At 40.3% G+C, this 60,948-nt stretch overlaps 2 protein-coding genes across 2 annotated transcripts; both read left to right on the top strand.

Annotated features, from left to right (window-relative positions):
* The first annotated feature begins 4,254 nt into the window (after positions 1-4,254).
* Positions 4,255-5,272, top strand: LOC130886701 (serine/threonine-protein phosphatase 2A catalytic subunit beta isoform-like). The gene has a single exon (XM_057788770.1). It carries the CDS (start codon positions 4,275-4,277, stop codon positions 5,172-5,174), a length of 900 nt encoding a protein of 299 aa, XP_057644753.1. The 5' UTR covers positions 4,255-4,274; the 3' UTR covers positions 5,175-5,272.
* A 3,633-nt stretch (positions 5,273-8,905) lies between these two features.
* Positions 8,906-19,650, top strand: LOC130886541 (sperm motility kinase X-like). Its single transcript, XM_057788452.1, has 3 exons — positions 8,906-10,495; positions 17,706-17,779; positions 19,512-19,650. The coding sequence occupies exons 1-3, from the start codon at positions 8,906-8,908 to the stop codon at positions 19,648-19,650; spliced, it is 1,803 nt and encodes a 600-aa protein (XP_057644435.1).
* The last annotated feature ends 41,298 nt before the right edge of the window (positions 19,651-60,948 follow it).

The raw sequence follows: 60,948 nt of genomic DNA, 5'->3' as shown, positions 1-60,948 counted from the left end.
AAACAAATGCAATACAAACATACAAGAGTAGGTCCCAGGAACTGCTAGGTAGCCCTTTCTTTATATAAAAAGCTCTTCACACATGGCTAAGACTCATGTCCAGTTAAATACAAAATTTTCTATGGCAACAGGTACACACACACTCACAGATACATATGAGACTTTGCGACATGTCCAAAGTACCCACCCTACTCCTAATAATTGTCAGAAACCTAAGGAATAAGCTCCTATTGTCAAAGGCCCCATGCATGGTTGTGTGTCAATGCATCCTCAGTAAGACATGCACAAATGCAAAGGTCCACATAAAAATGCATGACTAGGTGTTACATTATATTAGGTAGACTCTCTGCTACAGCAAAGGCCACACTTACACCCATGAATGGTGTTAGGTAATATTAGGTGTACTCAGTCTGTCAAAAAACTGCATGGAAATAAACACAAACACACACACAGAAAAGCAAGTATGTGAATTTCATTTACTGACTTCTTACCATCCATGAGCAAAACTCACCACACACATACATGGAAAGGGATCACATTCAGTTATCACCTCATCTTAGGCCAAATTCACAAACAGATACACACACAAATAGATGTGAGAGCCTGCTTAGTCCCAAACCCTGAATTGCCTAATAACACACAGAAACATGCACAAGGAGAAGATACACGCACAAAAACAGACAAACACACACACACACACACACACACACACACAAAAAAAAAGAAAGAGAGAGAGGGAGACACACACACACACAGAGAGAGAGAGAGAGAGAGAGAGAGAGAGAGAGAGAGAGAGAGAGAGAGAGAGAGAGAGTAGGGAGCAACAAAAGTACATGAGACCAAGAAAGAGAGAGGTTGGTGTTGGGTCAAGTAGGTGTCCACTCATTCATAGTCAAAGCCCCCTAGACACACAAGACCATGATGCTAGGTAGTGCTACATTTCCTATTCCTTACAACCAAAGCCTTACAAGCAGGGCTAGGTGTCATGACTTAAAGGTCTTCAGAACCTTATAGCCACAACAACCACATGCATAGTTTGGTTCCTGGTACTGCTCAGAATCTCCTCTTCTATAGCCACTGACATACATACATGGGTGGTGATAGGTCATGTGAAGTGCTCCCTCCACAACAATTGAAGCACCCATGAATACACACACACATACAGACAAACACAACACTTACCTGTATGCATGCACACAAAACACTAGAATGTATCATGTTCTGCCTGTTACCCCTTACAGACAAACTTACATAAACATAAATTGGTAGGTAGCAAGACATTCAATGTATTTTCCTCCTTACAGTGAAAGTCACCTATGACTAAGTATCTCTTCCTGAATACACAACCAAACCTATGGTATATAAGCCCTGAAAATACACATTGAGCTAGGTTCAGAGCCTGTTGGTTTCTTTTTGTCCTACATTAAAGGCCCACATATATGAATTCTCTCTCTCTCTCTCTCTCTCTCTCTCTCTCTCTCTCTCTCTCTCTCTTTCTCTCTCTCTCACACACACACACACACACACACACACAGACAAAGACACATAGACATAGGTCCACACACAAATACACACAAACACACATAGGTATCATCTCTTGTCACAAAAATGAAGCAAGTTGGAAGGAGATAATTACATAAATTCTTTATGAATGACATTCTAAAAAAACACATGAAAACCAACAGGTCTTAAAACCTCGTTTCAGATTGGGCATTAATACTGAAGAAATGTACAAAATCCATCCAGGTTTGAAGACAAATTCACCAAGAAAATGACTGTTTCCTCAGTGTACTAGAAAACATACAAATTATAGAATAAATTGTAGAAGTTGCTACAACTGAGAAATAGAAATTTTTGAATTAAAAGGTCCAATAACAAAATGAGTGCAAATATGAGGAAAATCAGTGAGGAAAATAGTGGTTCGATATGGTTATGTTTAGTATTACTTTAATTTTAAGCTATTTATGATCAGTGTCGGTATAACGAGCCAAGGCTAGCTGATGATGTAATTTTCGAGTTTATAAAGTAAAGGTTTTTACATAGCCTGAGACACTGGTATTAAGGAAGGAAGGGGGCTCTTAAAGAAAGATCTGCATGCACTCGAGACATGGATGCTGGATTTTTAAGAGAGCCTTTTTTATTATAGATTATTATTTCTTTGAAGACAGGAATTTCTGGGGTATGTTAATGTTGCATTTATGGGTGTTCACAAGACAACAGTGTACAAATATAACTTGATGACCCCTTCACCAAGGAAAGACAAGAAAAAGACTAAACACAAATCCCGTCTTCAGAAACCAAGTCCATTTTCACAACTGAAAGGCGATCCTGGAAAGGAAGAAGTGTTGGGGTGATGCTGACTAGCTGGGTTGTCCCTACATCAAAAGACACAAAGAAACAAAGCCTTCTGCTCTAATCCTGTTCTCACAGGACCCCACGTGCAGTCAAAGTGTGTTGCCAAGCATTCTCGTGCAGACACGAGTCACGTGATTTCAACCTGTCCAATGAGAGAGTTCCGATTGTCTATCCAATCTGATTGGCTCAGATCTGTACATGTCACCAATCAGGTCACAGATCAAGATGCACATGCAAAGCTCGAGCAAAACTAACATACAGTTGGTGCTACTCCTGGAAGGTTGAAGGCAGCGCTTTCACTTCGAGGACAGCAGTGGCAGAGGCAGTACCTACAGAGCGTGTATGAACCCACAAATTTGGAAAAGGATCTTCTGATCTACTCAAACAACACCAGGTATAACCTGATTGACTGTTGTCTTCCAAACCATTTTTGCTTTAATGGGACCTACACTGTTCTTTTCATTTGTCAAAACAACTTTGGAGTGGGGATTTGGCCACCAGCCCTTATTCCTACTGGTTGACTAATGAGGATCCCAAGCCTGGACTCTGAACTACCTAGGACTCTCTTCATCACTCCTTTGTCTAAGGAGTCTGTGCCAGCTGAGACACCCAGGTCCCAAGACCGTGGACTTCCCCAGGTTGACCACAGTTCTCTTCTGTGTCCTCAGTAGCATGTTTTAGGCTCCCTCAAAATTTACATTTTGTGTCAGGCATGTCAAAAATAGCAAAGTTATCTGCATTTGCAGCTGTTTTCTGGAAATTGGTTAAATTTGATTATTGCAGCTATAGGCATTGTAAATTGTATCCTCTTCATATGTTTATTTGTCTTTTTTTTTTTTTTTTTGGTTTTTCGAGACAGGGTTTCTCTGTGGTTTTGGAGCCTGTCCTGGAACTAGCTCTTGTAGACCAGGCTGGTCTCGAACTCACAGAGATCTGCCTGCCTCTGCCTCCGGAGGGCTGGGATTAAAGGCACGGGCCAACATCGCCTGACTATTTGTCATCTTTATGTTAAAATTGTCCTCCTGTTCTTCAGTAAAGAACTGAGCTTGAGCATGAACATAGCCGTTTTCATGTGTTGTTGAACTTGCAGGAAGATTTCAAGTACTTTTAATAAGGATTTTCATGTCTAAGTACACAGACTGGCTTATAATTTCTTTTTATTTTATATTTAGATTATTTTCTTGTAATTACTTATTTATCTACAAGTGTATTACAACATACTCTTATGAATGTCCAAAGAAAATTTCTGGATGTAAGTCAGGATATTATTGCAACATGTGGGATCAAGGGAGGAAAGCTCAAATCACCTGGTCTTGTAGTAGGCTCCTGTAGGCTGTGTAAGACATGTTGGAAAGGGTCTCTTTCCTTCGCCCTCATTGAACACTTGGACAAGTATTAGTGGTAATTCTTTTTGAAAGTCGGGTATCATCCATACATGAGAGCATTCATACCAGTCTGTTATTTTCGTGACATTTTATCATCGAAAGTCTTCTATGCAATGTATTTTGATCATTATCCCCTTTCCAATTTTCTCAAACAACCTCCTATCTTCCCATATCACCTTTGGTTATGGTCTTACACTCTTTCTATTATAAAAAAGAGGAAAGGAGAGAGCCCAGGCCAGAGCGCGGAGAGGCCTGCGGGCGGCGGCTGCGGCTGCGGGCGGGTGCCGTCGGGCCGGAGCCTCCCCCGAGCCGCGCCGCGCTCCGCGCTGCGAGCCTTTTGCCTCTTCGCCGCGCCCCGGGGCGCGGGGCCGGGCCGGGCGGGGCGGGGCAGCAGCTCCCGGAGGCCGCGGCCCGCTGCTGCCCGCTGCGCTTAGGCGGGGCGCGGGCTGCGCGCTCCGCGGTTCGGTGGTCCCGCCGGGGGCCGGCGGCGGCGGCGGGTGCGGAGGAGGCGGCGGGGACGCGCGGCACTCCGCCATGGACGACAAGGCCTTCACCAAGGAGCTGGACCAGTGGGTGGAGCAGCTGAAGGAGTGTAAGCAGCTGAAGGAGAACCAAGTGCGGACGCTCTGCGAGAAGGCTAAGGAAATTTTAACAAAAGAATCAAATGTACAAGAGGTCCGCTGTCCTGTTACTGTCTGTGGAGATGTGCATGGCCAATTCCATGACCTTATGGAACTCTTCAGAATTGGTGGGAAATCACCAGATACAAACTATCTATTCATGGGTGTCTACGTAGACAGAGGTTATTATTCTGTGGAGACTGTGACTCTGCTTGTAGCATTAAAGGTGCGCTATCCAGAGCGCATTACAATATTGCGAGGAAATCATGAAAGCCGACAGATCACCCAAGTGTATGGCTTTTATGATGAATGTCTGCGAAAGTATGGGAATGCCAATGTGTGGAAATACTTTACAGATCTCTTCGACTATCTTACACTTAAAGCTTTAGTGGATGGACAGATATTCTGCCTCCATGGTGGCCTGTCTCCATCCATAGATACACTGGATCATATAAGAGCCCTGGATCGTTTACAAGAAGTTCCACATGAGGGCCCAATGTGTGATCTCTTATGGTCAGATCCAGATGACCGTGGTGGATGGGGCATTTCACCACGTGGTGCTGGCTATACCTTTGGACAAGATATTTCTGAAACATTTAACCATGCCAATGGTCTCACACTGGTGTCTCGCGCTCACCAGCTTGTAATGGAAGGTTATAATTGGTGCCATGATCGGAATGTGGTTACCATTTTTAGTGCGCCCAATTACTGCTACCGCTGTGGAAATCAGGCTGCTATCATGGAATTAGATGACACTTTAAAATATTCTTTCTTCAGTTTGACCCAGCACCTCGTCGTGGAGAGCCTCATGTGACCCGGCGTACCCGACTACTTCCTATAAATTCCTCCCCAGGGCCTTTCTTTGTATGTGGAAGTATACCTGGCTTTTTAAAATATATATATACATATATATATATATGTATATATATATATTTAAAAACAACAGTTATCTATGTGTTTCTGTAACAAATTGTGGTATGTCTTGACATTAAACTACATCATGGACCAAATGTGCCATACTAATGATGAGCGTTTAGCACAATTTGAGATGAACTTACTACACTGTGTTCTAGATCAGTCTGCCTGCTGTGTCCTAGGAAGCATTCTCTTTGGCTGGTTAAACAAAAAGGGTCACTGACTGCTTCATCTCCTTTGCACTTGGAAATTTAGTTACATTGTTTAACTGGCATGGATTAATAGAGTCAGAGTTTTATATTTAAGATTTCACAAGCTGACTTCCACTTAATTCATTACCCTTTATTTTATTGAAATGTATACTAACTGAAGAAGAGATTCTAGGGAGTATGTTGTCATAACATTAAAGAGATTTCCTTTCATTTAAACTAAATTACTGTTTGATGTTGATCTGCATTGTTTCTGTGTATTTGTCCTGACAGTGCTTGCATCCTATTTGGTGGACTGAACAAATAAACTTTCCAATTTAAACAAAAAATAAAAAATAAAAAAAAATAAAAATAAAAAAGAGGAAAGAAATTTTTAATTAGGAATTAAGACCTGAAAAATGTCTACAGAAAAGGACAATGAGCACAAAAGTCTACCACATTTCTACTGAGTTGGTTTTTTTGTTTGACAATGATTCCAATACATGTATCCTACCAAGAGGAGTGATCGAGTTACCCAGTGAGAAACCATTGGAGAAAACTGTTTTTTCTTTGCCGTCAGGAAACAAATGCTGATGTTTTCCTGTTTGGGGGTGGAAGCCTGTTTCTATTTCCCAAAATAATGACAAAGCCCTCATGTGACTTGAACCTTTGTATGCTTGTGTGTATTGCTGCAGTCTCTTTCAGTTCCTGTGTTCATCAATTTCCTTGTTTTCTTGGAATCTTCTATTACATCTGGTTGTGAGAATCTTTCTGCCTCCTCTTCTAGCTACTGACTTCTGACTTCTCCCCTGAAAATTGAGGGAACGTTTTCACGAAGCTTTCCATCTGGGATTAAGTATTATGAAACCTCACACTCCCTCTACATTGCTGTAAGACTCAGGGTTAGATACAACTCTCACTAGAGACACGGCTTCACTGTTGCATACTGTTTGAGACATTGATCTCTTTGTGTAGCAATATGTCAACAAAAATCATTTTGTTCACTGTGCTGCTGTAGCAAAATCATAGTAGCGGGTTTTCCTGTAGCTTATGACCTATCCATTCAGTTTCTTGCCCATGTGAGCAGTGTCAGTAATGGTTTCCATATCCTGGAGGGGCCTTAAATCCAATCGAAAAGTGACTGGTTACTGCCATTGTACTTATTCCAATATTGCATCAGTCCATTGTGCTAGTTTGTCACTGTTGTCCGAGGGTTTGTAGCTGGATGATGTTGATGATTATCTTTTTCTTCAGTAGAATGCAGAATACATTTCTGTGTCATGAGTGTCAGTCCACAGGGATGAGTCTTCTAGCAGTTGAAGCACCAGTCAACAACTTCATGTTGGCTAATACACATGAGTGTTGTATTCAGCAATAGTGCATAACAATAACGTTACATCATAGCAATAGTCTTGGCAGTAGAGGTGAGCATTGTGGTTTTCATGGGACCGATTTTCTGGTATGAAAAAGAATCTAATTATGTCAATGAACTCAAATGATTTTCTTGTGATTTTTTTCCAAGTATATTGAACTATCATGCTTATTACTAATATATGTAAGATTTTACATACTACCTTTTGATTTCTGAGAGGTTACACATGCTAAAAATGTTGTCATTTGCTACGTTTCACAATTCATGAGAGCATAGGTTTCAAAATACTTCCAAATGAAGGATCAGAGCACCAGGGTAGTCAGGGGCACCATGGATACCCAGCCTACAAAATCAATTAACTGGTACTCATAGTGGCTCAAAGACATGAGGGAGCCTGTGAGATAGGGATCTTACCTAGTTCCTGTGTTTATCTTATTTCCCATAATCTTGATGTTACTGTGGGATTCCTAACAGTGGAAAGGTAATCACTAACTTTTCAGCCTGCTGATGGGACCTTTTCCTCCTTCTTGTTTTTTAGTTCAGCCTTGATATGATAGTATGTGCACAGTTTTATAGAAGCATATTATGTTGTGTTTCATTGATGTCCCTAGGAGGCCTGCCCTTTCCTGGGGGGAGATGCAGGGAGGGTAAATTTGGGGGAAGAGGCGAGAGAGCATAGAGCAGGGGAGAGTATGAAAACTCAAGTCATGGTAGAACATGTAAGAGCAGAATAAAAACTTCACATTACTGTTTAAAAATAGAAAAAAATAGTACTAGGAAACTTGAGGAATTGGAATGAGAAATGTGGTGACATTATCGACTCCTAAGTAGCCTTTTGGTTAAATCTCTACATAGAGAATAGAGAAATCTTGGGACATTGGCTTCATTCTTATGTTATCAAAACATGACACTTGTTACACCTGCCCTCAAAGTAACATTGTCAGATCTTAAAAAAAGAGAAGAATATAATAATGTAAATTGAATGGTTATGTACAAAACCAGATGAGAAACTTAAAGATTCAAAACCGGTTGTAAATGTACAAATAATTTAAAACTTATGATTGATATCATAGATATCTGAAAAAAATGTTTTATATTTGAGTTTGCATGAAAGCAAGTGACTAACACAGAATCATATTCCACATTTTTAAAGACAACTTTTCCTTATGGTGTTGACAAGAGTGATATCACTATATTAACCAACCTATCTCAGAGTAAAATATACAATTTGGGGACAGGAAAAACAGGTGAATTGGATGGTATAGTCTGCTAAAGGATTACATTAGAATCTAGTAATGTAAAATGTTTTTCTTAGAATAGAAATGACATTCCTTTTCTTGAGCACAGGACAGCATCTGAAAATTGTGCATCATAATTCTATGTATTCTCTCTGATGTTGTTATTTCTGCAGGAATGCTGATTCTCCTTTGCTATCTGTACTATGTACTTATACTAAGAGTTTTTTCAAAGTTTTTGTGATTCCATGATTTCCATTGTTTGTTATTGAGAACTTAGCAGTGAAGAAATATTCAAAATTTCTCCAAAAGACAGATTCAAAAATGGTTCCATTCGCATAGAACTTTAAATTCATTTTACTTTCAGATATGTTTACAGGATAAATAGGATATAATCTCCATGCCAAAATAAAATGCCTTGTTAGTTGCCAAAAAAAAGTCTTACAAAGGATTTGTTACAAGTAGCCATATTTACTGTAACAAGACCAAAGCTTGACTATAGATTTAAACTGAAGTTTCTCCTCTTTGATCACTTTTGGTAAGGTTGTATCTGTTTTGTTTGTTTTTTTCAATAATCAAGCATTTATTATTGCAATGTTCAGTTTATTATTGCAATGTTCACGCTGGTCTATTTCCTTAGATTTACTTCTCTTCTTTGGTACATTTTCCAGGATTTCTTTACAGTTTGGCTTTTTCTTATTTTCCGTGACTCAGAAGTTCACCGTAAGGTGGTACGCATATGTCACAATTGTCCATGAAGAAACAGAAAGCTAAAAACTTTACCCCTTGATTTACTTCTCATTGTTTTTAATCTTTTTTCTCAGTTGGCGTTGGAATGGAAATTAACAAGAACCTTTCTAGTGAGAACAGTGAGGAGGAGACCATGCAGCTGGACCTGAATGCCAGCACCTATGAAGAAGAGATCATTACAGATCATTATGTCATACTCAATAACCTTGGCAAAGGGGCCTTTGCTGAGGTGAAGCTGGCTTGCCACCTCCTCACAAATATTAATGTCGCAGTTAAAATCCTTGCGAATGATCAGGAGAGTAATGGTAAAATTAGGAAAGAACTCAACATCATGAAAGAGCTGGACCACCCGTACATAATAAAGCTCTTCCACATCATCGACAGCAAAGACCACATCTATATGGTGTTGGAGTTTGCTGCTCATGGCGATCTAGTCACGCTCATTGAGGAGGGTGGCCCTCTTAAGCAGAAACAGGCCCAACACATCTTCTGCCAGATTGTGTGTGCAGTGCATTACTGCCACGATAATAACATCGCCCACAGGGACATCAAGCTAGATAACATCCTGCTTGATGGCAAGGGAAACATCAAACTGTGTGACTTTGGCCTGGCAGTCAGAGTAACCTCTGGGCAGATGTGCAAGGGATTCTGTGGCACAATTGAATATTGTGCTCCAGAGCTATTTGATGACACAGAGTATGATGCAAAGGCAGTTGACATCTGGAGCATGGCAGTGGTTTTGTATGTAATGTTGACAGGGAATTTCCCATTCAAAGCAAATACCTATACAGACATGAAGGAGAAGATGCTGAATCCCACGTACCACATTCCTTACACACTCTCTCAAAATCGTTTGCTTGTGCATCTCATTGTGCACTTGTTCACTGTGAACCCTGAGCAGAGGCCCACAATTTGTGACATTAGACACCACCAGTGGATCAGAGACAGGGAAGAATTTTGGAAACTCCCATCATCCTCAGAGACATTATGTAACAAACCAAATCCCAGCGTTGTGCTGGCCATGTGGCGTTTGGGCTACCACCCCATGGATATTAGTGATTGTCTACATGAGAAAAAATTCAATAACATCATGGCCACATACCTAATTTTAAACCATGAGTATACCCAGGACCACATTAAATCTGCCACTAAGCCTTTGCACGCCTGTGTCACTGTATCATCAACAGATGCTCTCAAGCCCCTTCTTCCTAAGAGGAGAATGAGTGAGCCTGCCCTTCATACCTTTGCCCTGCTGGCTGAACATCAGGGGCATGATGAGAAGTGTTCAAGCAAGCAGGGGAGGAGAAGCCTGAGCATGCCTGCAACCTTATGCTGCCTGCTGAAGGAGGACAACCCTCCCCACCCAGTACCCACGTGTGCTCCTGAGGTTACTCCTCTCCTGAGCAGAAGTTTGACAGTAGGTAGCATGGTTTGCAACAAGTGGTCCTCAAGATGCCAATTCTCTGAGTGCATTTCTTCTGCACAGTATTTGTCATGTGAGGCACCCCAGGGAGTGAGCACCCCAAAGAATAGCTTAGATTCTCAGAGTACACCCTCTGTAAGCAAGGACAGGGAGACACCTCAGAGTATGAGCACCATTGAAACCTTTGGAACTCATAGATCATCCCTTCAGGCAACATCCAAGAACAACTTAAATGGTGTCCTTCCCAAAGATGTAAGTCCAGCCTCTGCCAGCAGTCTGTCCAAAGGCTGGAAGAGGGTTAAGAAGAGAATTGGGAATGGTGTGAGATTTCTGTGCTGCTGTCTGCCACTCTCACGAAAAAGCCATGTTTCTCAGAAGGAAGAGGCACCACTGGAAGGAGAGAGCATTGCAGGTGCACACACACAGCTAAATGGGGTGCCCAAGATGCACGTCAGTGTGTATTAATCGATATATTTTCTAATGTCCTTTGCGACCATCAAGTAATAGTTAGGGTAGGTAAATTAGGAAATTTTATTTCAAAAGTAACTCTTCAAAGCACCACTACCACCACCACCTTTAACACGAATTGTTTAAGCTAAAGTAGACAGTAGTGATTGAGAAGTAGAGGCTGGAGAGGCAGCCAGAAGTAGTGTTGGATAAAGGAAGAAAGAATTATAGAACATCAAAGGCTTTGAGGGAAGAAAACTAAAAAGACCGGGAAAGAGTTTAAGAAGAGCCAACGGAAAACAGATGATCTAGAAGGATATAAGAGTCAAGACTCTGAAATACATATTTTAAAGTTCTTAAGACTGTGCCTTCCATATGTCATTATCATTTTACATATTGAGTCACTGTATAGGATGAGACATTCAGTTAGCAGTTTTCTTGGTGAGACTGAGATAACCAAAGTAGGAGCCATGATGGAAGTCCAGATAACAGAGTGTCCTGTACTCCAACAGAGATACAACACAGGAGATGGTAAGCCTTCATCTACCACTGGGTTCTCCACAGAAAACCATTGTTAACAGGAGGTATGTCCAATGGCTGGCCTTCAATAGCATTCTTCTCAAGAGTGCAGCCCTGTGCCACAATTCCCCCCAAAGATGCCCTTGAATTGGAAGCTCCATTGGGCTTGTCTTCTATGATTTACAACATCAATACTCATTCATCTGTCTTTCCCTTCAAGGTCATGTCCAAGGGAGATGTTTTTTCATACTGGACGGAGGTGAATTCCCTCCTCCATCTACTCCCCTCCCCTTTGATGTGTTTGCAGGCAGCCTGTATATACTTCCCTCTTTTCACGGGAGACACTCCAACTGCATGCTGGTTCAGTCCAGCTGTTGGTGAAGGGGCCCTTACTGTGGTATGCTTGTCAAAACCATATTTGTCTCCAAACAGGAAAGTGACAGCAAGCAGGATGGAAATGTGTACCACTATAGAAGAAATCCTGGAATGTTGCTCCAGTTTGCAAGGTGAATATTGCTTGATTTTCCTGGAGTACATAGAAACCATGACTTAGTCTGCAGTCTTGGAACCACTTTTTGGTTATATCCCACATCAGGGGTCAGAGCGTCAGACCTAGACAGAAACTTGTGACTATTGATTAGAAGTATTCTGCTAGGAGATCCTCTTTTGAAGGTTGCATTGGTGTTGTCATGGACATGCTCCATGCAGAATCAACCATGTAATTTAGAGAGGCCACTCAGAAGGGACTGAATGCCAGGGCTTATTGTGGGTCTCATGGTTGAAGGCAGCACTAAGAACACTGATTTTCATCCTGTTGAATTAGAGAGGTATCTGTGATGTGTTTTATTCTTCACATTGATTCTCAGAAGGATAAGCATGTGGCTGCCAATGTCAACCGTTTTCAACTCCAAGGAACGTGGTCATTAATCTCATGATGCAGAGGAACAAAGGTAAGAGGACACAAAATGGACTCATGGATTCAGAGTGATTGTGATATATATTGTGGCAAGTAGCTCATCTTTCCCATCTGCCCCTAGCTGTTATGGAGGAACAGTTTGTGTATAACGGGAGAACATCATCTTACCCCTGTATGGAAGAACAGTCACTACAACTGGCAAGATGCTTACTCTGTACTGGGTTGAAGAACCACGAGAACGAGAGTGCACACAGCCTTGCATGGAAAACCAGACTGGAGTGGCAAACCTTCTTCTTTATGTGGTCATACCTGCTCTACAACAGTGGGTGATTACTAAGGCAAATATCATTTGTGATATACTTTACTGAATGCAGTTCCTGGGAAAGGGAGACTTGGGTGCTGTACCCAGGTCAGTGAAATCCAGGAGATACAAGCAATGAGAATCATGGGCTCCAGACTACCAGGACAGACTCTACAAAGGCAAATCTCAGTATGAACAGTTGTGATGTTAATTTTGACATTTGTTATTGGACAAACGAGGACTTTCTCTGATACTGAAGCAAGTTGCTATCTTTATCCTTTGACCTGAAAGAACAGAAGTCATCTGAGTTTCAGACCCCCACATCCATCCCTTCCCTCATTTACCACCTCCCTTTTGGACGGAGCAAGGGCAGGTTCCATTATTACCAGCTACTTGTAGGAGGAACTCCACACACTTCATCCCAAAGTTGTCCACGGGTGTCCTTCCTCAGAGCACAAGGCTGAGTCCTTAGATGCTCTTCTGGACACAACATATTTGGTTGGCACAATGATTAAAGTACACCCACTGGCCTCTTGACATAGCCACGATGAGCAGGTTGGAACAGGTGGGTCATATGGAGTTCCCCAAGTCAACTACAGATGTCTAATAGATCACCATTTCCTATTATCTGCAGGTTCTTTGGGACATCATCTTTTGTGGAAGCTCATTTTCACCAAGTATGTATCCTGTCTAACGTAGACAAGAGGAAGTGAGATGAGGTGCAAGAAGCAGAGTGCCTATGTTTAGACATGTTGGTGGGAAATGCTTTTCCTCCTTTGTTTCCAGAGCCTGATTCCTGAAAGTTGCAGGGCTGCCATGTGAAATCATTCCCAGCCCTCTGATGCCCCAGATGAAACCCTAATGGCCTAAGGAAGGTCATCTTGGACAACAATGAGCATTATACCTGCCTCTTTAGTCCCCGAATTTCATAAAGTAAACCTGCCATTATCTGCCAAGACCACAGACCTTGTACCTATGAATGTGGAACTCTCAGCCAGTTTCCTCACTGATCTATAATATTCCATCTCTTACAGGTGCCTGGCCACATCCTGAATTGTGACCCAGAGGATTCATAACCTGAGGACTTGAATACTCAGCCCTGGTGTCAGTGATGAAAAAGGTCATCTCCGAGTTCGGGAAAGCTCAGAAGTTCTACACAGCTTCAGGAGGACATTCTGAGCAGGGCAGTAAGATGGCCCATGTGACAGCATCCAGCTTCAGAACCTGCTCCAATTGTCATCAAGATCTGAGGATAACAGAAGGATCCCCTAGGAAAGCCGTCCAATGGATGTTATCTTTAAATCTCCCACATACATTCATGTTGTGTGTTTTTGGATAGTGTAAAAATGTCACTTATGTCTCTCTTTCCTCAGAGATGACCCTGAAAAACTACCTGAGCAGAGAAAGAACATGCCACTACAGAGCCTGGAACATGAGAGTGAATGTGTGCATAGCCTCTAGACTGGAGTTCCTGAAAAGGCAGTGTCCTTGGACCTGCTCCCTCAGGCCACCAATCACATGACGATGGTACACTTGACTTCAGTTACTTATCCTGTTTCCTACTGGCATTGACTAGAGACAATACACAAACAACAAATACCACAGTACCAAAGTAGACTTCCTGCTGAATTTACACCAATTGGCAAATAGAACATTTATTTTCTCTGAGAGCAATCCAAAGGACTCTAAACTCTCAGAGACCCCTGGGTCTCTACTCTTTTCACTGTTGTTCAGCTGACAGTTCTTTCCTCATGCAGACTTGAAAAATGTCAGTCTGCTACCCAAGCACTAAACCTAACATCCAACTGGCTCTAATCCTAAAAGTGGGTCAGAGGACAGGACTGACTCCTCTAGACCCTGCAATTCTGGTTCCAGCCTTTCACACAAAGTCTCAGAGATCCCCAGAATTGAACATGGAAGAAACAGAGATGGAAACATGGATTCAAACACAAATCCCAGCAAGAGACCACCTACATCACATCAGCTGATTTTGTCAGGGACACCATTGGAAATCAAGGCAGAGAAAATGATCTGTCCACAAAAGTCTCCAAGTATGCAAGGGCAAAAAATAAGAAACCATTACAAATTCAGTTATTACAGTTGACCCCGATGCAAACACGACACAACACAGAAGATGAACTCTGGCCACACGAGTTTTAATGACATTAGCCAAGAAAATACAGACTGAGGGAGACTGTATCCCTCAGCGTTACTGCATGAAGATACGGTAAAGAAGCAGAATGAAGACTCTCCAAAGCTGGGGGCTCATTTCCCTCTCTGACAGTCAACTGTACTCTTGACTCTCAAACACCTCAGCCCAGAAGAAGAGGGATGCTGAGGATAGCACAGATGTTAGACTTGTTTGAGTTCATGAGTCTCCGTGTTGCTGCTGTTGCTCAGAGAGCCTATCGCTGCACACTCCCCAGCACTGCTCCACTCTCAATGCTAGATGTCAACCCATGCAGAACACACACTCTTGCTGCCCCACAATGAATACAAGGAATCAGTCTGTGCTGGAAACTCCACACATATCTCAAAACAGCTAGGTGCCAGACCTTGATGGACATCCATAGCCACAATCCACATATCCATTTAGATATCAGCCCTTACCTGACACTTTTGTTACCCGTACACTCATATATTTTCTACCATATACATTACTATGGCAGGCCAGGATGTCCCTTCCACCAACAACTCCCACACCAGTAGTAGTAAAGATCCTTCACAAATGTCCCCTCCCATCTGCTGTGCTAAACAGCATTACTAGTAATTGACACTGCTTGACATTGCCTGCCTGCCACCATCTCAATGCATTGGGTGGTATTAGAAACAGCCGGATACCACCCCTCGAACAGCCCTATGTAATCCCTTCCATATCAAGCCTTGCGGGAACCAAACCATGAAGCCCTAAACAAACTGTATATCAAATTCAACTAGAACACACTTCCACACCACCTACAAGTCACTTCTTAGTGCTACTAGACAGAAATTGCACCCCCTAATCACTTGGTCAGAGAGTGTGCTGCATTGTCCATGATCACTTCCAATGCATTGTGGATTACAGGGTAGTTTAGTTTGCAGCAGTGAATGCAGGGTGAATGGTTAGGAGTTGTTCAGGAACTGACATCAAGTGGCACATTCAGGACTCGGAATACAGAGAAGGCACATAAACGGGTTTGATATATAACAGTGTAGGAGATATAGACCAACAGGGCCTGACATCTAGAATTCATGTATATTCCATTCTCCTTTGCAAAATCCACATACAATTCTAGGTTTGTGTCAGCGGTAAGCTTCTGCTAACTGCACTACTACAATACTAATTTGTAAATCCCTCCTGCACACCACCATGCTTCCCAACACACACTGCTCAGTATGAGCACAGGGCGATCATTCCGCACACCTGACACCAGTCAGCATACAGCAAGATCAGGCCAAGCTTGTTATCAGAGTCTTTTGTTCCAAAATCCTCTTCTCTGTCTCTATCTCAGTCTTTCTCTCTCTGTCTCTGTGTCTCTGTCTCTCTCTGTCTCTCTGTCTCTGTCTCTCTGCCTCTCTCTCTATCTCTCTCTCCTGCTTGTGTTTGTCTAATTTGGATATTCAGGACTGGGGACCCAGCCAGCCTTTAATCTATTTGTCTGTGTGTGGATTTGGCTATAGGGGAGGCTATAACTAGCTGAATCTGCTATCTATCCCTGTATATAAGGCTTTGCCTATAGAGGAGAAAATGTCAGGAACTGACAGCATGTCCATCCACATTAGTGGTCTTACACGGATATTTTAATGTGTTAAGAGTCTCCTGTGCCAACAATCCTTATTGGATAAAGAACATACTACACACAGAAACACATAAAAAAGATGATATACTATCTGACAGTTTTTGCCTTTTTTGCTTCTAAAGGCAAAGCTTCACACATACATACATGGACACAGATCAGATTAAGTTAGTTATATCCTCTGCTACATCCAAATCCAAAACACACACAAAGAGATTCAGAACCTGCTGTGTTCCCAATTCTGAAGAGCCAAGTTGCAAACACAAATACATGATGATGGCAGGAGAGAAAGAGATTTGGGAGAAAAGAGGGGACAGGAGAGGAGAGAAGAGGTAAGAGGAGGGTAGGGTAGGAGAGGAGAGCAGAGTAGAGGGGAGGGGAGGAGAGGAGAGAGGAAAAGAATTAAAGAGAGGGGAGCAGAGGAGAGAGAAAGGGGAGAGAAAGGGGATGGGGGACAGGAGATAGGAGGGGGAGGACAGGAGAGGGGGGAGGGGACAGGAAGAGAAGAGAGGGGAGGAGGCAGAAGGTGTTATGGGAGAGAGGAGGAGAGAAGAGGGGAGGGGAGGGGGAAAGGGGAGGAGAAGGAAGGAAAGCAGAGGGGAAGAGAGAGGAGGAGGGAGAGGATGGAGGAGAGGAGAGGTGAAGGGAGGAGAGTGGAGTATAGGAGAGTAGAAGAGAAGAGAGGAGATGAGTGGAGAGTAGAGGGGAAGAGACTGGAGGAGCAGTGAGTGGAGGAGAGGAGAGGAGAGGAGAGGAGAGGAGAGGAGAGCAGAAGAGAGGAGATGGGAAGAAAAGGTATGAGAGGAGAGGGGACAAGAAGGGAGGAAATTAGAAGAGAAAGGAGGGGTGGGAGGAGAGGGGAGGTAAAAAGAAGAGAGGGAAGTAGAGGAGATAGGAGGGCAAGGAAGTAGAAGAGAGGGGTGGGGAGGAGAAAAGTGGTGTGTAGAATGGGGTGATGTGAATAGAGGAGAGGGAAGGAGAAGGATGGAGATGCCAGGAGAGGGGGAGAGGCAAGGGGAGGAAAGAGGGAGATGTGAGTGGAAAAGAGGGGCGGAGAGGGGAGGGGAGGAAATGGGGGAAGAGACTAGGAGAAAAGAGGGAAGAGGAAAGGAGAAGATGGTGGAGGAGAGGAGAGGGTATGTCCAATGGCTGGCCTTCAATAGCATTCTTCTCAAGAGTGCAGCCCTGTGCCACAATTCCCCCCAAAGATGCCCTTGAATTGGAAGCCCCAATGGGCTTGTCTTCTATGATTTACAACATCAATACTCATTCATCTGTCTTTCCCTTCAAGGTCATGTCCAAGGGAGATGTTTTTTCATACTGGACAGAGGTGAATCCCCTCCTCCTCCTGCTCCCCTCTCTTTTGATGTGTTTGCAGACAGCCTCTATCTACTTCCCTCTTTTCACGGGAGACACTCCAACTGCACGATGGTTCAGTCCAGCTGTTGGTGAAGGGGCCCTTACTGTGGAATGCTTGTCAGAACCATATTTGTCCCCTAACAGGAAGATGACAGCAAGCAGGAAAGAAATGTGTACCACTATAGAAGAAATCCTGGAATGTTGCTCCAGTTTGCAAGGTGAATATTGCTTGATTTTCCTGGAGTACATAGAAACCATGAGTTAGTCTGCAGTCTTGGAACTACTTTTTGGTTATATCCCACATCAGGGGTCAGAGGGTCAGACCTAGACAGAAACTTGTGACTGTAGAATAGAAGCATTCTGCTAGGATCCTCTTTTGAAGGTTGCATTGGTGTTGTCATGGACATGCTCCATGCAGAATCAACCATGTAATGAAGAGTGGCCACTCAGAAGGGACTGAATGCCAGGGCTTATCTGTGGTTTTCTTGGCTGAAGGCAGCACTGAGAACACTGATTTTCATCCTGTTGTATTAGAGAAGTATCTATGATGTGTTTTATTCTTGACATTGATCCACAGACGGATAACCATGAGGTTGCCAATGTCAACCGTTTTCAACTCCAAGGAACGTGGTCATTAATCTCATGATGCAGGGGAACAAAGGTAAGAGGACACAAAATGAAGTCATGGATTCAGAGTGATTGTGATATATATTGTGGCAAGTAGCTCATCTTTCCCATCTGCCCCTCGCTGTTATGAAGGAACAGTTTGTGTATAATGGGTGAACATCATCTTACCCCTGTATGGAAGAACAATCACTGCAACTGGCAAGATGCTTACTCTGTACTGGATTGAAGAACCAGGAGAATGGGAATTCACACAGCCTTGCAAGGAAAACCTGACTAGAGTGGCAGATCTCTTCTTTATGTGATCATACCTGCTCTACATCAGTGGTGATTACTAAGGCAAGTAACATTCGTGATATACTTTACTGAATGTAGTGCCTGTGAAAGGGAGACTTGGGTACTGTAGGCAGGTCAGTGAAACCCAGGAGATTCAACCTATGAGAATCATTGGGTCCAGACTTACCAGACAGACTCTGCAAAGGCAAATCTTAGTATGAACAGTTGTGATGTTAATTTTGACATTTGCCTTTGGAATAATGAGGACTTTCCCTGATACTAAAGCAAGTTTATCCTTTTACCTGAGAGAACAGAAGTAATCTGAGTTTCAGACCCCCACATCCATCCCTTCCATCCTTTACCACCTCCCTTTTGGACGGAGCAAGGGCAGGATCCATTATTACCAGCTACTTGTAGGAGGAACTTCACACACTTCATCCTAAAGCTGTCCACAGGTGTCCTCCTCACAGAGCACAAAGCAGAGTCCTTAAATGCTCTCCTGGACATAACATATTTGTTGACACAATGATTAAAGTACACCCACTGGCCTCTTGACACAGCCACGATGAGCAGGTTGGAACAGGTGGGTCATATGGAGTTCCCAAAGTTAATTCTAGATGTCTTATTGATCACCCTTTCCTATTATCTGCAGGCTCTTTGGGACATCATCTTTTGTGGAAGCTCATTTTCACCAAGTATGTATCCTGTCTAATGTAGACAAGAAGAAGTGAGATGAGGTGCAGGAAGCAGAGTGCCTATGTTTAGACATGTTGGTGGGAAATGCTTTTCCTCCTTTGTTCCCAGAGCCTGATTCCTGAAAGGTGCAGGGCTGCCATGAGAAATCATTCCCAGCCCTCTGATGCCCCAGATGAACCCTAATGGCCTAGGGAAGGTCACCTTGAATGACAATGAGCATTATACCTGCCTCTTTAGTCCCCGAATTTCATAAAGTAAACCTGCCATTATCTGCCAAGACCACAGACCTTGTACCTATGGATTGGAAGTCTCAGCCAGTTTCCTCACTGATCTACAGTGTTCCTTTTCTTGTAGGTGCCTGGCCCAGAGGATTCCTAACCTAAGAACTTGCAAACTCAGCCCTGGTGTCAGCGGTGAAAAAGGTCATCTCCGATTTCGGGAAAGCTCAGAAGATCTACACAGCTTCCGGAGGACATTCTGTGCAGGGCAGTGAGATGGCTCATGTGACAGCATCCAGCTTCAGAACCTGCTCCAATTGTCATCAAGATCTGAGGATAACAGAAGGATCCCCTAGGAAAGCCGTCCAATGTATGTTATCTTTAAATCTGCAGCATACATTCATTGTGTTTTTTTCAATAGTGTAAAAATGTCACCTATGTCACTCTTTCCTCAGAGATGACCCTGAAAAACTACCTGAGCAGAGAAAGAACGTGCCACTACAGAGATTTGGGACACAAGAGTGAATGTGTGCATAGCCTCTAGACTGGAGTTCCCTAAAAGGGCAGTGTCTTTGGACCTTCTCTCTCAGACCACCAATCACATGATGATGTGCACTTGACTTCAATCACTAATAATGTTTACTACTAGCATTTTTAGGGACAATACACAAACAACAAATACCAAAGTACCAAAGTAGACTTCCTGCTGAATTTACACCAATTGGCAAATAGAACATTTATTTTCTCTGAGAGCAATCCAAAGGACTCTAAACTCTCAGAGACCCCTGGGTCTCTACTCTTTTCACTGTTGTTCAGCTGACAGTTCTTTCCTCATGCAGACTTGAAAAATGTCAATCTGCTACCCAAGCACTAAACCTAACATCCAACTGGCTCTAATCCTAAAAGTGATGGCAGAGGACAGGAGCGATTCATCCAGACCCTGCACTTCTGGTTCCAGCTCTTTACACAAAGTCTCAGAGACCTCCAGAAGTGAACAGGAAAGAAACAGAGATGGAAACATGGATTCAAACACAAATCCCAACAAGCGACTCACCTACATCACATCAGCTGATTTTGTCAGGACACCTTTGGAAATCAAGGCAGAAAAAATACCTGTTCTGCGACAAATGGTGGGTCAGTGCTATGCAGCAGGAAGGAGTGTCCAGACTGACCACCAGATGTATTCCTCTCATCACTCTTAAACCCATGCAACCCTCAACGTTACTGCGTGAAGATATGGTAAAGAAGCAGAATGAAGACTCTCCAAAGCTGGGGCCTCATTTCCTCTTCTGACATTCAACTATACTTTTGACTCTCAAACACGTCAGTCCAGAAGAGGGATGCTGAGCATAGCACAGATGTAAGCCTTGCTTGAGCTTAAGTCTCTATGCTGCTGCTAGAGGCCAGAGAGCCTAACGCTGCACACTCCCCAGCACTGCTCCACTCTCAATGCTAGATGTCAACCCATGCAGACCACACCACCCTTGCTGCCTCACAATGAATACATGGAGCCAGATTGTGCTGACACCCCACATATATCCCAAAACATCTAGCTGTCAGACACTGATGGACATCCACAGCCACAATCCACATATCAATTTAGATATCAGCCCTTACCTGACACTTTTCTCACCTGTACACTCATATATTGTCATACATATACATTACTATGGCACTCCAGCATGTTCCTTCCCCCAACAACTCCCACACCAATAGTAGTAAAGATCCTTCACACATGTCCCCTCCCATCTGCTGTGCTAAACAACATTGCTAGTAATTGACACTGCTTGACATTGCCTGCCTGCCACCATCTCAATGCAGAGGGTGGTATTAGAAACAGCTGGATACCACCCCTCGATCAGCCCTATGTAATCCCTTCCATATCAGGCCTTGTGGAAACCATACCATGAAGCCACAAACATACTGTATATTGAATTAAACTAGAACACTCTTCCACACCACCTACAAGCCACTTCTTAGTGCTACTAGGCAGAAACTGTGCCCCCTGATCATTTGGTCAGAGAGTGTGCTTCATAGTCCATGATCACTTCCAATGCATTGTGGATTACAGGGTAGTTTAGTTTGCAGCAGTGAATGCGGGGTGAATGGTTAGGAGTTGTTCAGGGACTGACATCAGGTGGCACATTCAGGACTCGGAATACAGAGAAGGCACATAAACAGGCTTGATATATAACAGTGTTTGTAGGAGATATAGACCAACAGGGCCTGTAACCTAGAAATTCATGTGTATTCCATTCACCCTTGCAAAATCCACATACAATTCTAGGTTTGTGTCAGCAATTAGCTTCTGCTAACTGCAATACTACATATACTACTTTGTAAATCCCTGCTGCACACCACCATGCTTCCCAACACACACTGCTCAGTATGAGCCCAAGGGGATCATTCCCCACACCTGACACCAGTCAGCATACAGCAAGATCACGCCAAGATGTGTCTCTCTTGTTATCGGGATCTTTTGTTCCTAAATCCTCTTCTCTGTCTTTTCTTTCTGTCTCTATCTCTGCCTTTGTCTCTGTCTGTCTCTGTCTCTGTCTGTCTGTCTCTCTCTGTCTCTCTCTGTGTCTCTCTGTCTCTGTCTCTCTCTCTCTCTGTCTCTCTCCCCTGCTTGTGTTTGTCTGTCTAATTTGCATATTTAGGACTGGGCACCCAGCCAGCCCTTAATCTATTTGTCTGTGTGTGGATTTGGCTATAGGGGAGGCTATAACTAGCTGAATCTGCTATCTATCCATGTATATAAGGCTTTTCCTATGGAGGGGAAAATGGCAGGAACTGACAGCATGTCCATCCACATCACTGTACTTACACGGACATTTTAATGTGTTAACATTCTCCTGTGCCAACATTCCTTATTAGATAAAGAACATACTACACACAGAAACACATACAAAAGATGATATGCTATTTGACAGTTCCTGCTTTTTTTGCTTCTAAAGGCAAAGCTTCACACACACATCCATGGACACAGATCATTTTAAGTTAGTTATATCCTCTGCTACATCCAAATCCAACACACACACACAAAGAGATTAAGGACTTGCTGTGATCCCAGTTTCTGAAGAGCCAAGTTACACACACAAACTCATGTTGGTGGGAGACCAAAAGAGAGGTGGGAGAGGAGAGGTGTGAGGGGAGTGGAGGGGAGAGGAGAAAGGAGAGGAGAGAAGAGGAAGAGGAGGGTAGGGTAGGAGAAGAGAGCAGAGTAGAGGGGAGGGGAGGAGAGGAGAGAGGAAAAGAGTTAATGAGAGGGGAGCAGAGGAGAGGGAAGGAGAAGAGAGGAGAGGAGAGGAGAGGACAGCAGGAGAGAGGAAAAGGGAAGAAAAGGTATGAGAGGAGAGGGGACAAGAAGGGAGGAAATTAGAAGACAAAGGAGGAATGGGAGGAGAGGGGAGGTAAAAAGAAGAGAGGGTAGTAGAGGAGATTGGAGGGCAAGGGAGTAGAAGAGAGGAATGGGGAGGAGAAAAGTGGTGTGTAGAATGGGGTGATGTGAATAGAGGAGAGGGAAGGAGAAGAATGGAGATGCCAGGAGATGGGAGAGGAGGAGAGGTTAGGGGAGGAAAGGGGGAGATGTGAGTGGAAAAGAGGGGTGGAGAAGGGAGGGGAGGAAATGGGGGAAGAGAAGAGGAGAAAAGAGGGAGGGGAGAGGAAAGGAGAGGATGGTGGAGGAGAGGAGAGGGAAGGAAAGTGTTTGAGAGGAGAGGGGAGTTGAGTGGAGGAGAGGAGTGGAGAGGGAAGGGAGGAAAGGAGAGGGGAGGAAAAAAGAAAAGGAGAGTGTAGGGGAGAAGAGAAGAGAGGAGGGGAGCAGAGGAGAGGGGAGTAGAATAGGGTAGAGAAGAGGGGAGGAGTAGGACAGAGAGAAGAGGAGAGGAGAGGAGAGGAGAGGAGAGGAGAGGAGAGGAGAGGAGAGGAGAGGGGAAGAAAGAGAGGGAAGGGGAGCGTAGGAAAAAAGAAGAGAGGATGGGAGCAGAAGGGAGGAAAGAAATAGGGACGAGAGGGTAGAAGAAGAAAGGGGAGGAGAGTGGAGGGAAGGAGAGGAGAAGAGAGGAGAGGGTTGATGGGGAAGAGGAGAGGGGAGGGAAGGAGAAGAGAGGGGAAGGGAGGAGAGAGAAGATAGGGCACTAGGAAAGAGGAGAGAAGAGGGAGGAGTAGGTGGAGATATGAATGGATGAGAAGAGAGGGGATGAGAGGAGAGGGTTGGTAGAGAAGAGGAAAGGAGAGATGAGGAGAAGAGAGGAGAGGAGAGAATATGGGAGGAGAGGAGAGTACGGGAGAGCAGAAGAGAAGAGGAAAGGAAAGTGGAGGGGAGGAAAGCATAGCGGAAGGGAGGGGAGGAGAGGAGGGAAACAAAAGAAACTTGGAACAAGAGAAACTGATCTTGGTGTCAGGTCCCATAGGTATGCCCTTACCCATATCTGCCCTCCAGACACAGAATCTGCCCTCCAGATCCTGATGCCAGGTTCTGCTACATTTACCATTTCCTTCAACTAAAGTCTTCCACACAGGGCTAAGTGTCATGCTGTGCAAGATCTGCCGACTGGCATGTCCACCACCACCCAATACCTGATTTGGAACAAGGTACTTCCAGAGTTCCCTACTCTATAGACACTAACACAGTAGATACATGGGTTGTGATATGTAAGTGAGGTATTTCCTACCTAACAATGAAAGCACACATCAACAGAGTACATGAATCGTAGACATCATAGACACACACACATACACACTTGCATGCATACTCACACATGCATGCATGAAAACACCAGTACATAACAGATACTTTGTTATCTCCTCACAGAAAAATCTTGCATACACATCAATTTTACATAGTTTAGAATGTGCCCTATCTCTCCTCTCTCTGTCTCTGTCTCTGTGTCTGTCTCTCTTCCTCTCTCTCTCCTCTCTCTCTCTCTCTCTCTCTCTCTCTCTCACACACATACACACACATACACAAAGACACTAGCATGCATGCATTCAAATACACATACATGAATACACTAGTCACTAGTTCCTATCAAGTACTTCATGATATCTCCTCACAAGAAATCTTACATACACACAAATCTTACACAAATTGGTAAGTGGCTATTTCCTGAAAATATTTCCTGCTCTACACTGAAAGTCAGCTATGGTTGAATATTAGTTCCTGACAAGTACTCTTAAAAATAAAACAAAACTGAGGATTAAAGTTGAGAGAATAAACACAGGGCTAGATGTCATGGCCTCTTTGTTTCTCCCTGCCATACATCCAAAGCCCCACATATAGGAACTGAATCTCTCTCTCTCTCTCTCTCTTTCTTTCTCTCTCTCTCTCTCTCTCTCTCTCTCTCTCTCTCTCTCTCTCTCTCTCTCTTTCCTCTCTCTCCCCTGCATGTGTTTGTGTGGGTAATTTGGTTCTTCAGGACTGGGGACCCAGCCAGCCCTTAATCTATTTGTCTTTGTGTGGATTTGGCTATAGGGGAGGCTATAACTAGCTGAATCTGCTATCTATCCATGTATATAAGGCTTTGTCTATGGAGGGGAAAATGGCAGGAACTGAAAGCATGTCCGTCCACATCACTGGACTTACATGGACAGTTTAATGTGTTATGATTCTCCTGTGCCAACATTCTTTACTAAGTAAAAGAACATACTACACACACAAACGCAGAGAACCACATACAAACACGATATGCTATTTGACAGTTCCTGCCTTTTTTGCCTCTAAAGGCAAAGCTTCACATACACATCCATGGATACAGATCAGATTAAGTTAGTTACATCCTCTGCTATATCCAAATTCAACACACACACAAAGAGATTCAGGACATGCTGTGTTCCAAATTCTAAAGAGCCAAGTTACACACACGAACACTTGTTGGTGGGAGAGAAAAAGAGGGGTGGGAGAGGAGAGGTGAGGGGAGAGCAGGAGAGAAGAGGGGAGAGTTTGGGAGAGGAGGGTAGGGAAGGAGAGGAGAGGGGAAGAGAAGGTAAGAGAGAAGAGGGGAGAGTTTGGGAGAGGAGGGTAGGGAAGGAGAGGAGAGGGGAAGAGAAGGTAAGAGAGAAGAGAGGAGAGGAAAAGTGAGAAAGGTGAGTGGAGAAGAGGAGAGGGGAGGGAGAGAGGAGAGAAGAGGGGAGTGGAGGAGAAGAGGTAAGGGGAGGAGTGGATAGAAGTGGGGAGTAGAATGTGGGAGATGTAGTGTGGGTGAGGGGAGGAGAGAAGCAGGTAGTAGAGGATAGGGCAGATGGAGAAGAAAGGAGAGGGGGGGAGAGGGGAAGAAATGGGTGGGGAGGGGGGAGTAGAGGAGAGGGGAAGGGGGTGATGTGAGTGGAGGAGTGGGTTGGAGTGGGCAGGGGAGGGGAGGAGAGGAAGGAAACAAAAGAACCTTGGACAAAAGAAAGAGTCAGGCCCTGTAGGTGAGCCCTCACCCACAGTCAAGTCCCCCCAGACACACGCCAGATCCTGATGCCAGATTCTGCTACAATTACCATTTCCTTATCTAAAGTCTTCCACAAAGAACTAAGTGTCATGCCATGCAAGATCTGCCAAATGGTATGTGCAACATCACTCAATACATGATTTGGAACAAGCTACTTCTCAGACTCCCCTATTCTATAGCCAATGACACAGTAGACACGTGGATGGTGATAGGTAATATGCATTATATCCTTAGTAACAACTAAAGCACACATCAACACAGTACATGCACTACAGACACACACATGCGCACACACACAGACACTTGCATGCATGCTCACACACACACATGCATGAAAACACCAGTACATATCAGATTCTTCATGTTATCCCCTGTCAGAGAAATCTTGCATACACATCAATCTTACATAGTTTAGAATGTGCTCTCAATCTCTCTCTCTCTCTCTCTCTCTCTCTCTCTCTCTCTTTCTCACTTTCTCTCTCGCGCGGTTGCTCTCTTTTGCTCTCTCTCTCTCTCTCTCTCTCTCTCTCTCTCTCTCTCTTGCTCTCTCTCTCTCACACACACAAACACACACACATACAAAAACACAGACACTTGAATGCATACAAATACGCATACATGAATACACCAGTTCCTATCAAGTACTTCATGTTATCCCCTCACAGAGAAATCTTACATACACACAAATCTTACATAAATTGGTAAGTGGCTACTCCTTCTATGTATTCCCTGCCCTACACTGAAAGTCAGCTATGGCAGAATATCATTTCCTGATATTTACTCTCAAAAATAAAACCAAACTGAGGGTTAAAGCTGAGAAAATAAACACAGGGCTAGATGTCATGACCTCTTTGTTTCTCCCTGCCATTCATCCAAAGCCCCATATAAAAAACTCAATCTCTCTCTCTCTCTCTCTCTCTCTCTCTCTCTCTCTCTCTCACACACACACACACACACACACACACACACATACACACACAGACATGCACATCCAAATATAAAAACAGATCTCATTAACTCCTCCTGTGAGGTACCACTTCTCATAAACACAAATCACACACATAACCTGGAATCAAGACCGGCTAGGTTTTCCCTGCCTGTCTTACATAGAAGTGTCTTACACACGTCAGTTCTCTGATCATGTTAGGTACCCTTTTCCTATAGTGAAAGTTCAACATATACATACAAGTCTTCGTATCTGGTCCTAGGACATAACTCTTCCCTACAACCAAAGTCACACATGATCACAACTAGGTGTGCCATCCTGCTTCATAGGCAAAGTGATGCACTTACCATATGGAGATGTGTTCAGGTCCAGCTAGTGTCAGGATTTCTACAATACAATCCACATACATGAGTACAAACACACACACACATACAGAGTATGCACATATGACATGGTATCTGAGAGCCCTCCCATACAGCAGCACACTAGATATACATACATATAAACACAGACACTCACACACTTATAGACACAGCACACATACACACAAGCAAATGGATACGTGTCAGGGTATAATAGGTATCCTCTTCCTCACAGCTGAAGGCCCACTCTCCAGCCTATGTTTACAGTTATGCTGGCTGCCCCTATATTATACAGATCATAGACACTTGATGAGGTCTCAGGTCATGATAGGTTCTTCCTTCCATTATCTAGGCCTCAATCTACCAACATGGGTACTTGAACAGTAGTGCTCAGTACCCCAAACCCAGTGACAAAATTCTTAGTACAACACACACACACACACACACACACACACCACAAGTCTAGGCTTTATAGGCAAAACATCACAAATATCTGCATGTCTATGTGTCTGGCTCTTCATATCGTAAAACTGTCCAAAATGTGGCTACTTGTATGCTCTACTGGGTTTAAACTCACCCACAACTCCTACCTCAGCCCACAGCTTGATGTGAATTTCTATATGTATTCTCCACTCTATCCAAGCCCCATCAAGATGCTGGTCTTTCTTCTGTTCCCTCTCCTGTAGCCACAGCCTCTTACACAAACATGGCTGTGTTATCAACTACCACATATGTCCTCCCACACATCCAAAGCCCTACAAATACGTACATAATTTGGTTTCAGCTCCTACTAAATATTCCACCACTATATCAAAATCTTACTTTCACATATACATCAAATTATCCACTCACCCCAGGTAGCCCTGTCTCTTCCTCCATGTTTTATACTTGCATCTGAAGAATTGAAGCTAAGAAGAGTATTTGTAAAGAACTTTCAACATTTGTCTCTCTGGATGTGGACTCACTCACCCAGTACAATCTATTGCTATTCCATGCATTTCCTAGTAAGATAGCTCACTAACCAAAACATTAGCATGCTGAGCATCTGAAAGGAGGCTTGTGACTTTGCAGTTGGTGACCAGTCACAGGACTCATTTTCTTGTTGGATCATAGGGGAAATCCCAACCCACTGTGGATGACATCACCCTTTCAAGTTGGTCTGATGTAGTATAAGTCAACTGAGTAAGACGGTAGCCATATTTGTCTATGTTTTCTGCCTCAGCACGTGCTTGACTTCCTGCTCCAACTTCCCTAAGTGACTCACGTTGATCAGAACATGTAAGCCAAATAAATTCTTTCTTCCCCACATTGTTTCTGTCATCATGTCTATCAGTAATTGAAAACGTAATAGGTCAATATTCCAAGAATATCCTCAATCTTAGGACCTTATTGATGTCACCTCCTAAGTGCTGGAATAAAGGTATGTACTACAACACTAACGATGTGAATAGAATTTCAAAATGCCATAGATGTGATGGAGAAAGTAAATCAGTCTCTAAACAAATAGAATTCAAGAATCAGAATATTATTAAGGAAACTGATCAAAGATAGTATTTTCAAGAAGATGGATATGAGAGACTTTGGAGAAGGAGTGTAGAAAACACGAAATATAAAGCTTGAAAAAATAGTGGCCTAGGGGAGGAATTTGACTTTATTTTTCATATATGAAGAAGACAGGCTTTCTCTCTGCCATCAAGGCTAGGTGTCAATCCCTACGGAGAGAGGGGAAAACAGTCTCCTCCAGGGACAAGCTCTGACATAGTTCATGCAGTTCCTAAGCACATTGATAAATAAAACAATGCTAAATGGACTCAATAATTTAGAAATAAATGTGTTTATATATGCGCACAAATCCATACATATACCTGCAATGAACTCATGTAAGAATTCATATTTTAGGGAAGGATACTTGGGATAACATGAGGCACAAGAAGGAAAGGAAGTGGCAGCAGTGATTTAGATGAAGTCTCTATGTGTGCACTTCTCAAAAAACACATAAAATATAACATCTTAAAAGAACTGGTGGCAGGTTCAGCAGAAATACTTATGACATAGAAAAACTACATCCAAAAATTTGAGGAATTTCTTTAAGAGATTGACAGTGTTTCCAAAAGTTTGAGAAAATACATGAATGGAATAAATTTTGGAACTTGCTACAATGGAGATACAGAGATTTTTTAATTAAGATGACCCATCACAAAAGCAGTGTAATGAATGAGGAAAGAGTAAATAAAATGGTGGTTTTAATAGGTTATATTATTAATTGTTTTAATTTTATGCTATTGACAACCAGTGTTGGTATAATAGGCCATGGCAAGCTGATGATGTACTTTTCGATTTCACAAAGTAAAGGCTTTTACATAGACCTATGTACTGACATTCAAGAAGAGACGGGACTCTCAGGGAAACATCAGCATACATTCAAGTGGTGGATGCTGGAATTTTAAGTGAGCCTTGCTTTTAATTTCAGAAACATAGTTTTTTAAAGGTAGGAATCTTTGGGCCCTATTTATGGTCAATTTATTGGAGATCACAAGGCAACAGTGCACAGATATTGCCTGATGACCCTTTCACTTATGACATAGTAGAAACAGATTAAACACACATCCCACCTTCATAAACCAAGTATATTATCAGGATGCCAAAGAGACCCCGGAAGGGAAAAAGTATGGTTGTGATATGGCCTTGCTGAGATATTACTACCAAAAAGGAACAAAGAAGCAAAGCCTTCTGCAGTAACCCTGCTCTCACAGGAACCCAAGTACAGTCCAAGTGAGTACCAAACCATTGTAGAACAGACACAGGTCACCTGAATTTTTTGTGAACAATGAGGGCGTCCAGATTGTTGACCCAATCTAATCAGCTCAGTTCTGAACATGTCACCAATCATGCCTGAGATCAGGATGCACAATACAAGTTAGGTGTCTAAACTACAGTTGGTGTCAATCCTGTGAGATTGAAGGCAGAGCTTTCATTTCAAGGACACTAGTGGCAAAGGCAGTGTGCACAGACAGTGAATGAAGACATGAATTTGGAGGAGGCATTTCTTATCTATTCAACTGATGGTACAGTCTGATTGGCTGCTCTCTTCCAAGACTATTTTGCTTTCATTGGACCAAAAATGCTCTCTTTGTTTTCAAAACCATTAGCGGTGTAGACAAGGCTACTCGCCCAATTTTCTACTACCTGAAGAATCAGGAGCCCAAGCCTACATTCTGAGCAACCTAGGGACACTGCATCCCTCTCTTCTAAGTAGTCTGTGCTTGCTAGACACCCAGGCACCTGCCCAGAACCTTGCGGACTATCCCATGGAGACTGTTGTCCTTCTATTCCATGTCCTCATCCTCAGTGGCCTGTCTTAATGATCCTACAAAATTTACATTTTGAGCCTGGCATGTCACACATAATAAGAATATCTTAATTTGAAACTGTTTTCTGGAAAAATGATTAAATATCATTATTAGACCTAAAGGGTTATTTTCATCCTTTATTCTTTTTTGTAGAGAGCCGTGTGGAGTCACACCTGATGGCTATGTGTAGAGAGCTGCGTGGAGTCGCACCTGAGGGTGCTGGCTCCCGCCCTCCGCAATCCCAAAAGCAAGTGTTCTCTGTGATAATCAACTCCTAATATCAACTAGGCCTGACTTATGCTATTATCACGCAATGATTGTCAGCTGCTTGCATATGCGTGGACCTATGGACAGTGCCCACCTGGCAATCCGGGGTTGGTTGCCCATGCCTACTTAAGGGCTGGGAGGTTTTGCCCCAGGAGAGAGGGAGAGTGGGAGAGAGAGAGAGAGAGAGAGAGAGAGAGAGAGAGAGAGATATTTTACAATTGTCAACAAGGTCCTGAATAAACTGCTTAGCAAGAAGAGCTCCAGTGTTGTGCGTCTTCCTTGCAGGTCGAGTTAGAGCTGAGACAAGTAGTGGCTCGTATGGGGACAAGTGGTGCCGCGTACAGGGAACCTCCAAACCTCTCTCCGTGGAGCCCAGAACTTGCTGCAGTCAGGGGGTGCACCATATAATCCTCAGGTAAAGGCTTGGGATCTGCGAAAAAAAACAGGTTTTCTGCTCTTGCTGGTAGAAGGGAGAGTGGGGGTAATAGGGCCGCGACTATAGCGGACGGATCAAAGTGAGGGCCACGACCAAAGTGGATGGTTTAAAATGAAACTAAAAGGAAGAATGGAATTTTAGAATGGGCACTTCAACATCACACCTGATTTTTCTGGCTCTTAACGAGCTGTTAAGGAGCGCATTGGAAAGGTTTTTGACTGAATGTGACACAATTGCTTCTTGGTTTGTCGTCTCTGGCAATTTTAATGTGTCATCCTGGGACAAGCTTGGTAGAGATATGAATTTTGCCGCCGAACAAGGTACGCTAAGGAAGGGAGTTAGATTCATGTGGTTTGAATTACCGAGACCTCCTGAGTTTGCAGTAGAGTGTGAGCAACTGCGGCTCCAAGGCCAAGGAGCTCCAGGCGGCCCAAAGGCCAAGCAGTGCTGAGGGTCTGCAAAGCTGCAAACACCCAGACCTGCCTTGAGGACAGACAAGGCCAGAACACTAGGCCACTCCCAGCATGTGCGTCAGGGTATAGAAGCGCAGCACAACCACTGGACCTCTGTCCCTGCCCAGGGCAACAGGCCAAGATGGGATCCTTCCCACCCCAGATGGGGTCCCTGCGGCCTCTCTGTGCTGCCATGCCTCCACCTTCCAGCTGGGTGGGGAGGTAGAGTCTCGGCCTCTCCCCAGTGGCTGCCGTGACCTGTGTCCTAGTGCGGTTGAAAATGGCAGTAAGAATGCAACCTCCCCACTCAGTAAAAAGTAGGCAGAGAGATTGACAACGTCCAAATTCCCTACAAGATAATTTAAGCGGGGCTCCTTCAGAGCAGCAAGCCTGCTTCCCTGAGTTCTCCACTCCATGCACCAGTCTGGACCCAGAACGAATGCAGCTGGGGCAGAAAGGCAGCTGGAGCAGAGCTTTGCTAGGTGGCTGTGGTGGAAGACACATTGCCTCAGCCCAGTCGGTACCTAGCCTGGCGGATGCCACAGCAGTGCCAAGAATGCAGCATATGGTCACTTAGCAGAAGCAGGATCAGCTGGGCTGCTAGGGAAGCCAAAGAGGTGCACGAGGGAGAAGGTGTCTTCCATGCACTCAGCTGACAAGAATGAATGTGCCACGGAGGTATGGCAGCTGGGGTATGTTATTAGAGGCAAGTCTATACCCTAGTCTGTCAGACATTTCTATCCATCCGGGACTGTGCGTTACCAGCATTCAATATGACTCATGCAGCTAATCTGTCTAAAGAATTGTCTAGATATCTTTTAGGTAATTGGTCTGGTGAATTCAAACAACAACTGGAGAAACTACGAGTGGCAATAGTGACTGTGAACTCCACACGCATGAATACCAGCCTGGCAGAAGGATATCCTCCTGGATCACTCCCTGGATCATCTGAAGGAGTGGGCAGGAATAGGAGCCCTGGCAGGCTTAATGGTGCTTGCCTCCCTGGTATGCCTGTGGTGTGTCTGTCAAATAAGGGTTTCACAGCATTGCAATGCAGTTATGATCATTCAAGCCTTCACAGCCATTGAAGCAGGACAGTCTCCCCAAGTTTGGCTAGAGATGTAAGTGAGCACAGGATGTGAGGCTTGAGCACTGCACTTGAGGTAAGCATACATCAACCTCAAGAAGAACAAGTCTGATTGCATGTGGGTTGGTGTCTAACTCCCACCTCTGTAAAAGGACACCGGACAGGTCTAGTGTTCTCTGGGTGGATGACACCTGGACAGACACTAGTACATGTTCCATTTTTAACAGAGATCAGACCTCTACTCTTGCCTGTTGCTTTGCAAAACTAAAAGGGGGAACTGTAGAGAGCCATGTGGAGTCACACCTGATGGCTATGTGTACAGAGCTGCGTGGAGTAGCACCTGAGGGTGCTGGCTCCCGCCCTCCGCGATCCCGAAAGCAAGTGTTCTCTGTGATAATCAACTCCTAATATCAACTAGGCCTGACTTATGCTATTATCATGCAATGATTGTCAGCTGCTTGCATATGCGTGGACCTATGGGCAGTGCCCACCTGGCAATCCAGAGTTGGTTGCCCATGCCTACTTAAGGGCTGGGAGGTTTTGCCCGAGGAGAGAGGGACAGAGGGACAGAGGGAGAGAGGGAGAGTGAGTGAGTGAGTGAGAGACAGAGAGAGATTTTACAATTGTTAACAAGGTCCTGAGTAAACTGCTTAGCAAGAAGATCTCCAGTGTTGCGCGTCTTCCTTGCGGGTCGAGGTAGAGCTGCGACACTTTTTATATGGCTTAATTGTCAACTTTCATGGTAGAATTGTTCTTCAATAAAGAACTGAGCTTTTGCAGGAATGTGACCTTCTTTATGTTGAACTTCCTGGACATTTTCAAGTACTTTCAATAAGGATTGTCATGTCTATGTCCATAAACAGTTGGTTTATAATTTCTGTTTTGCATTTAGAGTTGTTTTGTTATGTTCATTTATTTTGTTGTGTGTGTATTTGTCTGTCTGTGTCACAAATACACATATGAAAGTCAGGAAACTTACGGTTGGAAGTCAGTGCTTTTTTTCAAAGATTTGCGATCAAGGGAGATGCTTAAGTCATCATGTCAGGTCGTGGGCTTTTTGAGGCTCTGTAGAACATGTTGGAAAATGTCTCTTCCCTTTTCCCTTATTGAGTAGTTAGTTGGATGAATATTAGAGCTACCTGTTTTTAGTTTTTATTTTTATTGATCTCCACATATTTCTCTAATCCCTCCCTGCACCTACCCTCCCTTTCAGCCCTCCTTCAAGGTCCCCATGCTTCCAATTTATGCAGGAGGTCTTGCATGTTTATACTACCCATGTAGATTAGATGGATGTATGTCTCTTTTAGTGTCCTCATTGTTGTCTAAGTTCTCTGGGTTTGTGATTTGTAGGTTGGTTTTCTTTGTTTTATTTTTAAAAACCACTTATGAGTGAGTACCTGTGATAATTGTCTTTCTGTGTCTGGGTTACTTTTCTCAAAATAATGCTTTCTAGCTCCATACATTTTTCTACAAAATTCAAGATGTCATTTTTTTCTGCTTGTGTAGTACTACATTCTGTAAATGTACCACATTTTTCTTAGCCATTCTTCAGATGAGGTGCATTTAGGCTGTTTGCAGGTTCTGGCTATGAGAAACAATTCTGTTAAGAACATAGTTGAGCACATGTCCTTGTGGCATGTTTGAGCATCTTTTGGATATATACATAAAAGTGGTATGTCTGGGTCTTGAGGAAGGTTGTTTCCTAATTTTCTGAGAAATTGCCACACTGACATCCAAAGGGGTTTTACCAGCTTGTATTCCCCCAGGCAATACAGAAGTGTTCCCTTTTCTCCACAACATCTTTAGCATACGTTGTCATCAGTGTTTTTGATCTAGACAATTCTTACAGAGTTGATTTGATTTGCACTTCTCTGATGACTAAGGATGTTGAACATTTCCTTAAGTGTCTTTCTGCCATTTTAGATTCGTCTGTTGAGAGTTTTGTTTAGGTCTGTACTCCTTTTTTTTATTGGATTATACGTTTTTTTTGGTGTCCAATTCCTTGAGTTTTTTGTACATTTTGAAGATCAGATATCTGTCTGATGTGGGGTTACTGAAGACATTTTCCCATTCTGTAGGCTGTTGTTTTGTCTTGTTGACCATGTCCTTTGCTTTACAGAAATTATCAGTTTCAGGAGGTCCCATTTATAATTGTTTCTCTCAGTGTCTATGCTATTGGGATCATATTTAGGAAGTAGTCTCCTGTGCCAATGCATTCAAGTGTACTTCCCATTTTCTCTTCTATAAGGTTCAGTGTGGCTGACTTTATGTTGAGGTTTTTGATCCATTTGACTTGAGTTTGGTGCATAGTGATAGATATGGGTCTATTTTCATTCTCTACATGTTGATATCCAGTTATTCCAGCACTACTTATTAAATATGCTTTCCTTTTTTCATTTGATATTTTTTGCTCTTTGTCAAAAATCAGGTGTTTGAATGTGTGTGGATTAATATTTGGGTCTTATATTCAATTCCATGCCAATAACAGACTATTTTCAGTACTGTAGCTCTGTAGTAGAGTTAGAAGTCAGGGATTGTGATGCCTCCAGAAGTTCTTTTATTGTACAGGATTATTTTGACTATGGTGTGGGACAATGGTCTATATTCTGTCAATCATTTTTTAAATAAACACTGATTGGCCAGTAGCCAGGCAGGAAGTATAGGCAGAATAAACAGACAAGAAGTAGAGGCAGGTCAATGAGAACAGGAGAATTCTGAGAAGAGGATTCTGCTTTCTGCAGTCCTGACCCAGCCACAGAAGAAACAAGATGTGACTGCCTCACTGAATAAGGTACCCACCCATGTGGCTAACATAGCCTAGAATAATGGGCTAATAGAAGTTATAAGAGTTAATAAGAAACATGAGCTAATGGGCCAATCAGTTTATAACTAATGTAAACCTCTGTGTGGTTTTGGAGACTTAATGAATACAGGAACCGGGCAGGAGAGAAACTGAGACAACGTGGCTATCCTGGGTTTTGTGCTTTTCTATATGATGTTAAGTACTGTTCTTTCGAGGTCTGTTAAGAATTTTGTTGGGATTTTGATGGACATTGTGTTGAATCTGTAGATTGCTTTTGGTAAAATTATTAGCCTCTCTGAGTCTCTGGACCATAGTATGAATATCTTTTACTTTGCAGCTAATATCCACTAAGTAAGTACGGAGTGTGTTTGTCTTTCTGCATCTGGATTACCTCACTCAGGATGATTTTTTTCTAGTTGTTTCCATTTGACTGCATATTTCATTATGTTACTTTTTAAATGATTGAATCATAGTCCATCGTGTAAATGAACCACATTTTCTTTTTTCATTCTTCAGTTAAGGAAGATCCAGGTTGTCTCCAGTTTCTGATTACTAAGAATAAAGCCACAATGAACACAGTTGAGCACACATTCTTGTGATAGGATAGAGCATCCTTTGTGTTTATGTCCAAGAGTGGTATAGTTGGATCTTGAAGTAGATCAGGTTCCAACTTTTGAAGATATTAATTTTTGTAGTGTCAGTACAAGCTTGCAGTCCTACCAACAATGGGGTAGTACTCCACATCCTTGCCAGCATGAGCTGTGACTTGTCCTATTGATCTTAGTCATTCTGACAGGTATAATATAAAATCTCAGAGTCATTGATTTGGGTTTCCCTAATGACTAAGGATTTTGAATATTCCTCTAATCCTTTCTTTCTTTCTTTCTTTCTTTCTTTCTTTCTTTCTTTCTTTCTTTCTTTTCATTTGTTTTCCTCTAATCATTTCTCAGCCATTTCTCTGTTAAGAATTTTCTGTTTAGATCTCTGCTCATTTCAGTTGAGTTATTTGGCTTTCTTATGTCTAACTTCTTGAGTTCTTTATTTATTTTGGCTATTAGACCACTATTGGATGTGGAGTTGGTAAAAATCTTTTCCCATTCCATAGGCTGTCTCTTTGAATGATGTTATCCTTTACCTTACAGAAGATTTTCAGTTTCAAATGATCTCATTTATTAATTGTTGATCTTAGTGCCTGTGCAATCTGTTCTGTTCATGAAGTTGTCTTCCACACCAATGTGTTAAAGGCTGTTTCTCTCTTTCTCTTCTAGCAGGTTCAGTGTGTCAGGTTTTAAGCTGACGTTTTTGATCCACCAGACTTGACAATTGGACAGGGTAATAAATATGGTTCTATTTGCATTCTTTTACATACAGACATCCAGTTTGACCAGCATCAGTTGCTCAATGTGGTTGCTTTTTCTTGATGTGTATTCCCATTTTCTTTATCAAAAATTAGATGTCCATAGATGTGTGAAGTTATGTCTGGGTCTTCCATTCAACTCCAGATGTGTCTGTTTTTATGTGAAACCCATGTGGTTTTTATTACTACAGTTCTACAACACAGGGATAGTTTTACCTCCCGCAGTTCTTTTAATGGTCAGAACTGTCTTAGCTCTCCTTGATTTTGCATATGAAGTTAAGAAGAGATTTTCATCTGTCTCTCAATGAAGGAAGTACATAATACTGATGTGTGTCAAGTTACAATAATCATGTTTCAAAGCTTGTTTAAAACTTTCTCATCCTTGCTTCCTTTTCTACATAGGCACATGGTTCAAATTTCCCCAGTATCCATCATGGCCTTATAACCAAATTTGAACAATAAAATATGAATAGCAATGATTGATTCCATTCCCACACCTGGGTCTTTTCACATTCCCATCCAAAAAAATCTTCCAAATATTTTTCCTTTTTCCAAAGTCTGATATTATATAGAATGAAATATAGAAATACATTAAAAATTGGCTAGATCTGCAGTGGAGAATCTGTATCCCTGAATCACCTCTTAGAAGGAAACTTTCAACACAAGGAACATCCATTACCATCTATAACAAGCTTTGCATAGCTTTTATTATTTATCTATTCTAAAATATACTTCATTTTTATTTTTAAAGTTGGTACTCATAATTGTATCTGAATCTTTTAGCACTTTTCATCATTATAAAATAATGTTGTTTATTATGCTCAATAGTATGTCAGATATTGTGGGATATGACAATATTAAGGTTTTATAACTAAATATTCCTAATTCTAATGACTGTGAACACTCTCCAGCAGCTCAAGTAATGTACTGGATTCTGTAAAGTAACTATTTGGTTTATAATAAACTTTCTTATCAAATTTCACGTCAGAAGGATAGAGATGGTTTACCAGTTAAGAAGTCTTCTCGCTCTTGCTGAAAACCTAGGATTGATTACCCACAACCACATGATGGCACACTATCACCTGTAATCCTATTCTAGAAGATCACATGCCAACTTCTGACCTCTGCTGGGACTGCATGCACATGGAACACATACACTCAAGCACACACACAGATTAAGTAGATAAATAAGCATTTTATAAATTCACTTCAGAATATTCATTCATTTGTACTCAATAGTTTCCATGGAAAACCAGAAATATGATCAACAAATTATCAACATTCTAATTGAATTTTCATGATACATTGCAAACAAAGCAGTTTGATGAAATGCAAATTTCATCTACCACAAATTATGATGTAATGTAAAACAGTAAAAAATCACAAAATGAAAATATTCAGCAAAATACCATCAAGTGAATATGCTAGTTACCCACTTTTACAGTTCATCAGCAGTAGCCTGCACAAGATATAATCTTTAACATTTACCTCCGCCATGTATGAGTTGTGAGGATCTGGACTTAACTGTACACCCACTTACTGATCTAAAAAATTCTTCTAATACTTATTAAGTGAAATGTTTGTGAAATTTTAATATGCTGCTTAAAGTAACAGTGTCCAGAGAATGTTAGATTCACTCACTCACCTATTGCCTTTAATGTAAGAAATTTGAGTTGGTCTTTTACATTTTTCTGATTCATGGCTTAAATAGATGAAGGAATATGCAAAATGAGCTGTAATCCCCATTGCTTGCTTCAGCAAAATAGTGAAAGCAAAACTCTACCTTTTCCAATGAGCCTCATTAGCTCAATAAAACCTAATTTTCAGTAATTTCCTTCCCTTCCTATGGGAAAGACCAAGAGATCATTGAAATTCATAGTCAGATTTTATAATCTTTTCATACCTCTGTGGACACATACTTTGTCAGACAGAGTCCGAGTCTGAGCCCACTTTCAAACCACAGAGGTGAGAGAAAAGAAAGAGGACACTTTAGGGGAAATCAGAAATGTCATTCACTCAATCATGAAACTTCTTCAGCTATTCCCATCTCACAAAGGAGGTGCATATATTTTCTTTCTATGGGCAAACATATATAGGCCATTTTCAAAAGCACAGGCCATAAGAATTCCTTTGGGAAAGTTATACTTTTCTTAAGAAAAGTTAATTATTGAGCTGAATGACAAAATACCTATGAGAATCCTATTTACTACGAGATAACATTGTGCTAGGGAATGAAAGCTTCTATTGCTCATGATGAATATTCTAATCCCCGGTGTGATGACCCTTGGTGAAAACTGTACATCCATTCTAATTGTATACCATATGTTTTCCTCAAGACTGATGGTGGAGCCTTCATGAATGGTATCCCTATCTCAGACATCATAGAGAACCCTGACATTCATTCTACTGTATAAAAACTCATGAGAAAAGAGTCTTCCCTCTGTGAACCTGACATAAATCTTTCCCTGACACATAGTATGCCTGGTACCAGAGCCTTGGTCAGGTGACTGTGCAGCCTTCAGAAGACTGTGAGAAATAAACTTCTTTTGTGTACAATCTTTCCTGTTTATGGCATTTGGTTCTGGAAGCCTAAGGTGCGTAAAATTCATTATAACTTAGCCAGTCCAGTTTTACAAATTGAAATAGTACTGTCTTCCAGTGTCATCAGCACTTTGTATATCTCAGATCCCAAAATACATCAGTGGTAAAAAAAATTACAAAGGTGCGAATATTACTTTTCATAATTTATTAACGAAGTAAAAATTCTTCACTATATGATTATGCTTAAGAGAAAAGTCAGAGCTGTGTGCTGTGTTTGCTACAGGGAATACAATGATCTCAATAAGCTGTTAACAGAAAAACCATTCCTCTGGAAAAGATACAAGCAACCCTGAGAATTTGGGATATTATTGGAAGCAAAGAGTATCAGATATGGATGAATAACAATGGATTTATTAGATGGCACTTGTGATCATTATCCTTTGTCTACAAACCGGTGATTTAGACTGATGAAAGGAAGTATCAGTATATTAATTTTTTTTTGATTTTTTGAGGCAGGGTTTCTCCGTAGCTTTTGGTCAGTATATTAATTTTTAAGTAATTTTGGAACACACCGATGTCAAAATTAAGAATCACATGTGTTAATCAAAATTTACAACTTAACAAACCAATGGGCAGACAAGAAGTAAAATATTACATGCACAAATATTTATTTCTGTGTAACATCACCTCCTAAAAGCGCATTCATGATTTGTATTGTATATGGCTCTAGAGGTGGTGCAACCTGGGACAGTGAAGCCTAAAGAGTTGATAAACTTAAATCGCATACAAAAGCCTTTATTTGGAGCATCACACAATTTATACCCTGGGGTCTAAGAGGAATCACATGAGATAAGAAGAATAATCATGGGGAAAGCTCTACATTGTGGACGAGTTTCATGTGGTAAACAAACAACTAACAATAACAGTTTTATTGAATAATCGGAAGTAAACTGACACCTATCTCTAACACACGGGAGGTGTATGGAATCGCATTCCGACAAGAACATTTCCACGGTTTTGAAGGAGCTGAGCTCGCCAGATACTTGTCTTGTTTCTTGGAGTTTTTTTCACACCACTCCCAATTCTCTTCACATGATTCCATTCTTGCATCAGGTTTGACACTCATCAGCAGTTATTTTTATGAAATTTTTATATCTAATTAATGCTATCATATAATGCAGTTTTGTAGCACATTCTATTTGCTTACCATTTAATTTGGAGATTCATCCATGACACTATATATTAGTTTAATTGTGGCTTACTTATTAAAAAATCACTTTTTATTATCTGTGTTTTTGGTGATTTTTTTGTCGGTCTGTTCTTTTATTAAGAGAGATGTGTGAACGGTAACTAGGTGATGCTGCTTCTTTTATTTCATTTTAATTTCTATGAGATTTTACTTCTCATAGTATGAACCTATGCTGTTTTATATGTATACATAAAAATTAAGAATTAATTATTCTCCTGAAAGCATTGACCCTATTATATACTGAAATATATCTTTTTAGTCATAACATTTTTTCTTGCCTAAAACTATTGCTAATGTTAGCATAGCTACATCAACTGTCTTATTTTCTTTTTGTTTTTATACTTTTCCATGTTTCTATAATAGTTTTCAATGTTTATTAGTCAACTACAGATGATCCTTTCTTTGATAGTCTATATTAGCATTTTTACTTAAAATCAAATTCTTTCATTTGGTTACTGATTCCCTTAGGAATTACTAGAATTGTGAATTCATTTGCATTTATTTGTCTCTATTATTTTATATTACAGTTTTTTGCTTATGTTGCTTTTTTGCATTGATTAACTCTAATTAATTTTATTTTTGCCTGTTTTAGAACCATTAGCTCCTCAGTTTCTTACTCATCTATCCTTAAAGGTTTTCCAACATAAATGAATCCTTGACAAAACAATTTCATTTTAAATGAGTCCCTCTATTTCTACAGCTCAGTTGTTAAAATTTTAAAATCCTGTGACATTATTTGTTACCTTATTTTGCTTGTGGAATTATGACTCAACATTTAATTGTATATATAATTCAGGGAGCACACATTTTTATTGATGTGGTCTATATTTAGCCTTTTTGTTGTTCTTTGTTTTTCTGTCTGACTGTTATTCTAGTCAGCGTAATCATGGGTAGAAATTCAACATAGGACATAAATCAAAAAAAAAAATGGGGAAGAAAGGAAAAAGTATTAAAGCCCATTGATTTACTGCCACATGCCAGGTAAGCCAGGACTGTGCTAATAATAGGAAAACATATTCTTTCTTACTTGCTTTCTGTGGAACATATCTATTCTATTTCTTTATAGCCACTATATAAGTAAAGCTTTTTATAATTTGATTTAAACAGATATTTGGTATATATGAAAATGCACAAAGCATAGCTTCTAGCCAACAACTGTGTATTGAGTCCTCAGCTGTGCTTGAGGGGGTTGGATATACTTTGAAACAGTAAGGATACAGCAGCGAACTAAACAGGAAAAGAATATCCCTTTGATTGCTTTTCATGCAATAAGAGCTGTGAATAAGTAAATGTGCAGTGCTCAGCCACAAATGAGACCTTTAGAACACATATCTGCACCAAGGCCTGGGGACCATCAGAAAGAGGGGAAAGAAACATAAAAAAAAGCCAAAGACTGTGGACGATCAGAGTCAAAGTGTCTTCTTTACATGACAGGACCTCTTTACTCATGGATGTACAGCAGTGTTGGTCACCAGCCTAAGATGGCACAAAAGTAAATCAGTCAGCATCTAGCATATGGGCAGAAGGGCTCATGAGACCCCAACCACTACTAGGGAACTATTGACAGTTGATGGGTTTTAGGTGGAGAATATTGTCTCCTGATTTTTTGACCACGCTCCAGTGAATAATCCCACACCAAGAAATATATGGACAATACAAATTAGAGCCAATGGTTTGTTAAATTCACTTTTTGAAAAAAAGATACAATATGGTGGGTATGTAAAGAGGTGGAGGTATATTTTGCAGAGCTAAAAAGGAGAAGGAATATGGCTAAATATGATCAGAACACCTTGTATATAATTCTGAAAATAATAAAAATAGTTTTCAGAAGTTAATGGTGAGTGCCCCATTGTTGAATGAGATGACGATCTTCTAGATAAAAAAAAAAAATGTGCACTGAGTTTGCTCTTTTATTTGGTGAGGGGATGAAAGAGTCCCCAAGTAGAAAAGGCTAATTGAATAAAATTTCAAAAGGAAATATCAGGATGAGAGAAGCATTTGGAATTCAGAAAAGTTAAAATTTATAAGAATCTATAAGACTTAGAAAATGAAGGGGCAGGCTGGAGAGATGTCATAGCAGTGAAGAGCTCACTGTGTTTGCAGAAGAGCTGAGTTTGGATTCTAGCATCCATGTTCAGTGACTCATCCCCCTACAACTCTGGTTCCAGCAGATCCTATGTTGTCTTCTATGTAGTCTAGACTCCACAGGCACCTACACACACACACACACACACACACACACACACGGAGAGAAAGAGATGGACAGAAACAGATAGACAGACAAGGGACGTTAAAAACAAAAACAAATCTTCAGAGAAAACAAAATCTAGGATCAGACTCCTCATCATAAACTTGATATGATGTGCTGCTCCAAGAAGATAGGAATATTAGGAAGTGAATTACAGCAGAAATAAGACATTGAAGAAATTTGGTTCAGTTACTATTTGATATTACCATATCATGTTTGTGTCCCTTACTTTATCTATTCTTCTTCCATTCTTTTCAGAAAAGAAAATGTTTTCTTAGTTTTCAAAATCAGTGTATTCAAGGATTATATAAACCATAATAAAAGTCAAAGCACAAAAAATAGAGATGATAGGGATATAGATGATAGATAGATAGATAGATAGATAGATAGATAGATAGATAGATAGATAGATAGATAGATAGACAGACAGATAGATGATAGATGAGGGATGTTTAATAATTAGATCAATAAAGATATAAAGAATAGACACACATATATGTAATAGTTATGTGATAAAAGGAAATCAGATGTATGATAAATTTGTCTACTTATTTGCAGAGATTCCTTTTAATAATGCCCATGAGAAAACAATGTACTGTGATTTGAGTATTTGATGCGTCCTATAGGTTAATGTACTTAAACATGCTTCTGCTTCTTTTTTTCAGTGGTTCACATAAAAATCAATTTAAATAACCTTACTGAGGTGAGAGATAGGAGAGTATACTAATAAACAATGAATACATTCTAAAAAAGAGACATCAAATTAGATTGTTGGATAAAATGCAAAAGAGTCCTAAACTATTAAGAATAAGCATCGAATTAATTTGAATGCTGTTGCTGCTGTTTGTGTTACTGTATTTGATCATTTACACGAGAAAGGCATAAATATATGTCTCATTTTTATTTATGATTTAAACTTGTATGTTTCCATTTGGTAAATATGAAAACCCTTTCAGTAAAAATGGCTCACAAAATTTTCCAGACATGGAACCAGTTCAACAGAAATGACTTAGTAAAGGAGAAGGAAGAGGCCTACTTCATAGCTATTTTTATACTTATATGCTGTTAGCAAATTTTGTAGTTCAAATCGAGTAGATGAGATGCTGGGAGCAGAATAAGGAGACAGTTGAACCACGAGGGCATCAAAATGTGGGTTAATTCTATCCAAGAAGATTTTATATTATATATGCATTAAATTGCATTTATTTTTATTGGAATGTTGAGTGAGTTCTGAGTTGCCATGGGTGGCATGAATATAAAGACCAGAAAATAAGATGACTGAATCTGTTCTCTCATATAAATCCTAGAAATCAAACTCAGTTCATCAGATGTTAGCAAACTCCCTTACTCACTAAGCCATCTCATTGGTTCAAAGAAGGTTTTAGAATAGAATTTAGTTTTCTGAAATTACTCTTTTATTTATTTTAATGAAAATATACTATTTTCTTTCATAATATATTCTGATTACAGTTATCTATCTCTCTTCTGTGCCCAGTGGCTTTCCACCTCTCCCAATCCAGATACACCCCTATTCTATCTCTCATTAGAAAACAAACAAGAGAAAATGGCAGCCTACAGATTGGGAACAGATCTTCTCCAGGCCCACATCAGATATAGGACTGATCTCTATCTGATCCAAAATATACAAAGAACTCAAGAAACTCGACATCAAAAGAACAAATAATCTAATAAAAATGGGGTACCTAAGCAGAGGACTCTGAACAGCTGAATTACCAATGCCTGAAAGACACTTAAGGAAATGCTCAACATCCTTAGCCATCAGAGAAATGCAAATCAAATCAACTCTGAGATTCCAATTTACTACTTCAACCAATAGTCTTTAAGACACTGGCACATTCTTGGCATGGTCACATGCACTACATAAACATGTAGAAATATAGGTAGTCTCCTGGCTGCTGAACTCAGTTCTTATCCCCCACTCATGCAGAGGACTGTTGATCTGTGAGTCTATTCCTAAATAAAGAACACTTTATTACACTCTATTCTGAGTTAGTGTGTACGTACTTTATTGCAATTGTCTGCATCTCTTGTCTAACGAAGGGCAGTCACCAACATATGGCAGACCTATGTGGCATGGTAACTGACATCTGGCACCCCACGTGGATCCTGACTCCATGCCTACTGGGACCAGCCCAAAATGCCTTGAACACAGAACGTCTCCCACTCCTGCCCACCGACTTGATTTCACCAGCTAAGCAGAATTTTGTCGCAGCGGAGCTACCCCTTTAGTGGGTCACCACGCAGTGGCAGTGACTTGACAATTTCCCAGGCCCGTGCATGCTTTTCCCCTCAGTTCCTCATGCAGCCTGCCCACCCCCACATGCTTTTCATCATGGTAACTTGTGCAACCAATTACTGGCTGGTAGCACATACTTCTGCGATTTATGTTTGCAGCTCACTATTGCCTGCAAGTCTGGATTCCTTTATATTCTGACCAACCCAATGCTTCTCCATATATGAATGCTCAGCTCTTCATTAATTAACTAAATTTCTTAGTAATTACATCCCAGGAAATTCAGGTACTGGAACCTGCCTTGTTGCTGCCAGTCACACCACCTGCAATACCTACTGGCCAATAAAGATTGGTACACCTACAACAATTTACTGATAACTCATAACAGAGGTAGGTTCATTTGATTAATAAATAAATCAATAAATTTGAAAGTTATATAATTACAGACAATATCACCATGCAGAAATTTAATAACCTTTTTGCTTATACTATGGATGGTATTCTGCAAGGCTTATGTTGTTTTCCTGATACATCAATTTTTGAGATATTGGGCCTTAATTTTGTTTTTTATATTATATCCTTAAAAATAGTTTGATAGCAGAGTCAAGAATGAGGAACTTTTAGAAATGATTGGCTTCAATTAGTCTTCAGCAGTCCTTGAAGATGGACCAGAATTACAATGGAAGAGCTACAAGTGAGAGGATGTTAAAATATTAGAACAACAGGGACAAGCCAAAGAATTTGGGGATTCCCAAGATCAAATTTTTAGCAAGGGCTTTTATGCTGATCCACAGGATCAAGCTCTATATGGTGGCACACCTTGTCCCTATGTCACAGAGCAGCCTTATATGCCTGTGAGAGGATTCAAAAACTATGAAAAAGGACTAAATCATATATTAGCATTAAACGAGGCCAAAGAGAACCCTTTACTGACTTTTTACAAAGAATAAATAAGGCTATACAAATAATAATAACAGACCCAGAAACTAGATGAGTACTTATTGAATCTCTGCTTTTGAAAATATCAATTTAGAATACAAAAAGATACTTGGGTCGTTCAAGGTTAGATCAGCACCAATGGATGAATGGATCCTGCATACAATAAATGTTGAGGTATTTGACAATAATATTGAGACTTGGGTAGGAGAAACAATTTCTAAAGGTATGAAGAGCCATCAAAATACCAAATGGTTTAATTGTGGTAGAATGGGGCATTTGAGAAGGGATTGTACTCAAGGCATTCCTAAAAATAATGTTTCCTCTGGGAATGACAAAAATAGAAAGTCTTAACATTCTAGATTATGTAGAAGATGTGGCCAAGGCTAACATTGGAGCAATGAATGTAGATCAACAAAGGACAAGGCAACCTGTTAACATTGAGAATCTCCTTGGGGGTGCCTCTCACAGGCCCCCAGGCAAAGCGTTGTCTAGTAATACCCAGTCCCTCTGGAGGACATGTCTCACCAGAAAAATTAAAATCCAAGTGTCTATCGCATAAAACTGTACTGTTCTGGATGATGGAATGAAAATGGAAAATGAATCAAGAATTCCAATAGAAAATAGGAGACTGTCACTAGAGGTGACTGCTGAAGAGAAATTATTTAACTAATGTTCTTTTTTATTCACATAGCAGTCACGATTGACTTTCTCCTAGCTGGTCAGAATTAAAGACAGTTTGTATTTACTTCCAACATGCTGATTCAGTAGAGTGCATTTTCCTAAAGTCTCTTCCAAGAGATGGAAGCAGGAGACATTGCTGGTATTTTCATCTCAACTGCTCATCTAAATCAGGCCTGAACTGCCACAAGGTAAGATTGTCAGTGGTATTTTCAAGCTACATCATCAACTTTACTTGATGATTTTTACTATTTTAAATATTAGAGACAGAAGATCAAAGTAATATTTGATAGCTACTTTATAGCTACTCTATGTCCCTGTCCTTCCAGGTCATCTTCCACAGTAAAAAATCTGTGCTATTGCAGGGTTGTATTGTAAGAATATTAAGAAAATCTACCTTTAAATGGGAAAAATCAGTATGGTTGGTGGAGCAGCCGATGAGCAGCAGGGTCAGTGAGTTATTTGTACACTGAACTGGGATTTTGAAAGCGTTGGACACTTGTAGAAGCTGGAAAATAACAGTACTTAAGAAGGACTTGTGAAGTTGTAACCTTTGACATTTGGTGGAAATCTTGGGAATGAGTGTAGAGCCTCGAGCTCTTCCTTCCGTTGACTGGTTTTGTTCTTGTTTTGTGTGTGTGTGTGTGTGTGTGTGTGTGTGTGTGTGTGTGTGACTCGCCCAGCACAAACCAGACCTCACTGGGTACAGCTAACAAAGCAAGCTTCTCTAGTAGCAAAATAAGAATGAGGGGTTTGTGGAAAATACGTCTAAGAGTTTAAAAGAAAACATGCAGCAGCAGGTGTTCTTTTCCTCAATATATGCTCTTTCTTCTCTAAATGAGATTCTTTGGTCACTATATAAGCTTCTATCAAGGACCTTTAAATAACAGCAGTTGTGCTGTAAATTTACTTACTACACCTTTAACCACAATGGTTCATATAATGGAGTGGAATCTTTAAGTACTATTTAATGGTATAGAATGAAAGGAAAAAGAAAGAAAATCTAGTTTTGATCATCTTATTCACTAAATTTCAATTTCCTTTACCAGATTAATGTACCATTCTACCAAAAGTCATCACCTAACCAGATAGAATCATTTACCAAGTAGAGTTAACTAGAAAGCATTAATATATGATGCAAATATGCAACAGACTAGCAATGCCTCTACCAGAAGCTCTATTCGGGTATCCATTCCTATGACATGCCTCTCAATGCATCACCCATCAGTGTGCTATCTTTCCACAGCACAGAGGTACCACATTGAACTGGCACCATGTTCCTGATCCCTGCATTGAGACAACTTCAGGGGAATTTACTCTTGAAATTCCCAGCCCTAATTCATGTCTGCCTAGATATGCTCAACTCTCATCTTGTGATCACCGCTGCTTTAATACAAAAATACAAAATCGATGGAAGGGGTTTAATACTTAATTAAGCAACCTGCTTTGTAGTCCCTATAACCAGGATCTGAGCCTGGTCCTCACACTTCGATTCCTTCTTCTGCAGAGTAAGGCTTCTTTGAAGCTGCTAGTGAGGCAGCCTGATTTCCCATGCATGCTCTGAATTTGCCTTAACAGCCTTTTATTTGTCATTTACTGTGTGTCCTCTTTGGAAGTACATCAAGAGTAACCAGCTGCCCTTATAGTTATTACAATCTGTCGTTTCCATAGCAACTATCAGCCTCAATCATTTGATCATTCTGTGCCTTACACTTTATTGTCCAATAATTTCTGTCTCTGCCATGTGATTTAAATAGTTATAATGGCGTGCACATCGTGTATGACAGAATTATTTCTACTGTAAAGGTGATTTTTCATGTAATCAATTTTTTAGTACCCAGTCCAAGAGCCACTGTTTCTCTATTTACCTTATTAGTCCACATCTTCCCTGAAAATATTACATGTAAATCTGTCAAGGCTAAGTATACATTGATAAAGAGACCTCAGGTTCTCTTTAGAGAATATTGAAAAAAATAAGCATGAGAAAGATTCCACAATAAGAAAAGATATAATTCACAGGTACATTGCCATGCTAAGACAGGTGTGGGCAGAGGCAACCCTAACAATGCATCCTGTGGCATCAGGCTTTCTTCTTTTTTTACTTCCTTAACATTGCTTTCTGTCTGCTAAAAACAATCATAATCTATAGGACAAACACCTAGAGATACAGAATGTCCTGGCAAATATCTACTGGAGAACAACGAGCACAACAGAACATAAATTTTTAAATGGTAATTTTAAAGTATTCAAATTTTGATGATTTATTTATGCATCCTAAAGTAACAACTAGTCAAACCACAAATACTGAGATGTTGGTTTATGTACTATGTCAAAAGACAAAGTCAGTATTATAATAGGTAGTGGGAGAATCCATGATGCTGTGCTTAATGACACCTGAAAACCCATGCCTTCCTATTTGCTAATAAATACATTTTTGGTTTGGACATTGTTCTTTTGTTTATAATTCATTGTTCTTCTATTTATAATTCATCACTTAATTTGTATTCCATCCAGCTACACAGAGAAAAAAACAAGTAAAAGACTTGGAAAGTGGTGTTGTTCTGCTAATATTATTGTGAGAATCCTAAGACTAATGCTTAGCTTCAAGACCAGAACTAGAAACGGTGAACAAGGCTAGTTACATGCAGGTATCTAGATGCTTAAGAAGGTTTTGTTGTTGTTGTCGTTTTTTAAGTACCAGAAGGGAGTTCCAGTGAATACTTAAATCACCTGTGTTTAATTTCCAAATTCTTAAAATACCCTGACACCAAAAGGTAAAAGTAAGATTTAAAAATTGCATTAACATGATATAAAGAAATTCACTAACCAGTTGCAGGTTGCAGGCTACATTCTTAGTTCAACATTCTGTTGTTAGAACAAGACAAGTAATGTTCACACCCTAGACCAAAACAAACTGCAGGCAAAATACACCCTGGGTGGAATCCATTATTATTTTCCTTTGGCAGTAGAAACTTAGTTGGATCCTTAGAATTTTCTTTGAGTTAGAAACAGATCTAGTTCTCTATACCTGAAATTCAAGGGCTGAATATTAGGCACATCTGTTAACTATAACCTTGAACCATCAGAACTCTCTGATCTAAATCTAGGTAGGACCTTTGAGTTAGAAACAGGCAAGGAATAGAAGTAAGCTCCAAATATCTGACCTGTGGATAAGGTGGAAATAGGTTCACATTTTGGACCTTCACATATTCCTCCATTTTTTATTAATTTTAAAAGGGTCTGTACTTCTACAACAGAACAGATGATAGCATCTGCTTTAGGTGAACATTTTTCCTCTTTTCCTAGACTTACCTGTCTTCAGTACATATATTCTAATCATACAATTCCCTGCCTTAGGCACCTGGGATGAAAAGAATCAAACTTGTCTCTTACTGCTGAGTTCTGTAAGCAAAGGGTTAAGGGAGAGTGTACCTCTGGGACTTGTATCCCTGAGCCAAGATTCTGTTAAGAGAGTTTATTCAGAAATTAGATAATGATAAGCATGCAGATAATACTTTGTGCTATATGGAGTTTAATGCTGATATAAATTGAATATGTGAGCACAGGGCTAACATCTAATCTGTTTCATATAGAACTATTTCAAAACATTCTAAATTTCTGTATTAAATGTAAAGATTAATTTATAGAGATAAAAATTTGATATAAAAAATGAAGTATCACATTAGATAAGATATTAGGAAATAAGACAAAAAGGCTAAGGCATGATTAATCTCAAACACTTATTGAACGACAATGAGAACAAGAAAATATGAAGGCAATTGTGATACAAAACTATTCATGATACCACTTTATACACAACAGAAGCACTCTTTGAGTTTCCTTTGTCATAATAGCCCATAATTGTTATTTTGTTATATCCAAAGCATTTTAAAAAACATTTTCCTTTAGTTTTGAGATTATAATATAATTACATCATTTCATACTCCTTTTTCTTCCCTGCAACCCTCTCATATACTCCCATTGCTTTTTTCAAATTCATGACCTCCTTTGTCATCAAATGGTGTTGCATGAATATATGTATATGTACATACATGTCTCTTCCTAAATATGACTTGCACAGTCTGCATAAAGTTTCTTGTCTATATGATTTTGGCCTGAACATTTGGTATCAAATAACCAGTACGTGTGCTTTCTCTGAAGAAGACTGTTTATCCCTGTCTCGACATTCATTAGTTGCTTGTAGGTCTTTGTGTAGGGTTAAGGCCTTGTAGGGTTTCCTTCCCATCCACTTTGTCATATCTTATTTTGTTTTTTTTGTTTTGTTTTGTTTTTTTTGTTGTTGTTGTTCAGTTTATGTTTAGAAAGTCATGCTGGGATTTTATTGGTGTAGTTTCTGATATTCCCAGAAGATACAATCTCACAGCAAACTACACGATCCTCAAGTTCTTAAAATCATTCTGCTGCTCTTCAGCAATAATCTGTGAGCTTTCTGTGCAGAATTTGATTGCAGATGCATCCATTAGGACTGGACTTTACAGAGCTGTATTTTAATTCAGTTTTCTGTAGTGGTCTGTTGAAAAGAAAAATGTCCTTGATAAGGGGTGAGCACCAGACTTAACTATGGGTAAAAGGAAAAATGTTAGGGATTATGTTGACTTAATAAATTGGTGGTTGTAGGTTCTCCAAGATACATGACTTTGCTAGTACTAAAGAATTAAATAGGTTTCTAGTACCAGGCAGGGTTTCCCTCTTGCTGAGTGGGACGTAGAACCAATTAGAGAGCTATTGGTTAAACCCAAATTATGTTCATCACTACTGCACTTTTAAAGTTATTGTGCCAAGATGATCATGGTTTGGTTCATAGGCATCAAAGCTGGGTAAGACTATTGGCTGTTCTCTTGCTTTAGAAGATGACATGTTGACTTCTGTTAACAAAAAAGCTAGTCCTTGGGGAGGAAGCATTCAGATTAATTCCAGCTCAGGGCCTTGTGGGCCATGTCAAAATTGCATAGTGTTTTCAAGAAAGGACTTACCTTCCACCTCTTAAAGCAATGAAGGCTAACAGCAATATCTTGCATGTTTGGGGAGTCTCTTAAATAACCCTGACTACACCACAAATAAGGTCTTCTTGTATCTGATACTGGGGTTTTTGTTAAGTGATTTTTGATTCTTGGAATTTTTTTTTTTTTAATTTTACATGTATGTGCATAAGTTTATGTGTGTCATATACATACAGAAGTCAGTGGAAGCCAGAAATGGGTGTCAGATTCCCTGTAATTGGAATTACTAGTTGTTTTGAGATAGCATATTGTTGTAAGACGCCGCTTGTTTGTTTTTGGCTGCTCAGTCCCGAAATAATTATGCAGAAACCATATTATTTGCAATACTGTTTGGCCAATAGCTTAAGCACATTTCTGGCTAACTCATATCTTAAATCAACCCATCTCCATTAATTTGTGTATCATCATGTTTGTGGCTTACTAGGTAAAGGACCAGCATCTGTCTCTGGTAGGGCTCCATGGCTTCTCTCTGACTCCACCTTCTTTCTTCCAGTATTCACTTTAGTTTTCCTCGCCTAGCTCTGCTCTACCCTATCACAGGCCCAAAACAGCTTCTTTATTAATCAGTGGTATTCACAGCATACAAAGGGGAATCCCACATGAGCATGTTGGTGCTAGGCACTAAACCAGAGATCTCTGCAAGTCAGTGAGTGTTTTTAGTGGCTGAGTCATCTCTCTAGCCCCAAGTTTTATGAGGCTGTGAAAACATTGATAAGATACAGTTTGGCAGTTAGATCCACCTACAATGAATTAAAAGTGTAATGAATAAATGCTGTGAGTATTTGACAATGAATTAAATTTAAGAACTAAAAAACTTCATAAAAAGTTTGAACAAAACATTAGTAGTTATAATAGACAAGATGATCAGTACATGTGATGTCTTTGAATAAGTCAGAGTTTTTATAATAACATATATTATAGGGTAATTTTTAAAATGATAAGTTAAGAACTATCTCTGTTCTCTAAAATAGTTTAAATTCTTGGACTGTGTGGGATGAGAAACTACCAAAGTTGAAACAGACGGTATAGAATTCACAATGTGTTGCATGTGTTATTAATACAGTGTATGTATGTGTGTGTCTGTATTCTTTTGAGTTTATAGTTGCCCTCACCATGTGTCAGCATTTGAATACAAATGAAATATTTATTTACTTGAATTTTTGAGCAAAATTGTATTGATGGTCACTATGTTACATAATGGATGTCATGTAAATAAAGTATAAACTAGAGTTGCTGTCTTCAAGAAGTAATGAGAAATGGAGAGTAAATTCTAAAGTGCTGAAAAAAATAATTCATGTCAGACCTATAGAGAGGGTTAGAAACCATTTTTCTCCTGTTGTAAATATGGTATATCCAAAGTCTTTGAATTTTAATGTAGGGACTGAACAAAGAAAGCTTCCCCAATTCATGGACCTCACACACAAACACATGCGTAGGGAAGACACAAAAAGGGAGGGGAATAGGTGTAGCCAATGTAGTATATTCATAGTACAAGACAATGATGGGGGAAGTGACAGAGACTCTGATGACCTGTGTCATGGCACAGATAGCCTGTGAAGAGAGTGAGGAATGAGGATTGAGAAGGGAGCCATGTCTGCCTCCTGACATTCCTTCATTATCAAGCTGGGGGTGCTTGAGTTTGTTCCCTAGTCACAAGAATGCATTTAACTGGGAAAAGGGAAGGGATAAAAAGAGTCACTCTTTAGCAGACTCTTCCACACCTATGTAAAGCTAAAGTAACAAAGAATGAAAACAAGGAGAATGGAAACATCTTACAATGTTATTGAAGCCAAAATAAAAATTACAGAAGACAAAATGGGAGGCAACAGAGCCATAAAGCATCACTGAGGTCAACGGATAGAAAGTGGTTGAGCCAAAGTGAAAAGCAGTGGAGATGAGCACCTCTGGAGAAAGGTTAGGTTGTCAATCTGAAACTGAATATAGAGAGCAATTCTGGACACTGCAAAAAAGAAATATATGATAAAATTTGATTTGTGTTAAATTGGTTAAAATATATGGAAATATATTATGACTAAATGTATATGTATGTTGATGCTTGCTTATTGTCTATCATTTATAAAATTTAATATTTTGCTCTTGAAATCTGAAGAAATAGATTATTTTAAATTCTAAAAAAAGCAGTATCTACAGAATGGTCTGCATTTGACTTCAAAGTAGTTTTTTTTGTTGTTTGGTTTTTTTGTTTGTTTGTTATATTCATTATTATCCTTAATGAGCAAAGATTTTCATGATTTAAAGAAATCGGAGTGTCCTGACACTATTCATAATATTTCACTCTTACTAGTGTGTCGCGGCCCCCCTCGTCCAGCGAGGATGACGCGACCACCGGAGCTCTTCTCACTGCAGTTTTATTCAGGACCTTTTGACAATTGTAAAATCTCTCTCTCTCCCTCTCTCTCTCTTTCCTCTCTTTTTTCCTCTCCCCTTCTCTCTCTCTCCCCTCTCTCCCTGGGCAAACCTCTCCCAGCCCTTAAGTAGGCCTGGGCCGCCAACTTCAGATTGCCAGGTGGGCACTGCCCATAGGTCCACGCATATGCAAGCAGCTGACAGTCATTGCGTGATAATAGCATAAGTGAGGCTTTAGCCATAGGAGTTTATCACAGAGAACACTCGCTTTCGGGATCGCGGAGGGCGGGAGCCAGCACCATCAGGTGCGACTCCACGCAGCTCTCTACACATAGCCATCAGGTGTGGCTTCACGCAGCTCGCTACACTAGTGCATTGTATTTATGTAGCAACTGTATCATTTTTCCAAGCGAAAGTTACTACTAACTGAAGCCATTGCTAGATGAAAAGAACCTGAGAAAGAACTTTTGTGGCATCAAAACTGCATTTTGGCCATAGAATTATAAGAGATGGGGCTGATTCCACCAAATTGACCATCATCCCATCATTCTTCAGTGTTAATCTGAGTAAATGAAGGGCACAGGCCAATGCCATAGTTGGCATTGTCTCCTGGCAAATGTCACAAGCATTATGTCACTTAGCACCAACAGAACATTCCAATCTTCATAAATAATCAATGGTTTAATGTAAAAAATTAGTTCCTACCACATTTCGTCAACAGTTAATTCATTTATATTCCACCCCATAAATGCTTAATAATATAAAAATCTTAAATTCCCTGTCAAAACATTGTCCATTGTGAAACCAAACATGAAGTTTGAGCCCAAGTACCCAAGTCTATATAAATAATTTATTCAAGATTCATTGAAATTTGGCAATAGAATAAAAACACCTTTATATAAAATATTTACAGGAGAATTTATTGGGTAATCTGGAATAGGAAATGCATTTGGGTAAAAGAAAAACAGGTAAGAAGTAAACAAGCATCATGGGCATAAATCATGTTATGATCTAAGTTGACATGTAATGAATCAAGGGTGAATTCAATGGACTTTTGTTAACTGCATTACAATTTGGAATTGATAGCCCAGAAAATAAATATTAGATAATTATAGAAGAGCAGCAGAAGCTGCTTAAGAAGCCTGGGACTGTAGGGTCTGTAGAGTTGGCTCAGCAGTTAAGAGCAGTGACTGTTCTTCCGGAGGACTTGAGTTCAATTCCCAGCAACCACATGGTGACTCACAACCATCTGTAATGAGATCTGGTGCCCTCTGGCCACAGGCATCCATGGAGGCAGAATGTTGTATACATAATAAATAAATAAAATCTTTAAAAAAAAAAGAAGAAGAAGAAGCCTGTGACCTGTGACTGTAGACATTAAAAAAAAATAGTACTGTTAAATAGGCCCTGAGAACTCTAAATAATTTCATTCAGAAGAAAGCTTTGTGACTTTAAAAGCCTTGGAGTTACATTCCATGGCATTACTAAAGAAAAGTAGACTGAAAAAGAGGTAAGGAGAATGTGATTTGACTCATCATGATGTCAGAAGTGTGAAAGAACCAGGCCAGAAAGTAGCCTTCATCAGAGCGATGTGGGAAAAGCTACTCAGGAAGAGCAGTCAAAAGATACGGGAATTATATATTGGGAATAGAAGTATGTAGAGTTAGGTATGATTTTGGAGTGTTACAGAGCTCAGTGTGGTGGCATGCTGCTGTGGTCACAGAGCTTGTGAGGCTGAGCAAGGAAGAACACAGCAGTTTCAGAGACAACCAGGTTATACCTGTAATTCTAGGCCAATCAGGACCACATAGGAAAACCCCATATTGATTGATTAATTAATTATTAATTAAAGGAATGAATGAATAAAAGTTTCACATTTGAAATTCATAATGATCAGTTTTGAATACTTCTAGGTAATATGATGATATATAAACATGTAAGAGTTGATTGTTAACATTATATAGAAGTTAATTAAATTTTTTCTCTGTAGTTTTCAATCAAAACAAAATTTATTTGTTTTAAAACTTACAATACACTGTTAAGGCATTCCTAATGTTTTCATAAATGTGTGTCAGATAGCACATTAGGACTCAGCAACAGGAATATATTTTTTCATATATGTGTGTTTGTGTGTATATTCTTTATTGATATATATATAGATATATAGATATATATTCCTTATTGACCTTAAGTCATGCCTTGTTTCTGCCCCTAGAGTGATCTGTCTACATGTTCTTTAAGTCCATCTCACATTCAAAGTGTCACTGCAATTCAACTCTAAGACTTGAAGAAAACACTCTACTTTTTTAGAGCCCTTTGATCAGATTTTGATCACATGGATATTCTCATGAAATGTAATTAGAAACTTAATTACATCTGCAAAGTATTCTTTGACATAAAGCAGTCTAATTAGTCTCTGAGATCATAGAGCAACCAACTGGGGACTCTGCCTATCACAAAGGATCATATGCATCTATATTTTTAAATTTTGTAATAGATTTTGAGCATCTTAATCTTTTTTCATAAATGTGCTACTTGCAGTGATTCTATTGACCTCACTACTACTGTTTACAGATATTTATTCTTGTCAAGGTTTTTTTTTTCAATTTCATAAAGTTTGGCCATGATTAGTGTTTTCTGAATGTTTGCTTTTGTCTTTGACAATAACAATTCAACAGCTAGGGGACTGTTTTGATAGATGAGGATCTCACCTTCTAAGTGTTGGTGAGCTCCCCATTGAAATTACTACCAATTTTTGGGATCACTACTCAGTGACTTGGTCCAACCTTCCCATTCATTGGCTTATTGTTTATTGGAAAGCTCTGGTCAGCTAAGTCCAGGAAAGAGCAGGGTGTGAGGCATTCTGGGAATTCCCAGCAACTCTTCCCATGTAAGCATTCTTCTCTTCTCAAACTTCTTCCTTAAGAGTTCCTCCACATACCCAAAATGACCTGTTTCCAAGCTTCATGAGTTCCCCTGAAAGGCATTCTGCGTTGTTGTCTAATGGGTTTTTTGTTTGTTTGTTTGTTTTGAAGCATTTTAAAGAAAGAGGAAGAGTGCTATCCCGATCCCACCACAGCCCACGCATTTTTAACAACAATGATCTGATACTGGGGGATACAGGCCACTATAGCACATGACTCCTTGATTGGAGGCCCTTGTAAATTTTATTTGGAGGGTTATATAAGAAATATAAATAAATAGTATATTTAGTCTGTCACCCATAAATATGCACTCAATTTTTCTTATCAGATATTATGTACTTAGAGAAAAGCTGATCACAAGGACATACTTCTTTTTTCTAACAGGAGCTTAAAAATTAGTACATGATGTGTAGGTATAAGTAGGTAATAAAACATTGTATGCAGCACAATGCATATTGATTAATAGAAGACACATGGGAAGTTCAAGTTTCAGGAAGCAATGATACTTATAAAAATGACTTGCTTGTTTGAGGTCAAAAATAAGAGTTGGTATGATGGGGGTGGTTTCTCAGCACAGCAGATCTGTGGTTGAAATGCTACCCTTGCGCTGTATAAATTCTGTCATTGGCCTTGATCGTTACCATATTTCCACTGTCTTTGGCATATTTTTAGATAACTCCAAGAAAAAACAAATGTTTGCGGAGTGTTGTTAAGGAGTATGTTGGTTTAGTAAATTCATAGTTAGAGATTATCCACCCAAAATCTTGATTTCACTAGCACTGAGTAGTTAACTAGGTTTCCAATGCCAGGCATTGTCTCTTGCTTATTGAATGGACCTTAAGATCAATTAGAGAGCTGATTTTTATCATCAAGGTATAGGCACAACTACTGAACTCGTAGGGTGACCTTGTCATGGTGGTTGTTGTGGTTCACAGGCATTTTGACTGGGTCCTTATTTGGAAGCTTGCATAACCCCGTCTGGAACCATGAAAGCTAATTTTCATGGGTCATCCATGCCATTTTCAGCTCAGGACTCTCTGGAATCTTTTTCTGAAGTGCATGGTGTTTTCAGCAAAGACTTGTCATCCAGCTCTGACGGGTAAATAAATAAAATAACAATAGGTTTTGGGAGTCTCTTGAGCTGTATTGCCAACAATTCAGAAAAGGCTTTTCTAGTCTTATATTCATTTCTTTATGAGGTGGTTCTCGGACTAAGCACTGCTGACCCAGATGAGAAATGTTCATTCAGACTACATATGTGTATGATATATGGAGTTACATGTATTACAGGGTTTGTAGAGGTGGTTAATATTGTGATTCCTTGTGGGATTTTGAAAAGTCCTTTGTTCTGTATTTAGCTTCCCCCTTCCTTTTTTTTATTTCCCCTATCACATCACTTGTATACTCCTATTGCCCTTACCCCTTCCACATTCCGTGTATATCTGCCTTACCCACTATAAGGAGTCCCCACTTTCCTATTCCAGGATAAGGTCACTTGTATCCTGCTAATCCCCTCTCTACTGCTTCATGAAACCATTGTCTTGGCAATGTTCCTATTTTACTTTCCTGGTTCTACAGTTACTTCAGACTATGTACTCACATATGAAGATTTAGAGCTAGGAGGTTCTAAGAAGAGAGGGCATGTGCTGTTTGTCTTTCAGGTCTGAGTTACCTCATCAATATGATCCTTTCTAAGTATGTATATCTGCAAAGTTCATGGTTTCACTGTTTTACAGCTACATAGCTTGCATATCATATATATATATATGTGTGTGTGTGTGTATACCTCATTCTCGTTATTCATTATCCATGCTAGTTGAAGACCGTTTAGGTCATTTTCACTCATAGCTATCATTAATAGAGCAATGATAAACGTGGATAAGCAAATATCTGTTGAGTGGGATGTCAAATCTTTGGGGCATATGCTAAGGAGTGGTATAGCTCAGTCATATGGTAGATTTGCTTTTAGCTTTTTGAGAATTCGCCACAGCAATTTTCATAGTGACTATATCAGTTTGTAATCCAACAGTGAATGACGGTACTCTCTGCTTCCCATTCAGAATTTTTTGTCGGTTGTTCCATTGATCTTTGTCAATCCCTACTAACTAGGAAATACAGAATGTGAAAGATGGTTCTGCTTGCATTTCCCTAATTGCTAGGGATGATTAACATCTTTTGAGATATTTCTTAGCCATTTGGGTTTTTCTTCTTTAAAAAACTCTTTTCGGGTTCCAGGTCCATTGTTTGAAGGGGTCATTTTTGGACACTTTGTTTTCTGAATTCCTTTTGTATTCTGAATTGTAATACTTTGTCAGATGTATAGCTGGCCAAGATTCCCATTCTGCGGGCTTCCTCTTCACCTGGCTGATTATTCTCTAACTTTGCAGAAGCATTTGGTTTCATGAAATCCCACTTGTCAACTGTTGACATTAATTCTTGGACAAAAGACTTGATTTGGGAAGTGTTTTTCCTCCATCAGTATCAATTAGCATAGTTCCGATGTTTTCTTTTAGTAGTTTCAGTGTTTCAGGATTCAGGCTTTTAGATATTTGATCCACTTGGAAATTTTCTGTGCAAGATGATAGACACAGGGCTAACTTCTTTCTCATGCACGTTAACAACAGCATTTGTTGGAGATATTTCCTTTAGCATAGGTTTTGTCATCTTTGTCAAATATTAAGTGGCTGAAATTACATGGGCTCATGTTTGAGTTTTCAATTTTGTTACATTGTCCTTTTTGCCCCAGTATCATATTGTTTTAGGAACTATGGTTCTATAATATATCTTAAGACCTGAATTGTCTTTTTGTTCAGATTTGTTGGCTATCTGGGTCTTGGTGGTTTCACAGGAACTTTAGGGCTATTTATTTCTGCTGTTTTTACAAAGAGGAAAATAGAGACTTTGGGATTGTATTGAATCTGTAAATATATTTTTGGTAGGTTTTTTCATAATGTTAATCTAATGATCAGTAGTATGGGATTTCTTTTGATTTTCTAGTGTTTTTCTTCAATGATGTAATATTTTCATTTTATAAAAACTTTACTTACTTAGCCTATTCTGAATATTTTATTTCTTTGAGGCTATTGTAATTGGAAGTGTGTCCATGATCTTCTGCATATTTGTTTTTGCTAGAAGTTTTCTGATATAGTGTTTGGGATCTCTATAGTATCATATCATATACAAATAGGGATAGTTTGACTTTCTCTTTCTTTATTTATATTCCTTTAATTCCTTTTTCCTGTCTCTTTGATATAGCTTTTACTTTGAGAACAATTGTAGAAGTGATTTTGAATAATGCATATCTCTTTTTCTTGATTTCAGTGGAACCCCTTCAGGTTCTTATCTATTAAAGATGATTTTGACTATGGGGTTTTTATTATGTTGAGGTTTTTCTCTACATTCTCTAGGACTTTTTTTTTCTTTTTTAATTAAAATTTCCACCTGCTCCCCGTTTCCCATTTCCCTCCCCTCCTCCCAAATATTGCCCCCTCCCCCACTCCCCTCCCCTTTTCCCCACTCCTCTTCTCCTCCCCCCACACCATTCCCCCTCCCTCTCGATACTGAAGAGCAGTCCAAATTCTCTGCCCTGCGGGAAGACGAAGGTCTTCTATCTACGTCCAGGAAGGTGAGCGTCTAAACAGGCTAAGCTCCCACAAAGCCAGTTCATGTATTAGGTTCGAAACCTAGTGCCATTGTCCTTGGCTTCTCATCAGCCTTTATTGTCCGCCATGCTCAGAGAGTCCAGTTTCAACCCATGCTTATTCAGTCCCAGACCAGCTGGCCTTGGTGGGCTCCCAATAAATCAGTTCCACTGTCACAGTGGGTGGGTGCATCCCTCGTGGTCCTGATTTCCTT

The sequence above is a fragment of the Chionomys nivalis genome, chromosome 14 (genome assembly GCF_950005125.1).
Source record: "Chionomys nivalis chromosome 14, mChiNiv1.1, whole genome shotgun sequence".
In the NCBI taxonomy this organism is placed as follows: Eukaryota; Metazoa; Chordata; class Mammalia; order Rodentia; family Cricetidae; genus Chionomys; species Chionomys nivalis.
This window is presented reverse-complemented; position numbering and strand designations above follow the sequence as displayed.

Excerpts from the sequence above, each read along its gene's own strand:
- LOC130886701 (XM_057788770.1), top strand. The coding sequence starts at position 4,275 with ATGGACGACAAGGCCTTCACCAAGGAGCTGGACCAGTGGGTGGAGCAG.
- LOC130886541 (XM_057788452.1), top strand. The coding sequence starts at position 8,906 with ATGGAAATTAACAAGAACCTTTCTAGTGAGAACAGTGAGGAGGAGACC. Across the intron at positions 10,496-17,705 it reads ATGGTGTCCTTCCCAAAGAT|GAAGATGACAGCAAGCAGGA; the intron begins GTAAGTCCAGCC and ends GTCCCCTAACAG. Across the intron at positions 17,780-19,511 it reads ATGTTGCTCCAGTTTGCAAG|GTGCCTGGCCCAGAGGATTC; the intron begins GTGAATATTGCT and ends CTTTTCTTGTAG.